The sequence below is a fragment of the Drosophila subobscura genome, chromosome J (assembly GCF_008121235.1).
Source record: "Drosophila subobscura isolate 14011-0131.10 chromosome J, UCBerk_Dsub_1.0, whole genome shotgun sequence".
Taxonomy (NCBI): Eukaryota; Metazoa; Arthropoda; class Insecta; order Diptera; family Drosophilidae; genus Drosophila; species Drosophila subobscura.
In genome coordinates, this window is record NC_048532.1 from 9,572,113 (window position 1) to 9,633,145 (window position 61,033).

The 61,033-nt window shown below is 40.0% G+C and overlaps 2 protein-coding genes across 2 annotated transcripts; one reads left to right on the forward strand and one right to left on the reverse strand.

Annotated features, from left to right (window-relative positions):
• Positions 1-20,859: 20,859 nt before the first annotated feature.
• On the reverse strand, positions 20,860-22,199 carry LOC117894024. Its single transcript, XM_034800861.1, has 3 exons — positions 21,709-22,199; positions 21,077-21,653; positions 20,860-21,013 (listed from the first exon to the last, which is right to left on the reverse strand). Exons 1-2 carry the CDS (start codon positions 22,154-22,156, stop codon positions 21,163-21,165), a joined length of 939 nt encoding a protein of 312 aa, XP_034656752.1. The 5' UTR covers positions 22,157-22,199; the 3' UTR covers positions 20,860-21,013; positions 21,077-21,162.
• A 14,166-nt stretch (positions 22,200-36,365) lies between these two features.
• Positions 36,366-38,542, forward strand: LOC117894674. Its single transcript, XM_034801852.1, has 4 exons — positions 36,366-36,629; positions 36,687-36,772; positions 36,839-38,168; positions 38,226-38,542. Exons 1-4 carry the CDS (start codon positions 36,430-36,432, stop codon positions 38,317-38,319), a joined length of 1,710 nt encoding a protein of 569 aa, XP_034657743.1. The 5' UTR covers positions 36,366-36,429; the 3' UTR covers positions 38,320-38,542.
• Positions 38,543-61,033: the final 22,491 nt, after the last annotated feature.

Consider the following 61,033-nt stretch of genomic DNA (forward strand, 5'->3'; position numbering starts at 1 on the left):
ACCTTTTTGCATGCCGTAGTTGTGGGACTGGGCAAAGAGCAAACAACAAAGCGACATCCCATTGACTGGGTGCCCGTGCCATGGCACACGTCAGAAGTCTGACGCTTTGGCGCAAAACGTAATGATTAATGAGTGAATTATGCGCGAATAAACAGCCAAAGAGCCGGAATTGGAGCTGCAGCAGTTGGAGCTGGAGCTGGAGGCGCCCAATCCTCCGAATGGCCCCAGTCCCAGTCAAAACTGAAACTTCTCTTTGTCTGGCTTGTTGTTGGTTTGTGTTGCAGATATGTACATATTTCGTTCCGTTTTGTGAAGTATACCTCTGGTACCCTCTGTGAGCCGCAAGGGTATGATGTTTGAAATGTAGATGTTGGTCCTACAGTTATAAGAAGGAAAAATGCTCGATTGGTAGGATCCTTTCGATCTAGCAGGTCTGTTTATGCGTAAATTAATTACTTAAATATGTCGGAGATTCAAAAAAACTTTAAAAAAACGACAACTAAATTTAAAATCTTATCAAATGAAATTTGAAATGAGATTTGAAAGCCTCTACATAGTTCTAATCAATACAAATTGTAACTTGGATTTATACTTATTAGTTTTACATTCAAAAATTGTTCGAATACTGCGAAAACACTCTGGAGAGTCTAACATTAATATCATATCCAAATCAATGCAATACTTTTACTATAAATAATTTATCTCTGGCGGCTCTGTACTTATGAGAAATTTATATTTAATTTTAATAATTTAATTTAAATATTTAAAGGAAATAAAATAATCCCCCCACCACCCTTCTTGTGTCCATAAATTCAACCAATTCAAATTATTATTTGTATATTTTTGCTTATTCCTAAAGTGCTCTCAATACACAGGGTATTTGCCTGCCTAAAACTTTCCCTAATATTTATTTTTTTGCTATTCTGAATTGGACTGTAACATGCCGGCAGCAAATTTGCTTCAACAGACGGCGGCGGCGGGCGCGTAGTTCAAATGATTATGCACAGAAATGTTTTTCAAACCAAACTTTGTGCTCTCTTTTTGTGCTCTTCATTTTTTTTTTTTGTGCTTTCTACCTTTTGACTTGCACAACGCGGCGTGTACGCAATAAATCTTGATCCCTTTGGGTGTGAGTAGTGGAGGCTCTCAATATGCAAACAGCTGCTCCGGCCCTGGGTCCGTTCTGTGTCATTCGCCAAAAGCAACAAAACCAAACAAAAAAGTTCTCATCTTTTATTTATTTTAGATTTTTAATAATCATCTGTATTTTTTCTGCATTTATTTTTGTTTCAACTGTTTTTCACTTTTTTCTGTTGCGCATTTTAATGAATTTGTTGTTAATGCGAGTGCGAGCATGTGATGCAGATACACACCCAAAAGACGTCCATTCTCCACGCCATTCGCGGGTCTCTTTTGTTGCTGACAACTCTCTCGCTCCCAGTCCCTGTCTCCCTGTCTCTTCCGCGTGTCTGTTTCCGGTTCGTTTTTGGGTAAATTTGCGCTTGGCTGCTAATTAAAAATTGTGTCTATTTGCATATTTGTAGCTCAGCTTTGGTAACGCCCAGCGGCCGCTGGCCATCCCGCACAGAAACCTGCATCTGAGCTCTCTGTCTGTTGCAAGTTTCGCCAGGATATGCCTTCACCCTGGGTGTGGGTTCTGGCAGCAAATTCGTTACGCCTGTCCTTTGCCCGTTTTGAGTTTTTCAGCCATAAGGGGATACCCCAGGATAACCAACTCTAAATGTGTTTTATTTCTGGATATCGCGAAAGATCGATGATCAAAAATTAATTTAATTGTTAATAATATTTAACCCTCGCTGCTGTTGGCCACTTAATTACGTATAACCCTAATTAGACCATGGAAAAAGTCAGTTCATAAGGCACCTGCACACACACAAGTCAACGAGTAAAGTCCCTGCCTGCCCTGACCTCCCTCTACTCCTCTCTAATGACCTCTTTGATTGGAGTACCCGGGGGACCCTCTTGTGGCCGGGTAACAAATGTCAACGCCTCGGATAATAGTGCCGTTAGCTGCGCCTGTCAATAACGCCTAATGAAAACAGCTGCCACAGCCCCACGTCCCTGCCCACGCAACACCTGTGCGGCAGGACAGGACAGGAAAAAAGGAAACTCAGGGGCCACTTTCACCCAACTGTCAACGTTTAATTTACAGCTGCGGTGGAGGTCTGCTCTGCTCTGAAGTCAGTTTTAGTTTTAGATTAGTTTTTACAAATAAAAAATACAACCAGGTCCCTCAACTATTCTCACTGTGCGGGTGTGTAATTAGCGTGTTTTATGAGTTTCGTTGGCCAAACTCTCCTTTGGGTCCAATTAGGGTACGAATACAGTTGGAAAACTTTTTCAATTGCTCTCTGGGCGCTGTGGTCAAATGTCGTGTGTCACGTGAAAGGTTCAACTACGTCAGAAACAGATTTAACACAAAGAAACCCAAGAGACACTTAAAGATCGATCAGCAATATGAAATAAATATACCAAAATATATACTTATATTTATTATTTCACACCCTCAACCCTGAATGTCGAGAGTCAAGCGAACCCTGCTAATAAATTTATTAACATGTGCGGCTAAGCGGCTTAAGACTCGCCACCCAAAATATTAACCAGCGTATATTTAAAATCTCCAAACATATTCAAATCCAAGTTTATGGGGTCGCAAATAAACCAAAGCACACAGAAAAAAAGAGGCTAAATATAGAGAGAGTCAAGTGCAGACGATGGAACATCGACAACACCCGGTTTCTGCCTGCGTCCTGGGACCCATAATAATAATTAAGACGATAACCACTCGCAGATTTTGCACTTGTTGGTTCAGTTCTCTGTGGGTTGCCCTGCCGCTGCTGCTGCTTGGCGGTGTTAATGATCGTACCGGGGTTGGCTCATAAAAAATGTCTGGCAGCGCAGGAAAATGTTTAATTGTTACACATATGCAAACAATAAGCAACCCCAGACATCGCATAGATTGTGCAGGGGAAAGGAAAGGAAAAACCTAATGCGCTTAGTCCCAGTCCCGGGGCCACACAAATTGCACGTGCAGCAGGTCGTCGGGTCGGTCTTTGGGCTGCTCTCTGACTCGGCAGTTTTTTTTCTTTTTTTAGTTAATTTTTGTCTAAAAATATTGGTTCAATGTGGTCTAAGTCTAGGGGGTAGTTTCAGTGTTTGACCCCCCCGTTGACTATTATTTTTGTTGGTTAACATTTAGGTATCAACGTGCCAACACGAAAAAAGGAACTTGAGCACTTTTTGTCTGGCTAGGAAAAAGGTATATTTAAATGTAACAGATGTTGCCATGAGGGATGCTAATCATTAATTTGGGTGTTTGAGTTGATGCTTCCTTAAGTCTAGCTGTTGGACGAGTGGAAAATAATGTTGTATCATGGCAATAAATAGTGCGATTATGAGGCAGGCCAGGGAGTGGCTGGTAGGCATCTCCTGGTGATGTGTTCAACAGGGTTAGTGCTGGATATCTTTGTGATGTAGAAATGGGAGACTGTAGTGTTTGGAGCGCCCTTGATTGTACATTTCGTAATTAAATAATAAAGAATACATTTGGAGATAATTAATAAGTGCAAAGGGTTCTTCTCTCGTCCAATAGTTTACTATTAAAATCAAAAATAAGATTTTCTTTTCTTTTAATCATACAAATTAGGAACTATTTTAAAAATTAACATTTCCCACGTTGCCACAGGACATTCAAAGCTCCCACCAAACTGCCCAAAACAAGCAACAATTGATTGGTGAGGGAAAGCCCCAGGAAATGCCCATCAAGCTATCAGTACACAACCGATCAAAAGTTAGGCGCCATTAACACATCCTTTTAGGCCAGAACTTTTGTTATGGAACGAAAAAAAAACAAGGCCCGAACAATAGGCGCTAATGCCCAGCAATTAATAATAGAAAAAAAGGAACAAAAATATACTTTGCTATATTTCCTGCTAATATTTCCACGACCAAAAACTGGCAGATAAAGATCGTCCGAACAAAAAGCAAGGATTGCCCATGGGCCGGAAGTGTGCATTAGGCTGGGGCTCGGACAAATACATCATTGTGACACAAATGAATCCTTTTTGTGTGTGCCACATGAGGGCAGCCATAACTCACGTTTCTTTTTTTGTTAATTTCGGACATTTACGCCCGGCTGCACCTGACGAAACCAACGCCCACGCCAATTTGCGGCTTTGTTATCGAATGTTAGTGGTTCCATCTGTGCATTCTCCTCGGTTGAAAGTCGGCCAAAACAAACGCTGACATGACATTCCATTAGCACACAATTTATCAAGAGAGGGCCGCACTTGTTACCTGCTCTCTCACAGTCAGGCCCTCCTCTCTCAGATCTTATCCGGCCCAAGCGCGCTTCCTTGCCTTTACCATCGAGAAGGGTGAGGAAGTGCAGCGCCCTGCTCTGAGTCGGGCAATTAGTCAAAGTTCCTGACATTAATGTCTCCGTTTTGTGTGGGCATTTTTTTTGTTGCTGTTCGACTGTAGTTTTGCAGCTCAACGCCTCTGAGCCAAGAGGGGGGGAGAAGGAAATTTATTCCAGTGATCTTTGATAACGTAAATTTTATGTTTTTTAATTTCCTTCGCACCCTCGGACTTCTTGGCCAGTTAGTATGCTAATTTCGTTGGCCTCTTAACGCCTAGGCAAACATTTTATGGTCAGTCAGGTGTCAGACGTGGCGAGGGTGTTCCCCCTCATCCCATAATTAAGTGTTTAGGTGTACAACTTTCAACTCAATTTGCATTTTTCACATTTCAATTTGAAGGGGCAGTTCATTAGGATTCGACCAACCAAAAAAAAAACTTTGTCAGTTGTAAAAAAATGTAAAAATGTTTATGGCTATTTAATAGTTGGTTCCTCGGTGCGAATTTTACGATTTATAGACGGGAACACTGAGAGGTTGGAAAGGAACAAAACGTGCTTTAAGCTGTTCCTTTAATTAGTCGATTTAAAAGCCATAAGTCGCGAGCGACCAACTCGGAACCAACTATAAAATGTTATTTTTTATGTGTTTTAATTTTGAAAAAAAAGTAAAACTGAAACGTAACAAATTTGTTGTAATTTAATTACTTTGAAATTTGGTTGTTAAAATTTATTTTACGATCGGAAGCAGTTTGTTAAGACTTTATTTAATAATTCACCTGCACTAGGAATATGTACAGCTCAATAGGGATTTTTCTTGGTTATTTATAATAATTTTCAGCGATATTTTACATATTTTAAAATTGTTTCTACAAATGTAATCAAAGTACAGCCAAAGTTTGGCTTCAAACTTCCAAGGGAAACCTGCTAAAATATTTCCTTGCCTGTAATCCTGAATTTTCTCATACTTCTCGAGTCATTTCTCCGACCCTTGCCAACGCTGAATGACAACAAATAAGTCTACTTCAAAATGATTAAATGACAAACATCAAATAAACGGCAATAACAGTTTTTCTCCCCCTGCCAAGAGACGGACAAGGCGCAGCCACCCTCTTCTAATTGAGTGGAGAGTATCCAAAGCCCACCCGATAGGCCGAGAAACAATATGAGTATAATTATTAATTGCGAATAATTTTTCTTAAGACTCATTAAGTGCGACCGCGTCCAGCCGACGCCTTCGAGGACCACAGCAGCAACCACCGAACCACCGAACCAGTGCCTCCACTTTTGTTGTTTTGTCGCCAAAAATGACAAAAGAATTGACAGAACATAAATTAGAAAGTAGCAAAAGAGGAAAAGGAATTGGAATGTGAATGGGAATGAGAATGACAATGGGTGTGGGAGTACATCCTCCCCATGATCCTCTGTGGGTGAAAGTGGTCCCAGTCCATCCACAGTGGCCACAGGCTTAAACGTGTTAAGCCGACGGAAGTGACATTTCTCTTCTCTCGCACTCGAGTGACCGGCCATGGGTCACGTGTCCTTCTGCCGTTTGTCGGCGTGTCTTCCGATTTGTTGTTGTCACTGCTGGAAGGAGTGTTTTTGGGATTTGTTGATCTATTGTTAGCCCGGTATTTGGTTGAGGTGTGTGTGCGGGGGCGTGGTCATTGATTAGGTTTACGCTGCGTTTTGTTTGTGGCTCAAGTTTGAATAAAGAATAAGAATTGGAAATTACGGGAAGAACGCAGCTGAAATTGAATGAAAAATCAGGATAAACAGAAGAAGAAATTGAACTAAAAATACGAAGAATAAATTATATCGTAGATCAATCAGTAATGCTCTGAATATTGGGGAGATTCTTTAGTTGTTTTGTAGCCAAAAACATTTATAAATTTCTTTAAAAATGAAATAAACAAAAACTAATAACAGATTCGCTTACAAAGTCATAAAATCCATCATAGAATAAACTTTATAATTATCTTATATTCCATTTTATATCTTATATTATCTTAACATAGCTTCCCTCCAATTAGCCGCCTCCAACAGCACCAATCGATTGTTGCGGATTAAAACAATGTTGACCCTACGCCTAAGTGACGCCCCATCGAATACACAAACCTCACTCCCGGCTCCAGGCTACTCCCTACTGGTTCCTGGGCAGTGCACAACGCGTGATAATGTTAAATCAACATTATTTAGGCAGCCATGCATGCGTAATGCGTCTCGAAATTGCACCCTGAGAATGGGTGTGTGGTGTGGTGTGGTGTGGGTCAAAGACAATTTCGCAGTCAACGCTCCAAAGGTTTGCATTCGAAATTAAACGAGGGCCCATCCCCGAGGCCGTGCGATAAAAGTTTAGCACCTAGGAAACAAGCAAACCCCAACCAGTACAGTACAGGGACAGGACCAAACATTGTCTCTGGTTTTATGCATTTTCCATAACGACATTCTGGCCAGGCCATAACATAGTCCACAGGCCAAGAACAATGCCGAAACACAAACACTTGACTTGGGCTGTCATTCAAAGTGACAGGCAGTGTGCCCCAGCCACTGCCTGGCCACAAAATGTGCAACGGGGAAAGCCATTCCTCGCCGCACACTCGAGTCTATTTTCACAAATTTCCATGTTTATTTAGCCACGCACGAAGTTGCATTTCTCCCCACAACCCAACCAACCAACCAACCAACATACCAAATACCTAACAGGTCCTGTGTGCCCGGGCCATGTATCTTGTAGTTTGCTTTGGCATCAAGTGCAAGGTAAATACGAGATATATTTTACGCAAATTTATCAAGTGTTTGAGTTCAGGGTGGAGGGTTTAATTCGATGAGTGGAGTGGGTGCTGTGTCTTGAGCAAATGCCATTTATTGTGATTTGCATTTTAACGCTCAAATGCGTTTTTTGTTGCAATTGTATTTGGTCATTGACTTTGCATTGTTTGAAGACACCTTTGGGCTGAGCAGAACCAATGAAGTAGTGGAAAATCGGAATGAAAAGACCACAAGCTGGAGCAGAATTAAGCGATTTTATGGGACTTTCCTTAAGACTTCTTTATCTGCTTTATCTTTCCTGACTTTAAGCTACTTCCATTAATATTTCCTTTATTTTTTACATACTTTAAGCGCTCGCTGTCGATGGACTCGGCGGCCCAAGCCATGTTAATTAAATTCATTGACTGTTCCGCGGGGGCCTTTGTCTCAATTTGTAACGCAAATTAACCAAAGTATTTTTTTAAAAAACACTGACAGGCCAAACAAAAACAAGGAGAGAGCAAATTAATATATATATATACAACATATATCAATATACAAAAGTGTATTGAGTGCAATTTCAATCAAATTGAAAAGAGATCTCCCGCTGTGAGGGCTGCCAGACGCAAACCGACACGAATGCCACCCAAATTGACATGTTTGCGGGGCAAGGATTGCATTTCATATGGAATTTTACCCCCAACCCTCATCCTTTACTTGTTCTGCAAACGCTACAAAAAAAAAAAAGTAAAATAAAATGTAAAAAAAAGTGTAAAAAGAAAATCCTCAAACGAAAATCAGTTAAAAAGCAGGAAAATCAGCTTGGAGGTGGAAGTTTTCTGTTTTCTGCTGCTGCTTGTCGCATGCAACAAATTGTTTCAATTAACTAAATTAAATTTACACTCCTGCAGCTTCCATGCGGAGACCCAGAGCCACATCCAGGAGCAACAATGGGTCTGGGCCTGGACATATTGAATGCATTTGGCTCGTACGTGACATGACACTGACAGATAGAAAAAGACCAGAAAGAACACAGCTCAGCAGCAGCAGTAGCAGCCGCAGCCCCCAAAAATTGAGTCGGAGATATCCGATATGGTATGTGTGTGGGGGGGAAAATGGAAATGGCAAACATGTTGCATGCCACATCGAACACTGGGGGCCTGACATGGAAATTTATAAAAATTAACTGCCCCAAGTAGGCACAGCACACAGGGGCAGGAGCGGGAGAGAGCGTACAAAGTAATTCTCACTGAGAGAAATAAGGAAAGAATTTTTAAGGAAAAGAAAAATAAATTATAATTAAATTACAAAATAAATTAAAATCAAAACAAAATAAAATCAAAACAAAAAAATCAATAAATAAGGGAAGAAACGAAATAATTTAAAGGAAAAGAATCGATCGAGAAAAGGAATTCGAGGACTCACTGAAAGAAAGTGGAGACTGCTAAGCCACACTGTAAAAGATAAACACAAGCTGATTTCACGCTGGAGGTGGAAATAAATACTACAACAAACGCCTAAAGGAAAGTTAATTTAACGGATGTGTAGGAACAATTTTTAATAGAAAATCGATCAAATACAAAAAAAAAAAAATAAATTAATTAATAAATGAAAAATCGAACAAAAATCACTGATGTAACATGATAGGAATCGGAAGTTCAATTAAAGAGCTCAAATAAAGTAAGAAATACAAAAATATCAGGAGTCAACTTCGAATTAAGGCTAATCACACGAGAACAGATCATAATTAACACTCAATTATTGACATTAACCCAATAAAATAAACTCAATGTGTAGAAAAATATGTAAATATGTTAAACGATACGTATAAAAACCAAAAAACAAACCAATAGATACCCAATTAGGGATTTCTGGCAGTGCATTTGGTGCGTGTGCAACCCCTCGCCGGCACACCATCAACATTGTTGTAGTGGCAACATTGTTCGTCAATATCAATTATGCGTTCAAATGAATATTGAAGTGCAGCAGCAAGAGCCGCATGCCTGGCCCGCTTCCATTTTCCCACACCCACACAACAACACCACAAAAGCCACCGCCTGAATCCACCCACTGCCACACACACAGAGCCAGTTACTGACAGAGGGAGAAGCCGAGGGGCGGCTCATCAAGGATTGCTGGCGAAAAATTGGCAATTGTACAAAAGTGTTAACACGGTGCCGCATCCTGTACAGACTCTGACCGCAGAACACCAGAGAAAACCAGAGACCAGACGACTGCCCTGGCCCTGGCAGACAGTACGCCTTGGACACATCCATCAATGCCAGCAGATTTAATCGCCATTTAAATTGGTATTGGGGGGCGAAGGCACACACACACACATGAACACAGAGCAGGGGACAGCATTTACTTAAGCGTGTTATCAGCGTAAAATAAATCTCCATGGAATGGTCAAGGCAGGACAGTCGTTCCCAGAGGCCCATCATCCGCTCTGTCTATTAGGATACACATTTATGCACTAAGAAAAATTAATTTACTTAAATCAATTCCACAAATATAATTCTCACAAAAACCAAAGCAGTTCAAATAAATGAATTATATTTTAGCTATTATTGAACCTGCTCTAATATTTTCTCAGTTAAGTTCTATGATAATATTCTTCATTAAAGCGTTAGAGAGTAATTTCTGTCAGTGCATATTTGTTTTTAGTGTTTTCCAATCAGAGAAACCCCCGAAAGGGTCCTCCAGTGGCAAAAACATTGGTCACGTGTCGGCACGGCTGGCCCGATGCCCGATGGTCAGTTCTCTCCGCTGGTCAGTTGAGTGTGACGTGCGTCACATAATTGCAATAAATTAGAAATTGTCAGGCAGTTGAAACAATGTATTGTACGAGTACGAGCACACGCTCACACCCCCCTGGCTTTCCCTTCCACTGTTCGTTCTCGAATGGAGTTAAGTCTTTGCATTGGCTAAACAATTTGCGCTCTACAAATTTGCCTTAACGCACCGCCAGCCCGGGTTTTGGTTGCATTTACCTCGGCAAACAAATGTGGGGTAGACCATCGCACACGCAGACCACCAAAATATTTGTATTGTACCCTCCATCAGCCTCCTTATGCCACTAAAAATTAATGCAGCATTGAGAAGGAAGAGGAGGAGTCGCGGGAGCAGGAAACGCACATAATTATGATCCACAGAGTGGCCGAAGAAAATAAAACGCTGACGGAATGGGCACCAAAAAAAAGAAAGGAGTGACTCGTGCAGCAGACACCCTGGAATATGGCCAACAGATATAGAGTAAAATATAAATAAATTACTATTAATTAGCTAGTCGTCTTATTTTTTGGTAAATGTTTACTCTAAAGAGAAATTTTAACGAAATTTCAAACATTTTTTTATTTTAGGGGAAGGAAACTGCCAACTCCGAAGCATAGAACCTGATTGTAATAAGTACACTTGATTAAATCATTCAAAAACGCGACAAAATATGATATTTTCATTTATAAAATAAATTCTCCTGCATAGAATCCCAACATACCCCTGAATGCCCCCCAAAAGTTCACGTGGAGAGGCAAATACAAAAATTAAATCGAAATACAAAAGGAAGCGAAAGCCAAGGAAGTTGCACAAATAAAATTTTATGATTTTCCTGCAAGTGCACGGCACTGGAATCAAATTAATCCCAAAGACAATGGAGGCGCAACAACAAAACTGAACATCGGCTTAACATATTTCACATTGAACGGAGACGTTGGGCTTTGGGGGGGCTGGTGATCCGCCCATTGGTTCTAACTAGAGCAGAGCGGAAGGAAGTGCCAGCAAAATAATAGTAAAAACCAATTGCCAATCGTTAGTTTTTATAAGACATTTTGCCTCATTCGGCAGCGGCCTCTTTTATTTATTTTTTTTTGCTGTTTCCTTGGCTTTTGCGTTGTTGGAAAATTCATTTTCACTTGTCCGAGGACTGACAAACAACCCCAATGAGAAAATCAAAGTCAATCACCGCACACAGAATTTGGTCAGAACGGAAATGTGTGTTGGCATAGATTGGTGGGAGGGTCCGTGCGGAGTTTGTTCGTCAACAAATTAGGAATCGACAAGTTATGTGTTGTCCTAGGAGAGAATTGGGTCTCCCAGCTCTATTGCGACGTCCACAGGCTTTAAGATGTCAGATTAAGAAAATAAATACGTGGAAAACTTCTAATACAACAGCTCCTCCATTGATGATATTGAAATCAATTAGCAAATTAAATTGATAATTGTAAAATCACCAAAACAGCAGACGAAACCGCAATGTGTGAGCAAATGAGGCAAACATAATGGAAAGCCAATTGAAAGGCAAGCATGAAAAATGGGAAAACAAAACTGAAACCGTAACGAAATGGGATTCGGCTGATGCTTCATTAACATAAAACCGCAGGGGCAGAGGGATAGAGAGAGCACGAGATCAATTAAAGGCCTCACAGCTTACCGCCGTTTTGTTGTCGATAACTAATGGATCACAGTGGCCCGACAGTTATCAGAATGTTAATGATTTCCAATCACAATCCCAACCGCACAACGATCCGATTCGATTGTTATTTTTCGTCATGCCACACACACACACATGAAGCGGGTAGGGGAGAACGCAGAGGCAACCCTTTGACAGCGGTCTCGTCTCTCTCCGGTGTCACATGTCAATTTGTGTGGAAAAGAACAGCTCCTCAGGGCCAGCGAGTATAGAGAGTAGACAGCTTTCTTGACAGACAGCACCCCAAAGACGACAAAGTGCAACGCCCAGTGCGTTAGACCCAATCCCAATCCCACAACCACGAACCATTAATATTAATAGTCCGCCCCAGACCCGGGAGTGCGTGCTGTACGTGACTTTTTCCCCCTGATACCGTCTCGCACCCGTTCTTCATTCTCCGAGGCGAATCTTTTGGCCAAAACTCCTTTCTGCTTATCGGCTTGATTTGTAGACATTTTATTGCTTTATTGATGCGTTCTTATCAAAAGCGCAGCATTTTCGTTTGATGGATTGTTTTCAAACTCTTTTGCGGCGCCTCTACCTTGAGGCCGGGCCCCGTTCACATTCTCCCCTGGGCATAAATCGTCAGCATTTTTATGCTGGTAGGTAAGAAACCTTCATCTCCATCTCCAAATCGCATGCTCGCACGCAATTTAACTTGGGAAACTTTTTCTTTTGTCAAATTTACAAATATTTTTCGGTTTGATTGGCACTTACCATCGTCTGAAAAACGAACACAAAGAATAAACACACAAAACGTAGCGTTTTGTTGTGGGAAAATGAGACGGGTTCTGGGTTAGGTGAGGAAGTTTGTTTACCGAATAAGGAAAATCTAAAATATGCGCTGAGCGGACACAAAAATATTAGAGGATCATTCTTAGAGACTAGCTGAAATGGATATCATATTTCCGTAATGCTTAATTCTGTGCCTAAAAGAATGTGCGACAATTGGTGACCCCGAATTCCATTTGCTATGCTCAGAGATTCAAGGAAAAAATGTTCTGGGACCCTTGAATTAAATTAGTTAATTAAATCAGAGCAGAAAATCCAAACAAAAACAATTTTTATTTAAATTAAAAAAAAAGAAATATTTTTCTTTACATTCGTTGACTCACCAATTTTGTTATCACTGATCCGGTGATGGAAATTACTGAAAGGAACGAAAAATAATATTTATTATTTATATTGTTCAGCTATATTATGTACATTTAATAACATTAATTGTATAGTAAATTTAATGTAAAGACTTTCTATCGTTTTTTAAAGTTCGTAAAAAAATATATCCATACTTTATGTGGTGACGTGGATGCCTCGAAATAAAACGCTTCTCTAAAATCCCAACATAATTTGTGATTACAAAACACGACCGGACTAAAAACAAGTTCCACTCAACTGTTGTAAAATTTTATGATTTCTTTACAAGGATTTATATATATTTACAAATTATGCAGCAGCCTAAGTCAGCTCAGTAATAAATTACTAATGCTCTCACCTAACGAAAAGCAAAGAGACAAAAAAAAAGGGAACACTGAAAACTTTTGGCGAGAAATATTAAATTTTACGAGCTTAATTTTGTGTACGTGTCTGGTGGCTCGGCCTCAGAAGACCCCTCTCCATTGGCAATTATGCCGATTGAAAAGTGGCCAGAAAACTTGAGTAAACCGATTTTATTGATGGGTCCCCGCCCCGAGCCCCGAGTCGACAAAGAGCCTGGAACTAATCTCCTTAACAAGACGAGTATTAGTGAGTGCTGCTGCTGCTGCTGTTGCTGATGCTGCCGCTGTCTATGGTCTATTCATATTTCAAAAGGCAACAAACAACTTTGCGCGACTTGCGCAAACCCCTCCAGAATGGCGTCATTAAAGTTTACGATCTTAGGGTTGGATGGATGCAGAGACTCGTCGAATACCCGTAAAGTACGAATATGCAAAGCTATGCCCAGGCTATTTTCTAATAAAGGGTATTCCCGTAGACATTCCGGGCAAATGCCCGCCACTTGTTTTTCGGGTGTTTTGGGTGGTCCATTGTTTCGCCAAATGCCAAACTGCAGCGGGGCCCGTCTCCTCCAACTGCTACCGGCTACCGGGTACACATGTACAGCGATCCCATTCGAGTGTCGTGTGTCTTACCGCAAAATGTGTTGGCATAAAATCAACAAAAGTCATCAAAAGATATGCACAAGGCGACGCTGGAGACTGGAGGCTGGAGGCGCTACCATCCATCCAGCAACCAGTTCCCGTTCTGCCCGGCTGCCAAAACTTTGCATATTAAATGTCATTCGGTAAAGTGGAATTAAGGAAGCGCTGCCAGGCTACAGGAAACGCTGCTTGCCTGTCACAGCAAATTATGCTGAAGTGCGTCTGTCTCTGGATGTTGATGATGCTGACAAGGATGCACATCGTCTCGGCCAAAAAGGATTCTCGAGGTTTGAGCATTGAGCCATAAATGAAAACTAAACAAGATTTCGGGCGCACCAACTTGCTGCAAATTTTATGAGCTAATTTTAATGAAGTTCGTGAAGCTGGCTGGCAACCAAAAAAACTTGATGAATGTCAACACGAGCTGCAGACAAGTTTATAAATTATGCTCCCAATCTTACGATAATCACACTGAGGGAGTAGTACCCTAAATAATTCAATGTGTGTGTTTCGGCTGTAATGAGATTTTATTTGTGTATTCCAGTGCTTTTATCGTACCATCCAGGAATGCCTTTTATTTTTGAAATATTATTTATGCTGGCATAATTCACTCTGCTGATCTAATGACCTTTGTCACGGCTATTAGGAAACCATTTGACCACCACACAATTGAGTGCACCTAGGGCCAAAGGATCATTCCCATCATTAGCGGCCACTTTGCAACGCTGTGAAATCGTATCAAAAAATTGAAAAAATAAAACATGCCAAAGAGAGCATTTCATGCTCCATTAAATTATCATAGAATACTCATTGGGGTACAACGATCATCTGTGGCTGTGGAAATCTAATTAAATTAAAATCAAATGGCCGATCTCTACCCAAGTAGCCGCAGATGAGCTGCCTTACACAGTGCGACTCCCGAGACACCCAGACATCTACTCGAAGCGTGACGATTTCGATTCAAGTGTCAAATCAACATCATTATTCATTATCAAATATACTCGTATTTCTGTTTCTCTTTTTGGATTTTCGGTTTTGCGGTTAACACAGCACAATCACAGCTGGAACCATCTTTATGGGATGGGGGGGGTGATACTTTAATTGAACTTTCCATTGGCTTCCATGGGAGGAAATCAGACCCCCTTGAACAAGTCGGTTAATATGTTCTAACAAAGCAATCAATATCAAAGGCATAATTAAATAAAACTAATGATGCCAGTGACAGACAGGGCTGCCAAGAGGGCTAATGATTGCCCACAGAGTGCACAGAAATATAAATCTTTTCGGTGTTTCGTTGGTGCTTACATTGGGTTTTGGGTTTGTACTCTCTGGAGCAAAAAAGGAGTGAGGTAGGAGTAATGGTTGGGGAAAATGTTCAAGCGGATTTTGTATGTGGCACTTCAATCAAAACCACACAATGAAAATATATACACGTTGGCAGAGCGATCATTTTGGGATCATTCTTGCTATCATTGAATATCAAAATAAAGCGCTTCGATTAAATTCGTTTCTGGCCAAGCTGTCAGCCAGAGATCTCGTATCCAGAAATACTTTTAGACGCAGTAGCAGAAGAATGGATACATGAAGAATAAATGTACTTTGTGGGATATTTAATAAATAAATAAACAACAAATAAATAAATATTAAACAAATTAAATTGTAATCTTCTAATCATTATTTATCTTTAATTTTTCTTTTAGTTAAAATTCCATCTACATTTTTACTTTTTGTCTGTCTGTTGCATTAGAAATGATTCCAATTTTGGTTACAATACAAAAACCAACAAAAGTTTGGGCCTCTACCTTCCACAAACCCCATTGACATGGAGGCCAGCGCCACTCGCAAACTCCGAATTCTGGCATGGGGGGGACTTGTTTCAGACAGATTTTTATGTACCGTAGCTAAACGTTAATTTATGAGTGGAGCTGAGACAGAGAAAAACCCCGCCCACGTTCACTTTCACTGGCCCGAGAGAAGAGTAGGAATTAAAAAGAAATTAACACGCTTCCAAAAATTTCTGTGTGTGGCATGGGCATGGGTAGGTGGGTGGATCGGATTGGATCTCCTGCTCTTTGAGTGTGTTGTGTGTGTGTGAAGCCAAGTGAATTTTACAGCGCACAAAAGGAGACTCAGCTCCCCATCTCGTTATCTAATTGAGTTTGTTCCTGTTTGTGTCTGGTCTGGTCTGGCCTTAATTTTAATGCGCTCGTAAAACAAGCGCAAAAATTGAGAGCCATAAAAGAGGTCCGACGACGTAACATTGAAAATTAAAATAAACACATAAAGAGCAACGCCGACAGGGTGTCCTGGGTGTGGGCTTTGGATGCGATACGCCCGATAACAAGTGTAAGACACATATGCATAAGTTCCCTCCTCCCAACTCCAGCGACTGTCTGATCCGATCTGCTCTCTGCCCTGTCCCACGCCTTTCCTTCATTCACTCAGGCCAACCGTTAACCCTGCGCCTATAAATCAAACGAAGCGTAAAGCGCGCTTTATCCTTCCGGAATGGAACAGTGCTAGTGCCAAGAGATCTATGTAATGTTCAGCAGCGACCTGAAAACGTTGTTTAAAAATGGATTTTAATGGTCTCTGCGCCTCACATTTTGTATGCTTGTAAAACTTTTATGAGTTATGCACAAAATATCCCATAATTTACTTATTATTTATTTGAATGTGTGTTTGCGTCTGGAATATTTTCATTAAATAAAATTACAACATTTTGGTCCGTTTACCATTCCCTTTAACTAGATATAAAAATACGTAATTGTGCATATGGAAATATTTGTAAGAATCTAAAAGGGGCTTTTTGGACTTGGCTAAGAATGAAGAAATTGAAATTGAAATTGAAAAACTGAATGACTACTCTAGTTTCAAATCGATATTATTAATCGGTAAAATTCATCGCTCACGCATGCAAAAACACATCCCTGAGGCATATGTACATAAATACCATTTCCTGTTTGTCTTTTCGAGAACGAGTTGTCTGTTCGTAACTGTAAATCAAAATGCTCTACGAATTGGCCCTTGAGATCCTAAATATAGTGTTCAATATCTTTCAGAAGTTGGTAAGTGTTTGCCCCGATGTGATTCTCTACCGAAATTAAAACCATTTTTCTATTATAGAAGAATGAAACTGCCAACTACGAAGTGTGGAACCTAATTGCGCTTGAGGAAATCATTTAAATTTGTGACGAAACATTGCATTAATTTTATATTATTATAATTTAAATTCTAAAATGTAAATACATATGCATGTGTCTTCCATGACCGTTCCCACAGCCAAACAGCATTTTCTCATATCACACAAATGTACTTCCAGCGAGAGTCAAGAGAAATCAATTATTATGCCTTTCCCATTTCAATTATAACACTTTCCCATGAAATTTCTGACCAACGTTCCATCAACTAATCCATTTGGACATTTTAAACTTCCCCGCAACTTCAACTGTGATTTTTACCCAAACACTCTTTTTTCCAGAGATTGATGACGACGTTCCCGTTGCGGGTGCTGGCTGCTGATGGTTGGTGGGGATGGCGTTTTTGTCAGGCATAGCTAAAGCCAGAGAGCGAGAGCCCATTGAGTAATACGTCACTTGAGTTGTCAAAAGAGCGACGCCCGACGAGTAGAAAAACGTGTGTACCCCACACCATCCCCATCCCAACCAGAGGGAAAGGCAACATGCATCCGTCTCCCCGTACGTGTTCCTGTAGCCGGTATTTCCGCACAAGTTGCTGTCGATCAGGACGTCGGCGGGTGGCACAAGTTGTTACATTTCAACATGTTTCGTTACGCCTTGAAATCATTTTGATACTTGTATTTTGATCTCTTTTTTGTGTTATGGCATAAAACTGTTTTTTTTTTTTAAGTAGCGTCTTAGTTGAAGTGCATGGATGTGTTTTTAGGAGGGTCCAAAACTATGAGGAGGGGATGTTTCATTTTGATAAACAATTTTCCATGGCTGTCAAAATTTGTAAAAGTCCAAAACTGAGCGCAAAATGTTTAAATAATTTTTTTTTTTATGGGAACGGAAATTTTATTTTTTTTCCCCTGATTTCTTAAGAGTATTATTGATAAATCGGAAATACCATTAACAATGATAAATAAGAGTAATATATTTATATAACTTTTTATTTGTATAACCCCTAGTCCAAAAGTAACTTGTCAAATTGATTTAAAAATTCATAAATCAACTAAAAGTTTTGCCCTTCGCCCACAAAGGAAAATTAAATTAAAGGACAAGACGAGGGAACACACCACAGAAACCGAAAACCAAAAACCGAAAAATGTACAAAATGTTAAGCATAGCAGAAAATTGTATCGGACAGTTGCCACACAGACAGAGGGGAGAGGAGAACGAGTCAGAAGAGTCTGTCCAAATATAGAAAAAATAAACCATTCCATGTTTAGCTTCATAACAATTCCGAGACTCAAAGTCAGAGACTCTCCATGTGCGTGTGTGCTGGTGCTGTCTGTTGATGCAATTATAAATTGTTGGATAACAAATTACATGCTTGCGTTTTTGGGTTCGGATCGGACAAGTTTAACGCCCTCCCTCACGCACTTACAGATGCTCTTTGGATGTGGATGTGGTTGTGGGGGAGTGTATTTGTATCTGTATCTGGGTTGGACATTGATACAGGTATTGATATTAGGGTGTTTGCGGGATGACAACTCAATGCTGCGATGACATCTGTTCAGGTGGCACAACTGTACACAGAATGTGATGCCGAGGGGATGCAGCATTAGTTCTAATAATAACCCATAACTTTTTCATGCGTTTTAATTGCCCCACAACGTATAGTATTGTCTATTTCCCTTTGCATGTTTGTTGCGCATCAAATTTCGTTGGATTATTGCTATTTTGTGTGTCCTTTTCCTGATCATGTGCACCGGGGGTTTATTGAACTCCTGCCAAACCATTCTCCTCCTTTCGTTACGCAAATGTTTCAGGGCTCACTCTGCATAGGACTTCCCTTTGTTGTTGTGCGTTGAGCTTCCCAAAATGCGAAAAGGGTTCATAAACGCACTTAGCCTCATTGGCTCGCTGGCTACCCACTTTTGGGTGTTATCCCAGACTTCACCTCACTTCAAATTCAATTCAATTCTCGCCCACAAGCTCGCAGGTTGTGCCAACATTAAAATTAATGAATAACAATAAAACCAAGCTACCAGCTACCAGAGTCTGAAGTGACTTTTGACGTGGCCTGGAAAGAGCGTGCCGGGAACAAACAACGAGGAACAGGTGATAGATTTAAAGAAGTGCCATTGAAGCTGCTTTTTGGACGCTATAGATCGTTGGAAATCCCTTTCCAGCACCACAAAACATAATTTAAAGTTCTGTTTTGGCTCCTGAAAACCATGCCCAGAGACAGCAATTAAAATGCCAATGCAAAACTTTGAGTTATTTCCCTCTAATTTTAATGATCTCCTCATATAATCTCTTTGGGGGTCCGTGTGTCGTCTCATTAGTTTTGAGGCCGCATACAAATATAATTTCCATTTCGAGTTTTAACCGCTTTGTGCGACGGCGCCCATTAAAATTGAGCCATTATGCCAATTTGGAATGATTAAATGTTCCCTTCCCGCTCCAGGGAGGACCAAAGGGAAATGCATACATATATGCAAATTAATTACAAAATTTATGATTTCATTTTGGGCGAAAAGCGAACGAACGCACATCATCATAAAATTCAGCCTGTCAACTGCAATCGCTAGTGGGTGTGGGAGTGGCACATGTGTAAGGCCGTAAAATGCTTCAAACAATTGGAAATTGAAGTCAACATTTATGGCTCTATCCATATTGCGACGAGGATAGATATAGAAAATAGAGACGAGACGAGACGAGAGATGTCTCCGTCTTGTCTGGCTGCGACAGTCACGCACATAATTCTCGCTGTGCAGAAACATTAATTGCGCAATGGTTCAGAGGGATATAGAGAGAGACACCATTTCCATTCTCAACTTTTTAGTATCCCAACAAATGACGTACGATTTGTTCTGCACGAATAAGTCAAATTATTTGTAGACAGCACTTTGTTTTATGGCCTGACAACAAGCCACCTCATACACCTACCTACATATGTACATACCTATCCACCTCTATCCCCCGTCCCTCAATTAGTTTCTAGTTTCTTGTTCTACAGCTGACGCATCCGCACATCCTACCCAGTGTCGCCTTGAGCACTGTTTTTTTTTACCACCCAAACTACTCGTGCCTCAATCATGGCCGTACAGCCGGCCGGCCGCTTCCACCTGATGCCAGTATGCGGGCTAATTTATGGCCTGCTCATGTGTTTGCTTGGCTCGTTTTTCCCATTGTTTGTGGGTTTTTCCTACCCTGAAGTCATCCTCAGCTATCCACACACACACACCATATAATTTTTCATTTACTGCTAAGTGTTTCTTCTGGGCCGCCTCTGCTCTCGCTCTCTCTCCAACTCTCTGTTGATATTTCATAATTTTCTAAATGACATATTTTTGTTGACGCTTGAGTAGTTTTGTTTGCTTTGTTAATGTGGATTGCCTGCCTGCCTGAAGAGCAGTGAGACGGGGCAGCAGGAAGAGGTGACTTATAGACATGCGTATCAAATGAAAATGAAATTATTTATGCTCCCTCAAGTACACCTAATGACCAGAGGGAAGAGTTTAACAGCAGAACAGCAGAAAATATTTAAAAAAAGTGGCAAAGTGTAAACTGTGTAAAACCAATTAAATAAAAGAAATATGGAGTTATATAGACTTGAAGTATTCCATTTAAACGTATTTGTAATTTCAATAAATATTTTCCAACAAGATTGAAAGATTTTAGGTGTTTATTTTCAACTTTTGCAATGAGTTTCCTTCCATTAGCAACAGCTATTCAGTTCTGCAACTCGCATAATTGAATTGCCATATCTAATTGATATTTTTTTTACAAAGTAAATATTTATATTTTGATTTTCATTTATTTTTTGTATACCAATGAAAGCGTTTCTCTTGTGGTTTTTGTTCTTAAATTTTGATTTTTCAGTCAGTAATTATGCATATTCTTAATGACAGCCAACTACGTAAAAATAATAATAATAAATAAAAATAGATAAGAAATCATTAAGTGTGTAACATTTATTATTTAAGACAGATTTGTATGAAAATATTCATTTACTTCGAGATTCAAGTGCTTGGCTGTCTTGGTTTGGGTTAGGTAATTAACTAACTTGCAAAATGAAGCTCATAGTTGGCCCAAATGTGGAATATTTAATTAAAGTGCACACTTTCGGTTCTGCAATTACTTTCTCCTACAAAAGCAGATAAAATTAGTGTCAACATCAGAAGTCGTTGTTTTTTTTTTAAACACTCACCAAAAGGAGCCGATCACTGTCGATCAACATATCGCATTTCAATTCAAAATATCTCTGTAGATTGAAGCCTTTATCCTTTAGACATTTTAAAAAGAGTCGAGATGATGATGCAATAGGCGCCATACCAAGAACGCATCCGCATGTAGACACTTGATGTTCTTACATTCTCCGAGAACATTTATAAAATCATTTACACTAAAGCGTTCGAGTCTACTGCGATTAATTTTAAATTGAAAATGTTCCAATGTTCCAGCGTAAATTTTGATAATATTGCTGACTTCAAGAAGGTTGCTCATATATTCATTCGGAGCAAATTTCAAAGTTTTTAGCTTCGGACATTTGGGCAGCCAATTCGAATTTAATTCACAACAAGTGATATGAAGTTCTTCCAATCCTGAGATTATAATATCATTGCTCCTTATACCTAACTCGGGAGTTGTAAAGTAAATGTCTCGAATTTTCAGGACACGCAACTTCTTGAAAGACGAACATATTTCAAACAGACTATCGGTTTTATAACTCTGTAACCCAGTAAGTTCCAATGTTTCCAAGTTAATCAGTTTCCCAATATTTTCAGCTGCAAAAGCTACAAATGTTAAAGATATTTCATTTGAATTAATTACAATTCATACCCTGAGCATTCGGAAAAGATCCTAAAGATAATCCTTTACATTCTGGATTTATGTAATTGAGTATATCCAAATCACACATGTCCATATTTTGCAACACAATTTTTTTCAGGTTACTCATTCTTAAAATTGATTTGCATGCATCGAAATGTTCAAGATTCAAAATGGTAGATTCTAGCTTAATGCAGTACTGCGATATTAGTTCACAAATCGCCTCATTTACATTAAGAAGCACAGAAACATGAGTAACTGTGTGTCCGCAAAGGCGCAGTATTAATTGGAGCTCGTCGTCTGAATATCTGCAGCAAACAATCTCCTTGTATTTGTCGCGCGAATTGTATACAAACACAGACTCAAATTGTTTGCTAACTTGAGCCATTTTCAATTGGTCTTTCCGTTCCAGGTAATTGAATATTTTATCCAATATTTCAATAGGTAGTTTTGCAAGCATTTTGAATGAGATATTGTGAACACGTTCTAACAAACAGAAGCAACCGGAAACAGGAAAAAGAATTTACGTACATACGTATAAGAGATGGGTATTGGGGTAGTTTGCGATGAATTTGAACGATTAATAAAATCGATATTAGCCCCATTAATGCGTCAAAATTGAGGGGCAGTAATTAAGTGAATAGAAATATTTATATATTTTGTATAATTTTAATGTTAAATAAATATTAAAAGACATTAGCAAAAATTGTAAATAAATGATTCAACATATATTGATTAAAATAATTAATTATGCATTAGTTATTATTAATTGTTATGGACTGGAACATAGACTAGCCAAAAAACAAATATTTTTATATTAAATATGTAAAAATATGTAATCAATTTTTGAAAAGACGCAAAGCCTATTGCAATAATTTGTCTGAACCATCAACATGTCGCCCAACATTTCCATTTTGAGTTACATACATATATTCGAAAGACTGAGTGGGGACTGAGCAAACGTTTGTAAACCCGATACTCACCTCGCCGAGCAAAACTAATTACAAAGCCGGACCACAAAAAGCATTGGTTACCAGCAAAACAGAGAGTCAAAGCCAGAGAGCCAAAGTCAGAGCCAGTCAGAAAAATGCTGTTGCGCTGTTTTTGTCAAGCGTGCAAAAATGTCAGCAAAGCCCGACCAGAGCAGACCCCAACAAAACCACTCGACATGTCAACTCGAATGGAAACCCCCGACGACAACGACGACAAGGACTCGCAGCAGAGTTTGGGTCATGGGTAGAGAGTCGGGAGTTTGGCAACTTTTTCGGCGAGTGACATGAAAAGGACATGTCACACCGTATGCGCACATTAAGTGTAGCCACAATTTATCAAGCCGCATAAATCTAAATCGAGTCTGGACGATACGGGGCGCATCAAAAAGTCAAAAAGCTAATTTGCATTTAAAAGGACCAAAAGGGACGCCACACAACAATGATGCCAGCAGGCTAAAAAATATATATACATATATAAATTTCCAAGCAATATATTCAATTTAATAAGCCAAGATAAATGAAGAGAAACCCAAACTCGACTCGGGTTAAGCAGACAGAAACGGAGTCTGAGTCGGTCGGTGTGTTGCAAGGGAATTTGGCTCTGGACTTGTCAGACGTATCCTTCCTTATTTGCATAGTTTTGCGTTTTTGGAGTCTGTCAATATGCGGCCACACATGTGTGTGTTTTGTGCATTTGGTGTGCACTTCATCAAATCGTTGTGGGTCTCGGTTCTGGTCCCTAGTCGATAAGAGAGTTGAGCAGCAGCATCAGAAAATGGGAAAAGTTAAATTACTTTTGCTTATTTAGCTTTAGATTTTCGTAAGATATTTCCCTGCGCAAAAATAGAACCTTCTTAAATTGAATTTAGCTGCGAGATTGCATTTTTACAATACTCCATCCAAGCCGTGACCAGACCAAGCGCCAGTCTTCCCATTGTATCTGTGTTCCCCCAGTGTGTCTCTGATTAGCCCATAATCAAATAAGTTAACGAGGAGTAACCAAAACTGACAATTGGCGCATATAATTGGAGTTTGCTGTACCGCAAATACTCCGTACAACAAATCAACAATCAGCAAATTTTCAAACCTAATTACATCGACCCAACCCAGGTCCTTCATGGAAATCACAGTCTTGTCCTCCAAGTCGGCAGCGAATGCATCGAAGCGTGCCGCAAAATGGCAGCCAATAGAGCAGAAAGCACAACTCAAGTGCCAAACCGGACAATGGTCCTAGGTCCTGGGGTCCCAGATTGACAAGTCCATGGGCCTTAAGAAACCCACTGAGGCGTAAAGCCATTTAAGTAGGCGTCGCCTACGACAGACAGTCTGAAGGCAGTGCCTTGGGTCACTCGATTGAGGACAGCTTGAAGCGCCGGCAATTTGATTTTTCAATTGCTGCTAATTAGCCGGCACATTCCATGCCATTCCCCAAACTATTGACAACGTGTCAACCCTGGCGGTGTTTGAGTAAAACTTCAGCAGATAATGACGGATGATAATTGATGGAAGCAGCGGGGAAACATTGCCTTCTGCATGGATGATGGAATGCTTTTTCGCTTTTTTATTTTAGTTTTATTCCGTTTGCGTTTTAATTTTTTCACTGTTTCGATTTTGTTTTTTCCTTAATTTCTTTATCTTACTTAAAGTTTTTAAAGTAAAATTAAGTAAAGTATTTCTTAAAGGTTTAACCATAAATAATTATCCTCAAATGTTCGCTAACTTATTATTGCCTTGACTAATCCATTCCATTTCCATTCGTTCCACTGTTCCTTCGACTGGTAAACGCTCTTGAACTTTCCCCATTTTCCCACTTTCCGTCAACCCTTTACGTCTTTTTGCCCCAAGTTAATGGACAGAGAAGCCTATTAGCAACTTTATTCTGCCGTTCCGTGCCATGCCATTGCACCTTGCTGTGAGTGTATGCTTTTCTCCGGTTTCTCTTTTTTTTCTTGCCTTATTTGTTCCGGCTAAAAGCATGGCTGGGTCCGTGCAAATGACAGCTGTCAGTGGCGCTTTTGCAATCATCGAGTGAGTGCCTGTCAAACTGACAGCCTGTTGCTCGACTCTCCACTGCCTCGCCTTTTTTTTGCCGGAGGCCTGCCTTTTCACAGCTTAGATGCAGCAACTTTTTCTTTGCCCCTTGAACCTGGACGCCTTAATTTGCTCTATCCAGTGTGTGTGTCTGGTTTTCTCTTCTGTTTTTCATCGCACTTGCGGTAAGACGCCTACGCCAAAGAGAGAGAAAGAGAGAGAACGTCGCGACTCTCCAGGGTTGCCACGTCCAAGTGCAAAATGCAACAAATGTCATTAAAAACGTGACATAAAAATATATTTTATGCTTACTCCACATCTCGCTGGCACTTCACGTCTCAGCGTCTCACCCAACATTTGATTTTATGCTGCAAAAGGGAAAAAGCATCCTCCTTCCCGATATTTCTTCTGCTCATTTTATGCTGCATCGCGTCGCGGAATATAAAAAGCAAACAAACACTGCAAGGATGTCCTAAAGGACTAAGGAGTATCCAGTACTCGGATATCAGAGGTTCTAATACTAATAAAAACTCACAAAAAATCAGATGGGGCAATCCCAAGCGTCGAATTGATAAATTTGTTTATTGGAATATATTTTTATATATTTCCATCTTTTTTTATTGTTTTACTTCATTTTTTACTTTGACCTAAAGCATTATTTTCTACCTGTTGCCTGTACCTAAGCTAATAAACAATATACCCCATTTTTGATCCATTGATTGCCACGCATAAAAATAGAAAGAAACTCAGAAAATGGCATTTCGCATGCGTTTTCGAGATTGCGACTGCGTTTCGACGCTTGACGTGGCATGAGGTTGAGGTTGAGGTTTGAGGTTGAGGTTACGCGGCACTGAGGTTGAATGACCTAGGACAATAGAGCAATGCTTGGGGTAGTTCGTTCGTTCCTTATTCTTTCAATTCTTATGCCAAACTGCCCGCTGTGTGCTGATTAAGGGCGCTTTTGCCTTCTTAAAGAAGAAAGGGTTATGGCAGGAGTAGCGGGGTAGCTGCCACTCGATTGCTTCATTAAAGTCGTCATGGAACTCTGTACCGGGCGGGGCACCAATTTCCAGGCAATTTGCAAGCAATTTGATGTGCCAACCTGGTGCCGGCTCCGTGCCTAATGAGCCCCAAAACAAGACAGACCGAAAGTGAGAGAACGATAGTGCAAAATTCCCATGTAACAATGCCCCAAAGTGAAATGCCAAAATGGAGCGACTCCATCGACACCATCGACACAACATGTCTTTCGTCTGTGCTATTCCCAAAAGCAACTTGGGCCCATTAAGCCAAAGACTGCCAGAGACTTGGCTCTGCAATTTGACTTGGCTTCTTCTTTCAGCTCTGTCTGTCTGCATATTAAATATAACACAAAATGCATATTAAATGGCATAAGCCACAAGAAATGCCATGCTAAAGGAAAAGGTGCAGCAGCAGCAGGAGGCAGCAGGAGGAGCAGAGCCAATCCCAAATCCTCTCGGGTGGCTTAGCCAGTAAAACCTTTAAGACCTGACGGGAACCGCTTTGGTGCTGTAAAATTTTATAAGTTAAGTTAACTATTTCGGTGGTTTTCCGCTTTTTCATTTGCTCAACGTGAGTCCGAAGTTGGTTAGTTGTGGAGTTAGTAAGCCCCTAAAGAGATCCCTGGCTTAAGATGATATCTGCCAGGGTTTACCCGGTTTAAACCCAGCGAAGAGGTTTCCCTCTTTAATCATCAATAAATCCTTCAGCCTTTGGCAGCTTATCAGTGCCTGTCGGTGGAGCAGATTGCACTTGCAGCTCATTAAAGAATCGTGTGTGCTCGCACGGCAAGTCAAAAACTTCAGTCTCATTTGGGCGAATCAAGGAAAACGCATTAAAAAGTAACCGGCAGCTGGCAACTGGCAACCGGTACGGGCAGGAGACCAAAGTGCACTTTACACATTTGTGCGTAATGATTTTCCATTAACGTAAATTTGAATTAACATCGCAGTGCAGTTGGTGCAATTTCAGCAGGAGGAGGCCTCCCTACAACCTTCAACCCTGGCAAACAAAAATCTCCTAGCAACGAATATTCATTTGATAAATACTCAATGACATTAACTGCATAAACCTGTGAATCCCCCAACAATGCCACAATCCAGGAAGACCCACTCCTCCCCGGCCCCTCTTCCCTGCAACTGCCTGCTGTTTATGGTAATTATTTATTTGCCACAGCCGGTGGCAGTGCCGTTGTCAGTCCCTGTCCCTGTGCATTGTTGGACTTTTCATCATCGGCCATTAACATAAAATTTTATGTTTATGTCACAGTTTCTTTTTCGGTTGTCACGTTGCTGTTTGCCACTGTTATGGGCCTCCTCTCTGTCGCTCTGTCTGTTTGGCATTGCCTTGCTGAAATGCCCTTAATGGATGTTGAAAGTGTGAACGGACATGTACGGAATGTGTCCGCTAAAGCCAGACGTGAATGGTGAGAAGATCTAAGTCCGTCAATGGTAAAAATTAGGTTTTAAAAAGAATATTTATTTTTTAAATAGAAAAATAAATTGAAATGAATATTTTATGGCATATTTTTTGTTTAAATTTGCAATAAAAATATGTAAAATATCTGCAGCTAATTAATTAATAAATAAATTATTAAAATCACTCCTCTATTTGGCTGTAATATTCGCTTTCTATCCTCCTACTACAAATACTGCCATAAAAAGTTAATACAAATCATAAATAATTAAAAAGATTAAACAAAATAAAAAAATTTCCTTATGCCCACTTAGTACAGGCAATTTTTAATCCCAACTGAAGCGTTCAGCAATAATTACCTCAAATTCGCGATTGATATGTGATTTTTGCGACAGATGTTGATACATTAATTTTACATTCACCTTGCTCAGAATTACGCACTCCTCTCCTCCCCCTCCCCTGCTCTACCCTAGCAACAATGATAATTTCTGATACCTTTTCATTAGGCAATGATCATCGTGAAGAAATATTATGAACGAGAAAACTCTCCCCTAACCCACATGGTCGCATGTGTACAATATGTTAGCATCACTTAAGCCCCCAACCCAACCAGTTCTCGTGCAGGACATGTCCTGGACGCTGCATGCCTAAAGGATATACACCTAAAGAGTCCCAAAGAGTCTATGGCTGTGTGTGTGTGTGACTACTTAAGCCTCATCATACGCGTTTTAATGCCCATCATCGTTGGCCAATATCCAGCGGCTCGTCATTATGCCCAGATCAGGTCTGCCATCCGCGTCTCTGTCCCTGTCCGTGTTCGTGTAAGGACTGCTGTCCGTTCAGTGCAATTATTTCCTGCATTGTTCAAGGATTGTTCGCAGAAATTTTCTTTTTGCACAATTGTGGAAGGGCACAAAGTGTTGTCAGGGGATTTTCGAAAACTCCCAGGCCCAACAATGAGCTCCAGAGAGGGGGAACGGAAATGGCAACAATGCTCCTCGGGTTGTGCTCTGTTTCTGTTCAGTTCTGTGTTGAGGTCTGGTCCGCATTGTAAACAATTGACCATGGCTGGGGTTGAGCGAGAGAGAGAGAGTCTGCAGGATTACGCACCAGTTTACAAGATGCGCCTGGGCCACTTAATGATTTCCACTTATGCATCGCAGACATCATCATCATCACCAGTGTGGGGGCCCGGCCTGCATTCAAGGCTTTCATCAAGTGTCGAGTGGCGATGCTCGGCTCCGACTCCTCCTTTTGCTAATCTATATGTAAATTTTTGCATAACATCATCGAAGTGGTAAATACTCTGGCCGAGCTCTGTTTGGCCACTACCCACGCCCTGGATGTCAGGAAAGTGTTTGACAAATGGCTTAAAAGCGCACAAATCGAGGCTAAGACAAAAAAGGATAACTGGCAGGACAGAGACCAGAAGAGAGAGCTGACAACATACTAAAAACGTTGACAAAGTGTGTGTTGTTGGCAAGTGTCAGGCCCAGGCACGCACATCCTTTGCATATGTGTCGGGCGGTGGTTCGGGCGTGGGTAAGTGCGCGTGAAAGATAAATAATCATGTGATATCATCAGCACGAGTCAAGCGTGGGGCGTTGGGTGCGGGGCGTCTGCGATGAACGCCAAAAATTAATTTCATACATTTTAAAATTTCAATTTATTTTGCTTTGCACGAACGCGCAGCGTCTTCAAGCAGACAATGCCTCTCTCTGCCCCTCAACCCCAACCCAAACCCAACCCAAAGTACAGCTGCTGTCCTTGCCCTTCGCCCTACGCCCTGCGCCATGTGTGTGTCGTCGTCGTCGCCGTCGTTGTGTCCTCCTTTGGCTTTTGTTTTTCTTCTGCTCGTCCTTTTTTCACACTTGTCACTTGCATTTTTGACATTTCTGTTAGTCAAATGGGCAGCTGGCTGGAGCGGGCAAGGGGACGAGAACCCAAGAAGAGTGATGACTGAGCGAAAGAAAATGGTGCCAGGGGGGAATGTAAGGAGGTTGCGACTGGCCCGGGGCGGTATATGTCAGATCCTTAATTAATTATGTGTATGCACCAACCATTGCAATGACAGTGACTGCAAAGTGCAGCTCTCACAAATCACATTAACTTTAAAGACGTCAAAATTCCGTTGTGATGATTGGGAAAACCTGCCATAAAGTTAATGCAAAAACGGATTTAATTGGATGATAGATGTGTGGAGTTAGATAGAATATTTGGAATATATTTAAGCATGGCAAGTTTTAATATAGAAATTTATTATTTACACCTTTGCTGTCACTTTTCTGGCTGTAATTAATGTAATTTAAGATTTTCCTACTTCAAAAATAAATTATAACGAGGAAAATGAGCACATCAGATGTGTTAGGCATTGATGTTCCATTCTCAATCATTCCTTATACCATTATCCATTACCAATCAATCTCAAATCAACAGCTACCAGCAATTCCCATCCAAATAAAGACAAACCCTTGCCATTTCTCCAAAAATAGTTCACCACCGAGTCTTATCCACTGAAGGTAAAACTTTTTATAGCTTTTTGATTAGTTTCTGACCCAACAGAAAACCCACAGGGACGCTCAGCCCAGAGACGTACCCCAGAGAAGTCAATTTAAATTAAAAGAAACACGCGGAGCTGCATATTGAAATGTCCTAGACGGCTCCTTCCACTGGAAGGGCTGTGTGAGAGTAACGGACCATGGGGAGGTTGGACGACACCCAACAAAAGTTAAATTGCAGGTATTTAGCATTTTATACAAAATTCATCATCATCATCTGGCACTGGGAGTTAATCAGGGAAGGAACTGGGATCCCCGCCCACGACTGGCTGGAGCACTTTCGTGTGCATTATTTAGCACCGTGGAAAAGTTCATAACTGCGCTACGCTCGTGAATTGTAATTTTTCTTTCAGCGCTTTCATTACTCCATCACATCGCAACGAAAAGGGAGAGGCGAGTAAAAGCAAGGAAAAGCTAGTGAAAGAGGAAAAAGTTTCCACCCGCATCGGTCTGCGAGTCATTTATTATGCCATGAAATTTGAGCTAAAGCAAACGGGTTCGCAGAGTCCTTCCATCTACTTCGTACTTCACTTTTATTATTTTCAAGTTAATGTTCATTTATGGTGGTTACACCTCGACTTTTCGCTGCTTTTGTTTAATTAGACGGTGTGGATTTTATTCTGGTTGGGGGGCACTGGTGGCTGTGCTGCTGCTTCAAAACGGAAGTCTCCACCAGCTTTTAGCATTAGGAAGCCAAGTTGTTTGTGTTTAATTGCGGAAAATGGCAGAGTAAATTCGCTTAAGAAATCAACTTAGCAAAAGGGGGGCGGCGGTTCCTATGAGTCGAAAGATGGGATTGACGTGTCATGGGGTAGGGTTTCTGGTAGGGGTTTGAGTGCGAAATATGCGAGGAACATCATTCCACCATGTGTAGGGTGTTTTGTACGTCACACCTGGATTAAATTTAATAAGAATATTTGCAGTAATAATAGAAAAGAGACTTGCGCAGAATTTTAAATAAATATTTACTCAATTGATTTTTTGTATTTTGTTACTGGACTCTGTGGAGCGTTTCGGCTGCCCCAAGTAGAGTATAATTTTTAGTGCCTCAGGCAACACCTTGATAAAGTGTCTTATGAGCTAATTTTCACTCATTATCAATCTTTCAACTTTAGCATTTATAAATATCTTCTTAAATATAAATTTCTTAAACACTTTCCGCCTCATTTGTCGACAGGCAACCCCACAAAAATCATGGCATTTATATTCTTTCTGTAACTTTTAACGCAGCACGCACGGTGCTCCCTCCCAGTTGGGTAAATCGATATCCAACGACCTTGACTAAAGCTCAAACAGAGCACGTGCTGTCAACTGTGTCAAGTTCCACCCGCACACACTCGCTCAAGTAGGAGAAAGAGGGAAAGACCCTCCCGATTGTGGCTCCCTAAACGAATTCCATTGTCAAGGTCGCACGCACAAAAAGCTAAGAGGGAATGCCGGCCGGCATGGCCTTGAAACGAAGTGAGACAAATGGGGAAAAGCTTTCCCTGGTAGGAGCGCACACACAAATGGCAGACACACGGCCTTGGCAATGGCCTTGAAAGCAACGACGATGCCCCTAGCAACAAGGAAGCAAAAACTCAAACTGTGGGGGAGAAAAATAAGCTCGATTGGCATTTCGGTTCTCGGCTCCCTCGGAATCTGTTTCTAAAATGTAACAACTTGAATGGCATTTATGGAGGGAGCTGTAAGCAGGGGCGTAGCGTCCCCAAAGGGGATTATGACTTGATTCTGATTATAATCATCTGCATTATGCGTGAATAATACGAGTCCTAATCCCAGTCCTTAACCCCTCGGAAGTCTCTCCAAGTAACACTGAACCCCTTCGCTTCTGTGGCTGTGGCAAAACTATCCAGGAAATGCTTATCCTAATGGATGAGCTCCAGTTCTCAGAGCCACTTGGTGGGGAGACACACACACAACCGCCAAGGACGAAGCTGGGAGCTGACTCTGATTTACTTTGAAGGTCAACCCCATTAGGGTATCCCTTGGGGTGGGTCAAGTTGAAGGTTGGGGTTGGGTTTGTTCCGGTAGGGAACATTAAATAGGGAAGGAAATCGATGGAAAACAGGAAAAACGTTGCTTGAGCGTTAAGATTCACACTTGGAAAAGGTTGAAGTTGAAGGAGGTTTGGATGTGAAAGGAATTCCGAGTTGAAGGAGGTTCTGGGATGAAGATGAAATATAATTTAAACTAAAATAAGCTGCTAGAATTTTTTAAAGCCAATTCCAGACTAAATATAATTTTAATTTCAAAAAATTTCTGCATGGAAGAATTAAATAAATAAATCAAATCCTCAAATAAATATTTCTTGATTTAATATGAGAGTTAAAGCTAAATATTTCTATTATATAATTATTTATGAAAAGAAAATTAAATAAGACAATAAATATTTCAAAGTTCCGTCCTGCGGGACATGCCTCCCAAACAATTGTTGATTCACTCTCAAAGTCCAATTTCGAACTGCGTGGAACTTCCCCGCTTTTAGAGTAAGAATCCTGAGAGCTAACCCGAGCATTGCCAAGTAAACCCCTGATTCGAGTTCGACATCGAGTGCCCCTCTGAAGCAAAAGTGGCTCGTGGCTAACGTTACGTTTGACGTAAGGCTCGCTCTCTCTTTGTCTCGAGCGTTGGTTTCGCTCTCTAGCCTCCTGTCCTGCCTCCCTCTGCTAGCGCCGCCGAGCAAAGGTAACAGCAAGGCAGGCACGACTTTCCTTTTGGGGTGGCGGCTGGCAGGCTGGCAGGCTGACGGTGACGGTGGTGGTTGTGTTTTTGGTGGTGTGAGGGTCTGTGGTTGGTGGTTCAATTGGTTGGTTGTTGGCATAAACAAAGCGCCCGTGTAGGGTGGGTGACATTTACCATTTGCCCAAGCGCGAGAGCACACGGCGCTCTGCTCTGCTGTGTGCTTCCTATAGGAAACAGCACGAAACCCCAGAGAGAAATACAGAGAGAGCGCGCAGAGGGCAGGACCGAGCTCAGCTATTTTATAAATGCGAGTGCCGTCAGGATGTCGACATTCAGTCCACGCTAAACCCTCGACAAGGCAACAGCACAGCGCACCCGGAAACGCATTTCACCGAGAACAAAAAGTTACGTCAAAAGCGTCAAAAGTTTTCCCGCCAAATGGAAAATATTTTTTAAATCAGAAAATTTCTGCAGTGTTTGAACAAAAAAGACAAAACTAAAAACTGGCAAAAAAGTGCATCAAGTGAAGCGAGAATAACTCGAAATAAATCAAATAAAAAATATACAGAAATGGCCATTGCATATTTTATACCCGATCAGGCCCAATTGTTGGCCAGAAGCAATCAGCAAAGTGCTCAACAGGCCGCCGCCGCTTCAGCAGGAGCGGTGCCTCAGCAGCAACAGCAGCAGCAGCCACGACAACCGCAACCGCAGACGAGCCAACAGCAGCAACAGCAACAACAACGTCCACAGTTCCGTGCCAACATATCCGTGCCCCTGGGCCGGCAGCAGGGTGCCATGAGCATGTCCGAGTTTGGTTGCTGGGACCTCCTGGCACAAATCTTCTGCTATGCCCTGAGAATCTACAGCTACAACTCCAGCCAGCGACGGCCAACGGTCATACAGATCTCCTTTGAGATCAGAAGCGGCAGCCAGCAGCAGGAGCAGGCGCCCGACACCCAAGCGGATGCGACTGATGCCACTGGCAAGGGCAACTAAATCTTTCCCAGGAGTGTGGGGACGGGAAGGGGAACACTAAAGTGATTTGTCTTTAGTTTTCGTTGGCGGCAGGCTCAATCAAAGCGCATTGTGATTTCTTTTTTGAGGATTGGACAGGACACGAGGTTGGAGGAGAGAGAGAGAGAGAGAGAGTTTTGTAAAAATAAAATGGGATATTTCCACAAAATAAGAAAAATATTTTTAAACTATTTTTGAGAAGGAAAAAATTAATTAAGAGAGAGAGAGAGAGGAAAATTCAAAATTTGTCATCGACTTGCTGAAAGTGATATTTGATTGTTGGTTACTTTTTTTGGGTGTCAAATTTTCCGTTTTCAATTTTTCTTTTGGGAGATTTTGTTTAATTTTAAGTCAACGGTTTCCGGGCAAGTAGAAGAAAGGTTGGTTCCAAAACAATTCTCAAACAAAATATAATTATAGCATAACCGATTAATCAGTGTCTACAAATTGGAATATAATTGTATACTCGTATATGGCCCCCACACACAAATATCGTATTCAAGCTATAAAAACTATTGTCAAATTTTTGCATTTCAACTACTTAGACTACCGCATAATAGAGAAGTTAAACTATAGAGTACAGATCTACAACTATCCATACAATACAGAACCAAACAGCAAATAAAGATGCAAACAACAAAAGGACAACAACTCAATTGTACAAAATAGACTTAAGCAGACTTTAAACAATTTTTATATGTATACAAAACAACACAAAAAACCATAAAGAATACAAATAATTGTCAATAAACTATTTGCAAGAGAACCGCCGAGAACAGAACACAGCCAAAAAAGCTAAGGAAAACCCAAACAAAAATTAAAACACACAAAAAAAAAAAAAAAAAACTCTTAAGCAATTTTGATACAATTAAAACGAAGACAAAACCAAAATATTTTAAAATTATAATTGATTTTAGCGAAATTCAAACTATTATTTTCCCTTTTTCGGCATTGAAAATTAAATCATTAAACGAAAAATAATCGAATGTATAAATTAACATTTAAACACAACAACTTTTATATGAGAAAAAATTAAATTAAATACAATTTTATAAAAACAGAAAACAACAATGAGCAAGAATTTATTTTAGAAAAAAAACGTTCTATTTCAGATGTTTCAGAAGGTAAATTGTCATATTTTTGGATGAAGCAATACGTTTGCAATTGGAATTAAAAAACAGCGAACGATTTTATGTACTTGAAAAAAGGCGATTGAAAATATTAAAATTAATTGATTTCCTTTGACGATTTGACAAACATATAAAATCTTTAAATGTTTGCGCAGAGAATAATTTCAAAGCGGATTTGGTATTTTCAATTAATCCGGAGAAATTTGTTCTGTCTCAAGAAATTATAGAAGAGGACGAAATTAAACTTGTCATGCCTTTAATCGTTGCCAGATATCGCCCAAACCCAACGGCTTTAGTAATAATGCTGCTGCAATTTTGTGTAGACAATTTTTAGCCTCGTGGGTTTTAATTAAAATGTGCACAAGTAACAGGAACCGAAATTACAACAAGCAGACGCAGACTGTCAGAATTCATAACTAAATTAGTTGTTGGTATCAACATTTTTAAAAGAAAGTCTAAGTAATATGGAAAATATATCAGTTGGCATTAATCACTTATAGGAAATGCATAAAAATAAATTGTACCAAGCATTTCCAATAGACAAAAAATTTTTTCCTACTTCTGAAACTCCTCGAACCCTTTTCCTTTAGGGCCAGTGACAAAAAAAGGCTGAGAGAGCAAACCATTCATTCATTCACCCATCCATCCGGCAAAAGCAAACATTTAGCGATCTTAATCGTGAAAACCAATATGTCACCTTTGAAAGGAAAAACACAGAACATTTTCCCGTTGTGTCATTGTCATGCCAGGCACACTCCCCGCATCAAACCAAAAAAGGGTTAAACGGGTTACGCTTAACCGCAGATCCAAGTCTTGGTCTGCAAAATACCGCGAGTCATCGGGGTCTAACACCCCCCTGAGCACCCATTTAACCCCGGCGAAAAATACAAAAAAGTGTAACATCTGTGGAAGGCAACGATCTGCGGCACCAGATACGCTCTCGCCAGTCAAATAATAATTATGCAAACCTTTTGGGCCGCTAATTTGCCGCCTATCTTAATTTAAATCGCGCTCAAAAGCGCAGTGGAAAATACACACACGAAAAATTGTTTAATTGTCGTGACATGACAATAAGCGACCCTGGAAATTAGGGTACTTTCCAGCAAGGCTCGCTCGGGGGGAACCTCGTCCGTCCGTCCGTTCTTTTTTTTCGCGTGTGGCTTGATTTTTTGGCAACGATAAGCGAGGGCTAAATTATAGGGTATGCAAATGCTCGAACTTGGTGTCGGGTCGGTCGCGTGTTCTGGATTGCTGCTGTTGTCTTTTGTTCACGAATTCTTTATGGCGCCTGCCAATGAGCGACAGTTTATGATAACATATTTGTAGTTAATTTAGTTAAATTAGTAGCGCATATGTTATGGCAGGACACAGGTTGTTGCGGCACGAAATTTTGGAATTTTAAGGCAACCGTTTCCATTTCCAAACAGGTACACACAGGTCAAAGATTTTTATATTCAAACTTTGATTACAAAAATAAAGAAATTAATATATTTACACCGCGTGGAAATTGTAAAAAGAAGTTAAAGTTCTTGGCTTAAGTATGAAAATATAATTCAAATTTTAAATAAATATTTTTTGTGGTTAAATTCATTTTTTTACATTTTCATTAAATATTCTTCAATATAACTCAATATCTTCTACGTTGAGGCAATTTTTTCGTTTCCTTGCATTATATTTATATTAATAATCCAAATATTTAATTTAACAATAATTTATTTATACTTTTCCATTTTTCTGCCAGTATAAATCACATTTTTGTGATACTTATCAAGCATTTACAGACATTTACTTCAGAATGTTGTAAAAAAAAATCCCTAATTTATTTTTGGAAACATTTTTAACATCTTGGAGCAGCTTGGAAGCAGTGAGGCTCTCCGAATAGCAATGGCCAGGAGCTCGGATGACAGCAGCGATGATGAGAACGAAGAGAACTTGAGTGAAAATCGCCAAATACTGCATTCAATTGACAGCTTTGAGGAACTCTACAAAACCTACAGGCCAAAGGATGCAAATATCGGACCAGGGCCATCGTGTTCTTCCTTAAATAAAGCCGAGGACAAATCTAAGAGCTTGAGTAGGCCTTTGTAAGTGGGAATTTATATTTTATAGAATTGTCCCGTCGATATCTCCTGGACTTTTAGCTCAAATTATCGCATAGCTTCGGGGCAAGGTAGCGGCCAGCAGCAGGGCACAGTCATGGATCATCAAGGCTATAGCTTCAGTGAATGTGAGAAACCAACCCAAGAAACCAACCCCCAAGATTACCCCACAAATTGTATCCCATCCCAAGCAGATCCCATCTGTAGAAACAGCTCACGTGCACAGATGGAGAATGATGCCTACATGCCGCATACCTCTGCCTCAGAGTGCTGCTATTGGAGCGCCGATGCTGGCGGACAGAGCCAGGCGGCACTGCCCGAAAGCGGTTCACGATCGGAGGACACTATTGTCAACCATCCAGGTGTGTGCGCCACATCAACAGCAACTGTCGGCGAGAGCCAGTCGCCCATTTCGACACAATGCTGCCCCATGGGCTCATGCTGTTTCTGTCGCATGCCAGAGCAGGGTATGCCTCCCCCACAGGAGCTGCCTTCGTCGGGTCCCATGACCTATGCGCCATTTCCATTCATGCCCATGGGCATGCCCATGTTCTGCCCAGGAAACGGGGGGCCAGCAACGAATAGCGGAATGTATGCCATGCCAAACCAAGGGCCAGCAACGAATGGCGGCATGTATGCCATGCCAAACGGGGATCCAGCACCGAATGGAGGGATGTATGCCATGCAAACTTCTACTTCAGCAAATGGTATGTATGCAGCAGCCATGGGAATGGATCAATCCTCACTCGGGGGACAACGTGGACTTGCAGGCCAGGCCGCAAACACTTCACAAAGTAATGCTGAGATCAACAACAGCTATGCAACATCCTCGACGAGTGGTTATACTCAGTCTACAGCCTCCATGGGCAGCTATCCGGGCATGCCCGGTGCTTACCAACCATCGATGGCCGGATGTGGAAGCCAAACAGATCAGAGCTTCCAGGGCCCAGAGGCTGCGGCCGCCTACGAGTATGTTCAAAAGTATAACCAAAATATTCAGCAATACTTGGCAACGGCACAGCAAAATGTGCAGCAGTCCTTGGCTCAGGCGCAGCATGCCACGCCACAGATGTTCAACAATCTACAGCCAGGTGTGGGAGCTCAACCCTATTATTCGGGCATTCAAGATGGTTTCAGCAGCTCAATGGGTCCCCAGCAGTACCTTCCCCAAGCAATGTCAGTGTCGATGCCGTCAATGAACCCCACGGCCGTGTTTGGCATGAATGCAGCCAGCAGTAGTGCCTACTATGCCTCTGCGGGCGGCGCCATTAACGATACTCTGCAGACCCAAACGGTGTACTCTTCAGATTACAAACCGATTGCTGCACAGGGCAATAATTTCAATCACTTTCCCAACGGCATGGACATTGGCTTGTCTCCCGATTCCTGTTCGGGCTTGTGTGCCGCTGGAACTGGAACAGGAGCAGGACCTGGTGCCTTTGTGCCTCCAGAGATGTGCAGTCAGCTGTACGGCATGGGCATGAATATGGGGAACAACCAATCCTTTCCACTCAATCAAATGAAGTGAGTTTAAATCTTGTATTTATTATTGTATCTTTTCTATGTAATCTGATCTTTCAGCTATGCAAGTTATCCATGTGAAATGCAGATGCCTGGCACAACTGGCACAGGCGGTGCTTATGATTCTACTTTCATTAATTCCAAATCAATGTAGACTCTAATTTTCGCTAGAAATTCACAAGCAAGGAGTCTTACATGACACACACTTGAAGCCGCACAGCAACTATTCCTTCTAACAAAATTAATTTGAACTGAATTTCAATTGGAATTTTAGCTACAAATTCTTTAGCAAGGACTCTAACATGATGTCGGGGTCACCAAACACACATTTAAGGCCACATTGCACATATTTCTCCTAACCAAATTAATATCAACTTTTTTGATACAAATTAAACATTCCAATACAAAATTGTATATAAAATTTATATTTTGGCAGGCAAAAACTTTTTCATCGGGGTCACCAATTCCCATTTAAATCCACAATATGCTGCTATAATTTTGCCAAGAAAAATTTGAGCACATTTAGCCATTCACATCCACTTTACCCCTGGCAAAAAGCCTCAGAGAACCTGAACTTCCATGGCATGCTTTCAGTCAAAGCTAATTACACTTAGCCAGAGAAAGAGCTAGAGCTAGAGCTGGGGCCAGAGTCTATTGATTTTAGCAGTAAAGTACACTAACCCATGAAAGAATACACAGCTCCCCCGCGCACACAATCAACATTTGCTGACCCACTTTTCCACCTACACTAGCGGAAAAGGGCCGGACAAACAACGCCCTACGAATGCGAAAAACGAACCAGAAAAGTGGGGCACAAAAGTGAAACGCAATATGGCCACAAACGGAGCTAAAGCTTCGTTTTAAGAGACAGATACATATCCACACATGTGGCTTGTGTCTAGGAAGCGCCAAATCAAATATCAAAGTGCCCGACAGCCAGCGAGAGAGAGAGCTTCGCTGGCCAGTTAATTGTTTGATGTTTAAGACCGATGCAAAAGGAAAAGCCTTCGTTGAATTGACAATTGACTAGCCATCCATTAAACGGTTGCTCAATGCCTTTCCTTAATCTTGTGATTCATTGTACGAGTGGAAAAACTAAAAATACAAAAAAATAAAGAACGTATGTCAACACCCACAAACGGCAGGAGGTCCAGGGAAACGCCAAGGAATGTTTGAAAAAATAACTATAAGAAACGGAATGATTTACAGAGAGATAGAGAGAGGCAACACCTTAAATTAGTGGAAAAGAAGTCATTCCGAGAGGTAACTCCTTCGATTGAAGGCGTAGAATATGATTAATGATGAATCGCAGCACTGCAACAATTGCGCTTCATTATCGACCAGTGGACGACCATCGAACGGCAGTCAATTACCGGCAGTCGATAGTCTCGCTTTACTTTGTTTTTATCCCTGTAAACCCATTCCTATGGCTATCCATAGCTCGGGTGTTGTTGTCAATGTCCTGCTGCGCTATTATTTGTCTTCTGTGTGTGTGAGTGACGAGTCTCTGGACGGTATAAATTGCTTTACGCCACTTTTGGGTCATTAACAAAATTGAAAATGCCTGGAACATGGCAGACCCATCGACCACCGACCAGCGACCTCCCATTAAATCAGTGCCACCTATTTTTGGTAGTTGGACACACCAATCGGTGAGCCTGCCTCTCCATGGGAGACCATGCGGCTCCATGGGTGATGTGGAGCAAAGTGCTGCACGAAGACTCGGTTTAACAGTTGAAGCGATAAGTAATGGATATGCAGATAAAGCGAGCAGAGATTTTTGTAGATTCTAAAAATTATATAAAAGACTAAAAGGTGAAGTTGAACATTTAGAAAATATCTCAAGCTTGAATTAATTGTAATTGCATTCCATAACCCTTTCCAAGCGAACAACTCAATGAATGAAATTTAAAAAGCGGCAGAGAGGCCACGAGTATGGCTCACTTCCTACCCAAGAACAATTTATAGGGTTTAATCCATGGTTCAAGTAGGTAGCAGGCAAATGTCCAGACGGCAACACACAATAAAGAAAGGAGATCAAAAAGGGAACAGAGTTTATGCGATTGGCTTTCACATCGGAAGGAAGGAAAGGAAGGACGGCCCTAGAGAAATCAAAAAGCGTTACAAATTTGCCGAGCAGAAGACCCGAGATACTTTCACTGAGAGGGATAGACACGGACACGGATTAGAGGGCAGGCAACGGGCACGTGACTTCCCCTGGAAAATAGAGAGCAGGCAATGAGAGGCAGTCAGTCAGGCCTTTTGTTTTGTATCGAAAGCCGATTATGACTAGGGTCGGTCCCGAAGGCGATTTACACTTCATTATTATGAATTATGACCCCAGAGTGACGCCGGGCCGGTCAGACTGGTCATCGCTTAATTATGTCACTCATTTTGGGCGAAATATATTAATTTCTCCGATCCCATGCAAATCAATTCGTCGGCACTCGTACTCATCTCCCATATCCATATCGTTTGACATCTGATGGCTGTGACAAATTCTGTGCACGCGCCGCAAACAGATCAAAGTGAGGAAATATTGGGATGGGGGTTGCGAGTTTCATCCCATTTCCCTATTCAAATCGCACAACAAATGCAATAAATGTGCTTGGACATAGGTCAATGGTTGCTACTTAGTCAAATGTCCAATGGCTGTCGGCTCCGAGTGTACCCGCTTAGCCTGGGAACATTTATCCCCGCAACGGATTCGAATTCTCTTTGCCTTGAAAAAATATTTCCTGAAAATGTTCACATACAGAACTACATATGTGTAAGAATAAGCCAAGGACTGGTCTACATTTTTAATTGATTTCAAATCGATATAAACAATCGGTAAAATTCATCGCACACACAGGTTTTACCCATTACTGAGATAAATGTACGTAAATGTCATTTCCAGTTGGTCGGTTCCAAAAAGTGTTGTCTCTGTGTTGTTTTTCTAAATCAAAATGCTTTCTGAATTACCCCTTGAGATGATTGATAAAGTGTTCGGATACCTTGAAGAGAAAGACAAACTAAATTTGGCCCAAGTCAACCAACAACTTGAATCTGCATTTGCACACCACGCTCGCGAAGCATATAAGAAGCTTCAGTGCGCCAAGTATACCAACGACCAACTAAAAACAATACTCACAACATGCGGCCCGACTGTTTCTTGCTTAATTTCAAATAATTATAATCTAAATTATGTAACTTGCAAATTAATAGCAAAGCATTGTGTTAACCTGCAATATTCTACGCAAGTTATTAGTGATTTAAATTTCGACGCATGCAAATTTGTGCTAGCAATAAAAGGACTCCAAAATATTACTTTATTATTTAACATTTCATCGGACTATGAAGAATCGGATCTCCTTCAGTACATTAATGCAGACTGCAAAGCGTTGAGTGTACAAGCCATTTCAGACTATCAGGGTAAGACAAAAATCGTTTAGAAAACAATACATTTCTTGACATCTGCACTACATTTTTTTAGCTCAGAAATTACGAAAACTAATTAACTTGGAAGAATTGCACGTTGCTCCGAAATACTACATCCGAAATATTTTTAAAATCGTTTCAAAAATGAAAAAACTTCGCGCCTTACATCTGTATAATTACAAAGAATGTCTTACATCTCCAAATCAATATGTTGAATATACTGAGTTGGAAGAATTATAATTAGAATACAGTACTTGCAAAATTTACACAACGTTGCCAAAGTGTCCCAAGCTCAAAGTACTGAGATTGATGGTTCCTTCTTTTATGGACTATCGTGACATTGAACGGTACGCAGACTCACTGGAGCATCTACAATTGTATTATTATGGTACTCTGCACCATGATCTCTTCGCCTCAATTTTAATAACTGTACTAAGGGAGTGCAAAAGGAAGCATTATCTGGAGGCAAGTTCACGCACCATATACCATGTGTTCCATCAACACCTAAACTCATTTATTGACACCTTAAGAACAAATGGTTTTAGCAAGGAGAGACGTTTTGTATTGAAAGAGATGGGTTGAGAAATGGCAAGATTGGTGAGTTTTATTTTATCATTAAAATTGAAAAGACTTTATCTTAATAGAAACTATTTGTATTGCAGAGGAACGATTTCCCAGACTCCGAGGTGTGGGATTTAATTCGTTGTGAAAAAATGGAAATGTAAAATTGTTTTCTGTACATTTTACAGCACAATTTAATTGTATATATTTGTATTTTCACTCTTGGAAATGCACACAATATGATTCGGTCATCTTTCTCACGGTGTTTAAGATGGATTTTAGTGCGCCCTTCCGCTTCATAAATTCCTTGCAAAATAAATGCCGAACCCTTTGGCTAAGTGGCAAACATCAAGGGGATCATCGTTGGGCGTTACAAATGACGACGACAAATTACACACACCAACTGCTTGTGTGTCTTCGGGTGCCTTTGGGTATTTACGAGAAATTTGCAAACAATATTGATTTCGAAGCTATCAAAATAAAAATTAATCAATGCACTTAAAAGTGTAAAAAAAAAACAACAAAATAAAGAAGGAAACCCAATCATGTGGAAAGGTGGTGGAAACGGAACCCTTTCTCTACGAATAAAAAATAGAATCCCCCTGCCTCTTCCAGGACTTTAAAGTACTTTACTAATTTATAACTTATGACCTCTGCACCCATGGACAATTTTCCATGCCACTACAAAGCAGAGCAAGAAGCCAAAATTTGACATGAGTGGCGGTCGGTTGCATAAACCATAATCATGTATGTGCAACACAAAAAACGAAGCTAAGTAGTACACCAAAATAAACCCCTTCAGACGGCACATGGAACATGGGACATGGGTGTGTGTGAGTGCACCCTCCTCGCACACATGTCAGCAAGCGAATTAATCGAAGAGAAGTGATTTATTTAGCGCTCGGACAGACGCAAACGCTTCAGTGACCCACAGCCAAAAAAAAGGGTTATGTTTCCCTCCGTTTTCGATTCGCACCCAAATCAAATTTTAAACTGTTTTCCAAACTGCACCGAGAACAGTTACGGTGTACGGTGTAGGGTGTGGTACCTCTCTTTCATGCCATTAATGGGCTGGGCAACCACCAGGAGGGTTGGTCGCCCCTCTGCATTCTTTTTGGGTTAATTTTGCGTTTTTTTACTGTGTGAAATTTTGTTGCCTATTGCACTTTTTTTCTCCTCAAATTCACGCTGCATTTTATTTATTTCCATGGAAGAGAGGGGGGATGTGACTGTGTTGTGAGCGGCTCCTTTCAAAATATTTATGACTTGGCTTTTTATGCGTTTTCTTCGATGTTCTTTCATTTCGAAGGTTTTTTGATTGATTCGAGTGGAAATGTTGTGATGCATTCAATTTGCTGTAAATTTGCAGCAATTAATAAAATCTAAAATCGGCAGAAACCATAATAAAACGGTATACAAAAGTATAAAGTATGCTCTTGCTTTTCTGTGGGAACTTTTCCAAGGAACAGCTGCACTGCAACGGAGCTGGAAAAATACATAAAAAACGACAAGAGAATATTTTAAAGAATCGAAAGTTGAGAGATTTATTTTCTCATTTATTTTGGATAGAAAAAATCCAGGAGAAAAGTTAAAAGTAGTCAACAGAAACATAGAAAATGTACCATAATGTTATTTACTTTGTGTTATTTTTGTGCCATTGGGAACAATTATTTTATAAACTAAAAACACACCCAAAATAATGCAATATTTCATTATTTTCTCTTATAAAACATTTTCTCGCCAGTCGCCTGCTTATGAACCTTTACTAAATGGTACAAAATACATTTGTAACCCTTTAGGTGTGTGACCCCGTACACTCTGAATTTGTGAGTCCCATATCTGCCTGCCTCTACCTGAACTAATAGGCGTGCAGCGTGCAATGTGCTGCATGCCACCGAATTTACAAAGAGAAATTGCATTTTGCGAAACTCAATTGGGTGGAACTAATTTCTTCTGTGCGACTCTTTGACTGGATCCGATCGGTGCGTTGGCGTTGATTTTGCTTTCGATATTGACATATTTATTTGGACGGTCGACCCTTTTCGCAGAGGCGCAACCAATTGTTGGCTCATGGGTTAATAGATTTTTGTGGTGTTTACGTGCACTCGAAAATCTTTTATCACACATATCCCCCGGATCCCTGACCAAAGGCCACTCTTTAAATGAGTCCTAATGACATCCGTTGTGTGGCAGATAGGCATGCCAGGCAGTAGTACGAGTAGCAGTCCATTTATTGTTTTTCATTTCCTAATCTCGTCTGGGGCGGCACATTGTTTGGACGACAGGATGTGTGTGTTAGAGCCTGTGTGTGTGGTTAAGGGTTGGCCAAGTCAGTGTCTGTCTGTCCCCTTTCCGCCGCGATACGATCGAAAATTTACGATAAATGCTTTAAAAATTCTATACACCTCACAATGGAACAAAGATATTTTTCACTTTGCTGTTAAGTGAGCATGGCCAACTGAATTTGTTAGAGATCATAAATTGTCCAACATGAAAATAGATTAGATGACATCATTTCACATCATATGTGAGTGCGAGTGCGTTTGCTCTTTGTTGTTCAGTTACAGATTCACATGCGAAGGAGTTGGATATGTTGGTGGCTGTATCTGGGGGTAGATTTCTTAAGGGAATAACTGCACCTGCTTGTAATGAGGGGGGAGGCGACAAAATCTCTGCCGCAAAATTTGTAAGCAATTATTTGTATGGGAAAAAGTTGACTCCCAAAACAGAACCCCCAAAATATCATCAATCTCTGTTTGCTACTGTTACTCATAAAAGCGCATGCATTTAAATTAGACATTTAAGCCAACACTCTACCCCCACGAAAAGGGGGGAGAGAGTGAGAGAGTGAAGTGTCAGCAGCAGGACTCTCCGCGTCCGGAAAACGCTTAATAGGATTTTTACAATTTTTACTATTTTCCTTGCGGCAATTGGCAGTCGACAGTCGCTACTGGTTACCAGTCGGTTGCTCCTTTTCTCTCTTTTCTCTCCTTTCTGCATTCAGCATTTTTTTTTTTAATTTCCCAATATTTTGCCTTTCACCAGTAACACAACAAAAAGGGGTTAGAAAAATGCCAGTGCCGCACCCCTGTGTGGAAATTCTTTTACACTTTTGTCTTTCAGTTCTGTTTTTTTTTTTGTCGCTGTTGTTCAACACACAAACACACACAGGATATGGTTATTTCTGTTCCTGTTGTTAGGGTTTCATGCACCGCATAACATTAAAATTCAGATTTTGATTGATCATCGCGAAGGATGTGATGTGAGGGTATGGCATGGGATGCTAACTCGCACCCAAGTGTGGTGGAACGCTGTGAAGCGAAGGCATTTCACATCTGTGGAATGGGAAGGAACAGTCTGATGTTGATTTTGAGTTTGTTTAAAGCTTGTACCGACAATGTTGTAAATTGGTTATTGCTGAATTTTAAGAGCGGAATGAGAATTAGCATAGGAAGACATTCAAAACTCTAGGAAAAGGAATGTAATACTTTATTAAAGTAATTTATGTTCTATCTGATTTTTAAATTATTTAAAACTACAGAGGTGGTACCTAGCAAGATTCCCTGACTGCTTCTGCATTTGCATACAACATTAAACACGATTCCTAAATTGTAGAAAATCAGCCATGGGTAAAGGCACCAACAGACCAACCGATTCCTTTACCAAATCAATCGAAATCCTTTTAAAGTATTTCTATATGCAAATATTCCTTACTTACTCGTGGAAGACGCGTCACGCTAACTAAACTTTCCCAGGAAAATTTACAAACATTTCACGAAAACTCTTTTTTGGCTTTCACCGAAACCACTTAAATATGCAGGCACAAGGTGGGGTAGAATTCAGAATTCGATTAGCTACAAATGCATATTGATGGAATAATTGAGCAATTCTAATGAACCACAACAAACGGCAGGGAAGTCCAACAAATTGCATTGGATTTGGATTCAGATTGATGGAACGTTTTCCGTCTTTTTTTTTATTTTGTTCCAAGGAACCACAATATTTGCATGTGATTGACAACAGGGTTAATTGAGTGTGAGTGTCTCGGGCACATGGCATTTGCATACAGAGCCGTCGGTAGAAAACAAACATTTATTATAGAAACATAATAGTGATTCTGTAACTATGATTTCTGGTAACCCTTTCGGGTTGTACTGTACAGTACAACCATTAATTCGTTTGACAGGGTGAGAGTTGAGCTGAGCTGAGGTGACTGATGATGGGGTGTTGAGTCAAGGTGAGAGATCTCATCCTCCGCCTGCCCCGGCACAAATGTCATTTCAATGAATATATAATTGGAAATTATGTGAATTTTTTTTTCTTCTATTTTGTATGTGGCGTTTGGTTTTGTTTTTTCCTTTTTTCTGTTAAATTTACATATTTTTTCGCTCTCTTTGGCAGATCCTCTGCCTTTAATTAATGGTGTCTCCTGATATTTGGCGTACATGTGCTGGCTGGATCATTAATCAGGCCTTCTAAGTAGGCTGCTTGAACTCATTAACCCTTTTGTTCGCAGTCCCCCCCGACAGAAGGTTTGTGTCTTATATAAATATTTGCATTGCCGCGAATCCATGAGAATATCTCTGCTGCCTTGCTGCGCAATAAATGAACAACAAAAAAATATAAAAGAGAAAGCACAAAGAACAGATATCCTTATTAATGATCCTGATGAAACCTTTTCCGCAGTTTTAATTAGTGGAAACCCCGAGAATCTTGCATCTTTCGACCCGCTGGGAAAAGTCTCTTTTGCTCTCTGCCACTCTCTGGGCCATATATCAAATATTGTATTTGGATTTCCCTTGGCCTCCTATCAAGATGCCCATTACGGCCAATAAGTGGCCTCTCATATTATGCCATATTTTGGAAATTGCTAAAAAAAGAATATCCAAAGCGAAAACAAAGTTTTGTGGAAAAGTGCCTGCCGATAAACACGAATAAAACATTTGAGGTACATTATGTCAGGCGGTAAGAATTATTGGTTTCAGATTGTTTTCCCCAGATAAACCCCTGAGTTATGGGGCCAAACGCAGCGGGCAATAAAAAAAATATACGCGACAGATGAATGCTACCAAAACAAAATAAATATCTTTATCCGGGGGTTGCAAATCAAAAGGAAATTTCTGCCACATTACATAAAATATATAAGATTATTTTGCAGAAAATATCTCAAAGTTTCATTCATTTTTTAATCATTTTTCTATACTTCTAGAAACCTTCCAAATCAGAGTAAATAAATTAAATATTTTCACATTTAATTCGAAACTTTTCACAGCGCAGAAATCGACAAGCCAATTTTATCCTTGCGATCGGGGTCACCAAAATTATATTCCTTCGTTCCTTCTCTTACATTTTTTTGTACTTACTTTCTATTTGACATTCTTATATGTATGTAGTTACCTGCAAGTAAAAGATAGGAAAAATAATTATTAGAACATTGGAATTATTTTGTACATATGTACATTTAAATCGAAATAAATTTCCCTTCCCTCAACGAAAAATACTAAATTCAACTCATCTTTTGCTCAATAATTCATAATTAAAACATGCAAATAGAATTGATACAGTTCACATGACAACAATAAGGTTAAGGATGAAGCGTAATCCCTCCTCGTAGACTTATGCGGGTAGATAAACAGTTGGGTTAAACTTAACCCTATCGCAGAGAACAAAAGTCACGCGAAAAAGCACACAGAAATCGTATAATTAATTGCCTGGTAATTCAGTTGTGTGCCTAAACATCATTAATATCTATAAGATTTGACGAGAGACAGAGAGCTACCAGAGACCTTGTAACCCACCACTTTTGACTACTGGAACCCGCATCTAGCCTCAAGCTGGTTCGCAGCCAATTTCAATTAAACGCGCGGATTAAAACACTGAAATTGGTACTAAGACGACTTTTGGCACTTTGTCGTCTCGCCGACAAATTGGGATACATGTTCTATGTTATGGTAAATGCTGTATGAATCATTAATAAAAATCATAATAGAGGCGTGGCGAATGACGTCACGTTTTTGTGATTAGCAGACGGAGCGACAGAGTCAAAAGGATTGTTGTGGGTTGCCCCTGATAAAAATGTTTCTAATTAGTTTTTTTTCTTCTCCCACTTCCTTGCCAACATCTAATGCATTTTGATGATCTGACAGTGAGGCGTCGTCTTATGCTTCAGTGCGTCTCACCGTTCCGTTCTGAAAGTCACAGAACCGAAGGAAGTGTGGCTAATTTGATTAATCGGGAGCTTGGCAGCTACTGTACTGTAGTGTGTATCATATTAATAATATTTTGGACAAAAAGAATTTGTCATAAGGAAGGGATTCTTCAATGAATATTTATTTAATGAGAAATTTAATTTAGAGAGAAAAAATGTGAACGAAAACAGAAACAGACAGACTTAAATTAAATATTCGGGTTTTAAATATGAACAGAGGTGAAACAAATTATTTGTATAAATAATTCTATCAACAACAATTCTATCAAATCAAATTTAAACGTAAAACGCTTTAAAATAAAAAATGTGTAAGTAATTTGACGGAAATATATTTTTTCTAAACTGGAAAATATTTAATTAAAAGCTGAAAAATATTTATTTTAAACACTTAATATTTGTATGTACCTAGGTAGATAAAATATTTTCATATTTATGTCGAAATTAAAGACACTTTATTTTACACAATTTCCACTCGCAGGGCATTTTCTCTGAGTGTAGAATTAAAATCCAGCTCTCTGGCTCAATGCCTCTCACGCAGTGGCACATACAGAACATTAAATTAGGAAAATACATCAAATTAATGAATAAAACACTGAATTTTACGCGATTAAAAGAAGAACCGCTTCCTCCCCGAAAGCCCAAGAGATATTCCCCTGACCAAAAGATCAACCTAAAACCCTATAAATGACAATAAAAAGCAACACATTTACATAACTTCTCAATTCACGAAAAGAGATCCAGCAGCAGCAGCACATAATTATGTCTTTGAAAATGTCTCATACATAATTCAACAAATTTTCCGCCTTAGGAAACAAGTTTCAATTTTTTTCGCTGGAGAAAAAGGAACGAAAAATTAAAGACAAATAAATAATTTTATGCAACAAGAACATAAAAATTTCCGCACCATATAAATGTGACCGTTGGTCATAAATATTCAAATTTCACCAAAAAAAAAAAAAAAAAGCGGAGCAGAGCATCGCAACGCACATCCCAAGTGCCGTTGCATCAATCATGGCAGAAAAACAGGCTCATTAAAAACCGTAGAACGGAAATTGGTTTCATCGTGTCTTGCAGGCCGCGCACATCCTGTCCCGCCATGTCCTGTCCAGGCTGACCAGGATATATGTGGGGCATTTGCATATAAAAAACATTTCATCGCAGCAAATTGCATGTAAATGGAGTTTTTCGGTTCCTCCCTTCCCCGCGAGCTGCAATCGCCGCCACTAATTATGCTCATTCAAAGAGCGTTGGGATAAATCTTCGGCGAAAAATCCTTCACCAAACTGTCCCATGAACTGTCCCATGGTGGTGGGTCCAGCATCCGGCTGCTGGACCAGTATCAGTATATGGCTGGCTGTGTCCTGCCTATAAATTTTCAAATTATTCCCAGCCTCGCTTCCCGGTACAACGTGTTAATGTCTAACCCTTTGGGCCTGTCCTTATACGCGTCCTTGTCACCGCTTGACACTAATGTCCCGCATTACAAACTGTTGAGCAATTTAATTTAATGTATACTCGGTCTCGGACTTGCTCTTTTTGCAGCAGCAACCCGAAAATTCTCAAGATTTATACCAGCAAATTTACATGGCTCATTTTTTTAAAGGGGTTAAGTTCCAGGCAACGCGCGGCTTTTGCGTTTCATTTTGAATAATTTATTGCCTTTGACGAATATTTTCGCTGCGGTTTTTGGTGTTATTTTTGGTTCATTAATTGTAATTTTATGGCCGAGTTTTGATTTAATTAAGTTGCACTCGAAACTGAAGGGCCGTTCTTCGGTGGTAAATGAGTTGGAATAAATGAAGTTGGAAAGGGAGTACCAGCACTTAGCCACCTGGCATTGGCATTGGGTTGCTGCTAAAGGTTTAAGGATACAAGTTAATTGTGCGCTTGTCCCCTCCCTCCCTGATTCAACTTAAACAAAGCTCCGACGATGGTGGAAAAAGTTCATTATACCCGCTAGGGAAGTCTAATCGGCATAGCCATAGCCTTACTGTGGCTGTCTGTGCTGGCTGTCAATCAACCTTATGACTTCTAATGACAATTCACATTTTGGTTTTTATCGTGCGTCTGTCATCAATAAATTAACTCAATCCATTGCCAATGCCAGCACGCGATTGAGACGAAGACAAAAGCTGCACACAAATCGGAGAAAAACGCTCAAATGAGCTGCGATTTTTTATTACATTTGTCGGCGTCAGCGTCGTCATTTCACCTTTTGTCGCATGGACTACGAAATGCCAATGCAGACGAACCTAATTTCATTTTATTTATTTATTTATTTTAGCCAATGACAGCCAAAAACGATTCCCCCGCCAGTTCGATACGTTTCGTTTCAATTCGGTTCAATTCGGTTCAATGTTTCGCATTTTACAACATTATTTAATACGAGTATTGGCTGATCGTTGCTGCCCCACCACCACGTTCGGTTGTCAGTGTCAGGGTTTTTACCGTCTCTCGTGTCGTCTCTCCGTGACTTTTATGCGCAATTGCTTGCTAATGGCCCCGCACTTGGCAGTGCAGCAGAGGCAGGCGCTACTGTAGCGTCATTCGCCTCATCATCATCATCATCATCATCGGCAGTGCCATCTCGAGACACATTCCGATTGCCCCGCGGGCAAGTTGCATTTTTCACTTGGCTGTCAACACTGCCAACGACAGCCAGACAGCTAGTCAGCCACATCAGCAGCAGCAGCAACAGTAGGGGCACATAAAAGAAACTTGGCTGCCCACAGCAAAACAGGAGACCCAGACCCAGACCCAGACCCAGAACCTAAGAAATGGCAGGGAAGTTCCTAAAATTCCAAAAACCCAGCAAAATTATATAAAAATCAGTAACCAATAAATATTTAAAAAAGAGAATTTTAATTTAATTATTATTTATTTTTAAATTTATTTAATTTACTCCAAGAGTATAAATTGTGCAACGAAACTTACATTTTGAATTTAAAATGAAAATATTTGAAATATATTTGATTTAATATTTTAATAAAACATTTTTTATTTAGATTATATATATTTTCCACAAATATTGTATTTTATATTTATTTTTAAGGGATTTATTCATATTTAAATTAAATAAAAAACAGTTTTAAAAGAATTTAAATTGATATCAACATGAATAATATTTAATTTCAAATTTATGCATTAACAGCCGGATATTTAATTTAAATATGTTTTTATTTTCTTTCTAACTAACTACAGAAACTTCCCTCGCCATGGCCAATCGCCCAGCCAAGTTCTTGGCCAAGTTCCCAGATAAAATCGTCCGTCATTGAGTGGGTGAATGGATGACTTGGCCCCACCAACCCATCCGACGATTGAGTTCCCCACCACCTGTCTGCGCTGATTGAATGACTGAATTGGTGAGTGAGGGGGCAAGGAAGGTGAACTTGTGGTAGCTCCCATATAGTCTGATTATCCGCCAGCTAATCCGATGGACCCGTGCCCGTTCCGAGTGGGAAATAGTTTTATGAGCGGAAGACACCTCAGCCCCTGCGGCAGTATCGCAGTCGTAAAATCTTAATATATGAAATTAAGCTGTCATAAATTTGCTTTAATGCGCTTTAACTTAATTGCCAGCAAAAGAAATTGCAATGAAAATGAAATTCCTTTAACTCTTGACTACTACGGCAGGTGTGTCGGTCGGTTCGGCGTGGGGTGGAAAAGCCGTAAAATAAAACGTGAGGGAGTGCATCAGGTAGATTATTAAAATATATTCAGTGAGTTCAGAGAATAATGTTCCGGGTGCGTTGCGCTCTCCAATTTCTAAATTTGTCGCATGAAAAATTGACATTTTAATGTCAGAAGAAAGTGGGGAAAGAGGAGCTACTTCTCGTCTCTCTTGTCTAATTGGAAACTTCTCTCAAATCTTCATTAATAATCCAGAGGGGAGACAACTGGGCATTAAATCAATTAATTTGAATAGTTGTGCCAACATTTAGAGCAATTTTTCAGTGACGTGAACCGCGCGTGTCCCTCTTCAGCGGGGAGAATCCTTGACATTTAGAAGCCCTGTCATTGATTTGGGGGCGCGCACACTTTTGTCAAGATTTATGGCTGCAGGGGGCGGGGCGGTTGTCTGTGTGTCTATGGGGGCACGCTTCACCGCCTGCATCCCATAATTAAGTGTCAGCCATGGTCTTGTGACTTTACTAATTCCAATCAGCAACCAACCAAAGAATCCGCATTGATTCCTACTCAGACAAGACCATAATGTTCAGATCTTGATACACATGGGCCTAGTCTGTCGCGGTCCCTAGCTCTGGCTCTCCGTTCTATGATTTATGACTGTTGGGGGGGAAGGGACGGTACAGCATGTCTGATCTTTAGCTAAGACCAGGAAATGGTTTCAAGCATGAATTAGTAGGGTATTCTCGTGTCCAAGGCGCGCATATGTAAACTTTTAAATTGAACTTAAAATCTCCTAAAACTTCCTAACAAAAAATGCAATAAATTCTCACGTTCCATCATCCATCTGTGCAATGAATAATTTGTTAATTAATCATGTAAAAAACTTGAATTTTTCGACCATAAAACTTCTACAAGTTTTCCTCGTGCATTGGCTGCTGCGCTTTTACCTCAGGACTACAAAACTACAAAAAAGGGGGAAAAGAACTCCCAAAAATTCAATTCAGCAAGATTAATGATGTTTTATGAGACACTAACAATAGCAAACCGAAAATCAACATCAAAAGATTCAGACACATCACTCAGGCCAAGACAGTCGTCAGTCAGGGAGTCCGTCAGTCAAGACAAGTCGGTCTGCAGCATCCGTTGAAATTTACCTTGGTCATCGCCACAGACAATGGACAATGGGTGGCGTTAATAATTCTTGTTTCAATTAATTGCCATTTTGTAGCCCTTTCCACAGCCACAGCAGCATCATGCTTCAGCCCCAGCCTCAGTTACTCAGTCACAGTCTCATTTCACAGTCAAAAAAAAAAAAGAAAACAAAACAAAAAGGTGTTCAGTCAACACCTTGACCAACCCAGTCAAAGGGCGGCGACGCTCTGTCTGCCAGTGATGCTGAGGATGACCAGAGAGGTTGCATCTTGTATCTTGTATCTGTTCTTCGTGGGTCTCTCTCACTTTCTGTGTTGTGTGAAGTGCCAAGACGAATTTCAAGTTTTTGTTTAGGATGATTAATCCTTTCGGTTCTTGTTTGGTTGCTTTTTATGCGCAATTTGCTTTGATTAATTTTTGTGAGACATGATCTCCACTATTCATGAGCTTCTTCAGCTTTACAAATGAAGGGACTCGACCGACTCTCCTTTCTGATGGATCAAAGGGTTAAGCTAAGCGGAAGATATGCGTGTGGATAATGTGGTTATTCTTCTCATTGATTATGATCAAGCATACTTATATGGAGTGTGGTACAGCTAACAGTATTTCTGGTAAATAAATCTTTTCACTAAAACTGTGGTAATATTTTTTTGAATCATCAAAGTGGTCTGTAAGAGTCCTAAAGGGTTTTATTACGTGAATATATATTTTTTTAAATAATTACAAAATATTTAAATCAAATATTCTGTTTTAAAATGCAAATTTGTATTTAGTTTTTAAATATAAATAATTTCGATTAAAATTCTAAAAAATAGTATAAAATACTATAAAATAAATAGAATATATTCAAAATCAAGGAAATATCTTTTATCTTATTGTGAAAATATTTTAATGGTAATTATATTTATTTAAGAGAAATATAATATCTATAGATATTTTAAGGATTTATTATAAGTATGAAATATATTTCATTTGACTACTAATTGACTAATATTGAATAAATATGTTTATTTTAAACATCAAATATATTTACTCAGATGAAAAAAAATCATATTTCATTTGCTTATTCCCCCTGTTCAATGTTTCATTGAAATAATAGTTATTTCCCCATAAATTTGTCAATTAGCAACTGAATAATCCACTTTAATTTATTAAAGCTGCAAAGACCAATGCCTTTGACATTGGCTTTTGGCATTGACATTCCTCCAAGCTCTGTCGATTTTTTAATATCTTCAAGTGTCCAAAAAGAATTCCCATACAGTTTTTGGCGCCCATAAATTCCCATTGAAAGGCTTAAAGTGCGCTCGGGCTACAAGACAATCTCATAAAAGACATTACAGTCAACGGGCAAAATAAAAAGCCAATCAAACGGAGACAACAACAGATCCACTTGAACTTGAGCTTCGGCGACAGATGACAGACGACCCAGACCCCCGAGAGAGAGAGATTCTTTGCCAAATCGTGCGTATAACTGCGTCAGCGACAGCGACAAACAGAACAATTTACATATTGACAAGGCTGTCAATGCTTATTCGGGGCAATTCATTTCAAGGGGTTACCGGATTTCTTTGTGTACGCGCAGATAGCCACAAAAATGCTTTGACATAATGCAATTTTCAGACGAGACGACGACGACGACAAGGAGACCAGCAGCAGCAGCAGCAGCATATGAAGAGAGATGCTACGCTGTTCCGATTGCATCTGTCAGATGTCAGTGTGATGCCTGAGCATATTCCCGACTCGTGTCAGAGGATTGTGTAAGGTAATATCCACTCGAGAAAGTCGTCGTCGTTGCTCCTGTCAGCACCTGATTGTGTCTGAGCGCATTCGTTCGGTGCGAGAGTCAGATGTAATTTCTAGTCAAAGTCGCTCCCATGCACCAACCCTTTCCATTCGAGGAAAAGTCAAACAAATGCAGTTTAACACTTGCCGTCTCCAGGCGCCCCAAACTGCTCCTCCCAGTTCCCAGCCGCCGCCTTGAATGTGGCGTGTAACTGAAACATGCAACATCCAGTGCATTGAAATGCCCCACCAACCAAAAAAAAAACCCCCTATCCACCCTATCCACATCCACAGCATACGCACATCAAAGTAAAACTTTTTCCATATAAAAACGCACCAGGGGGTCCCGTCCGATTCGGTTCTATGCTCTGCTATGCCATGCTAGCTCCACTCTTTGCCCTATGCCCTAAAAACAGTTGAGAGTTCTATGGATTTTTGTGTACTTTTTGGCACTGATAGAATTTTAGTCTGATTATTTAATAAAAAAAAATAACCAACCAAATCAATTAAATAATTATGTTAATATTTATTCAGCACTATACAATTTTGCACTCTAAAAAATAAATTCATAAATAAAAAATAGGGAACAAAGCCTAAACCATCAAAACCTTTTAAAGTTCTAACTAAATATCGTCTAAAATAAAAAGATTAATTTGTTCTGTAATGTATTCGTAAATTATAAAAATATATTATATATTATTATAATAAATTATATAGACCAATAATAATTAAATATATATGACTTCATTTTAACCTCCCCAATTTACCACGAACCATTATTTTCCATTCAATAAAAACTCAAGTATCAACTGTTGAGGTCTCTACTCTGTAAAAGTGCCACTGAACAGAATCTATTACTAATCTCTCTCACAATCAACATTACGGAAAGGGCATCCAAGATTCCATTACCTTCGCCTTTGCCATTATCCCTCTTGTCTGGCTCCCCTTCCTGTTTGCATCGTGTCATTTCTTCGTGTGTCGCTTTCTTTCAATTGAATTCTTTCTTATTTTTCCTATTTCCTACTCCTCGACACGCACTCACTCACTCTCTGTCGACCTCCCTGCCCGTTGCTGGTTCGTTCCATTCGTATTGTGCTCTTATTTTTCGGTTAGTGCTTCAAACACCTATGCCGACATCGTCTGTGCGTCTTTCGCCTTTAATTAGCGGCCCGATTTATTTATTTACTCTTGTTCTGTGGGTTTAGGGCCCAAAAGTGACTTGCTCGTTATTGGGCTGCTCAAGAGTTTCCATCACTGGCGGATGCGATTGATGCTCGGTGCTATATTGAATTACATTTGATTCCGAGGAGCTGAAAGAATGTTCCCCGGGCCTGGTCGATGTTTGTTCAATAAACATTCTTTGTTTTTGTCGGAGATTATAAATTAGTTTCGGTCAGGGAAATGAATGCAAAGTTTCGTTCTCTCAATGATTTGATTAAAATGTTTTTTCCAAGGGCTGCAGCAGAAGGCAATAAATGTCTAATAAAAATATAATTATTGCTCGCCCACCTTTTCGCCTTTTGTCCGTGTTCCCACAGCAGTTTATCTTGGGGTTTTATGTGTGCCTTCCTCCCCCAGCTGTTCTCTATGTGGACGAGTCCTCGGTGGTTAGGCCACTCCTGCACATAAATTAAAGCGAGTGTATTTTATATCCACTTCCCTTGCTCACTCTCTCCATTGTTTCACCATTCTGTATAGTAATTTTATGTGAAAATTTGTTTATTAAGTAGTCTTTGATAGTTTCGTGGGCAGCGAAGGAACGCTCTTCCCCGGAACAGTTTAATTTATTGCCCAATTTTTTGTATCGGGTGGGAGTTGCAATTAAATGGGTGCGGTTTTCCCATTAAAAGGCATATAAATTTATCTAGCATTAGTCTTGATTTGTTTTCACTTGTAATTCCTTTTTCTTTTATTTTTTCAAGTGTGATGTGTTTTAGAATTTGTTTTGGGATTATTTTTCGAACGATTTATTTGTATGTTTTGTGGCTGTCAGCACTTCAGTCACATACATTTATGGAAAAACACATCCCCCTCTCAAGCATCCGCTAATTAATTAATAACATATTTCATTTACAAATCTAGATAGAAATTTCGAATAATTCATTACAGCTTCACACCTCTCGTCGCCTTGCCCATTTCTCTGAATTTGTTTTAACATTGGTTGAAGTTTTGTTGTTCCCCCAGAAGAGATTCCACGCTTTTTTCTGTTTCTATATTTAACGACAAATGGAGCAATAAAAAGGCGTCACCTTGGCAGCATGTGGCAGGCAACAAAAAAAAGGGGAGCAACAAATGCTTCCCACTTGAGGCGCATTTCGTGTATAGTGGAGAGGTGTTGGTGGAGTGCACCGATCGAGGTGATCTCTAAATTACACTTTTGTTTGGATTTCTATTTGCGGGGGGCCACAATGTTAGGAAAATGCTCCCCAGCAGCGTTTCCAATTTTAACTGCATATTTACATAAGTGGCAGCTGTGCAGTCTAAGAGGAATAACCTTGTGAGCCAAGTTGATTTAATGCTGATCCAACAGTTTGCTAGAGAGCTTAGCTAGTAACATACCAATATGTCACATAGATCCTATAAATATCTGTATTTTTGTTTAAAAATTAAAATATTATATTTAACATTTAATTTTAAAATATATTTGATCTATCTATTCTCAGTGATTTTTAATTAAATCCTGCACTCCACAGTCTATTTTTAGGTATCCCGTCAGAAAAAAAAAGTCAGCAGGGGAAAAATAAATAACAAATAAAATAAGCAATAAAATAAATATTAAATTAAATAGATAATAAAAATAAAATAAAACCAAAAATAGTTAAGATAAATCAAATAAAATATATAATAAATAAAATAAATATTATATTAATATTTCTTTCATTACGTCACATTGCATATTCAATAAAATAAATATTCAATAAAATAAATATTCAATAAAATAAATATTCAATAAAATAAATATTCAATAAAATAAATATTCAATAAAATAAATATTCAATAAAATAAATATTCAATAAAATAAATAATAAATATAATAAAAAAAATGCCCATAATTTCTGTAAATACAATTTGTTTTAAAAAAACGATTTAAGGACATTAAATTATCTAAATGGCTATGGTGATGCCAATCTTTTATCAATTCGCATCTATAGAATTTCCATTTTAAATCCATAAATCCAAGCATCGGATGATATATGGACAAAACTTTTATTTACTGACAAAGGCACGGGGCCCTCTATGCCATATGCAAGTGGGTCAAGGGACCGGGACCGGGACCTCTTCAACAACCTGCCAAACCACTCGGCCAAGTGCGCAATCCTCTTTGACCAGAAGGGTTACGCACTCCCGTTCGGCTACCCCTTTACCCGATGTCCAGTCTTCAAACCTCATTCCAACAGACAACCACAGACGAGTCCCTTGGCCATCCTCGAGTGTCAGCTTGCGGTAATATTTCATTTCTCTGTCCAACTCGTTTTTTGGTCGATTCTTTTCTTTGGGTCGACTTGCGGTTCGGTTGTGTGGCGGGCACAGAAAAACAATGCCAAGAAAACCCGTCTTGAAGTGGCATCCAATGGACATTTACATTTACATTTTTATTACAAACAAATTCGCTGCGGTTACAAATGCGTCAATGCAAATACACATTTAAAAAAAATAAACGCGCGGCAAGAGCTTCTTGATAAGAAGAGGACTGTGGGGTGGTTCCTGTTTCAGTTGCTGTCCATTCTGGAGTCTGCAGCCTCATCCCACCATGTCCAGTACAAATTACTCACGGTCAATAAATCATGCCGCTTGTCAAAATAAATGCATAAATTTCCCAATAGTTTTTGGCAACAGCAACAAAAAAAAAAAAAAGAGTTTATCTCAGGCTGTCTATCAATTGAATTGGTTAGTAAAATCTTGGGGGAGTTCGGGGATTTGTTAAGGGCTTAACCAGTTGGTCAAGTCAGGTCAAGTCAAGTGAAGATTTTGGGGTTTTGTTTTTGGGTTAGAACGAATATGTGAAGAGATTTTCAAACGTTTTCAACGATGGAAAAATTAATCTAATACAAATAAATGTCTAAATTTCTTCTAGCCTATTTTAAATCTATCTATTCCATGCAATTTTTCCCTTGTATTTGTGTCCAAGAAATTTCAGAAGAGTATTCCATCAAGTGTATCACAAGAGCATTGCCACCTCGTTGTGACTCTCCTTTTATTTTCCCTTCACAAAAATGTTTTTATCGGGGGGTGGCTTAACCAAATGATGGTCAAATGGTCAATGCTTAGGCGTTTATAATTTTTCGATTTATAGTCACATTTATTTACCGTTTGCCCCGATAGAGTCCCAGGGTATAAGTCAAGCAAATGATTGATTGGCCAAGACGTGAAAGAAACCATCTAGGCCCCAAAGGAGTTGAGCCAGCTGCAAACAGGACACGGACAAGCCAGAGCAAATTTGTAACAATAAAGCGTAAAGTCTTGGGCGTCTTTTGGGAAATTTGCAATGGCCCGGGAGAGGGATCTGAGAAGGGTTAAGCGGTAACCGGAAACTTACTAAACGGAGACGGAGCATCAAAAGGAGATGAAATAAATGATTGATACCAGACAGAGTCACACAAAAATTACTCAATTAGTTAGGCATTAGCCGGGGGGAGGTAAAATCATTAGGATGTAAACCCTTTCCTTTGACCACCACAAAGACTCTGATCTCCTCCTCCTTTCCTATTCAGTGGCACTGGCGGCGTAAGTCCAGTGGCTCCGCCGGCAATTAGGGTGAAACTCAATTGAGCATTGACCACAGGAACCTCATTATAAACAATTTTCTTTATCACCGCACAAGTGCACAGAGGGAACGAAAGAAAGCCGAAATGCATTAGGAGACGGAGAGAGAATGATTTGAGAGGCCATAACATTAGAACCTTCTTAGACACTTTAGACCAACAAAATTGCTGCAAATCACGGCAAGTAAATTAGACAAAATTGAGGCCCTGCCTCAGATCTGTTCTCGTAAATTAAGTAAAGTACACCCGAGAGGGACTCTGCGCGTCTCCTCCATTAACATAACATACGAAGACGAAGCCACGATTAACCGCAGACAGAGGGAGCCGGGAAGGGCTGGCAGACACATGATGTCGCGACGTCTTCGTATGGGTTTCGGTTTCTTCGGTTTTCAATCGCAATTAACTGGCGCTATAATGACATAAGGTGGGGGTAATAACTAGCCGACAGCAGTCATCGGTCCAACTACCTGATAACCGTAGACTTAGTCCATTCCATTCTGTCTGTAATTTCAATTCAATTAAAGGTTTTCCATGGTTGAAATCCACTCAAAAAAAAGCCACGGAAAAGCTATCTTGTTGCTTTTGTTTGTTGGTTGTTTCAAGCTTTAGTTTTATCTTTGGAAATGTCTTAAATAAACCACTCCAACAACAGATACATTAGCATTAACCTCTTCGTGCAATTAGTGTGAAATGAGAATATTTACAATGAAAAACACTTGAAGAGTTTCAGTCGCAGCATCATTTTGTCATCATTTTCGATTTTGTTTGTCAAGAGCCAAAATACACTCAGGCGTCGCAAGAACAAATTGGCCGGGCCTTTCCATCTGCTTACCAACTGTGCCAAATCCAGAATTGAAAACATTTAAATTGACAGCAGAAAAACACTCGAGACTCGAAACAAAAAGTTGCAATTAGCAAATGCAAAAACCCATGGCAAAACAGGGAAAACACTCCAATTCCAATCCTTGAAAATGTTTGGTGCCAGAATTGAAATGTACATATTTATGCACGTAATACGGAGGGAATTTCGCTCTTTAAAATAAACTTATTAAGTTAATTTGCTTAATAATTTGCCAATGTTGCAATATGCACCATCATTACGAGCAATTTACTCAGGGCCGAAAGCAAAAAATATAAATCCCCTCAACAGCAGCAGCAGCTACTGGTTAATGCATCCAAGTAGGAGGCAGAGGCTAGCGAGGGTTGCCTTAAAACTATGTGAAGCTGAGGAATGCTGGTTTCAATGATCACAGAATTGTGCATGTAAGGCGGGTATCCAGCACTGCGGAAATTAAAGATTCCTGTCAAACTTTATGTAAAAAAACTGCTCCAGGAATTTTTCGTTTGCGAAA

Coding starts and splice junctions, on each gene's coding strand:
- LOC117894674 (XM_034801852.1), top strand. CDS start 36,430: ATGGCCAGGAGCTCGGATGACAGCAGCGATGATGAGAACGAAGAGAAC. Junction 36,630..36,686: donor AAGAGCTTGAGTAGGCCTTT/GTAAGTGGGAAT, acceptor CTGGACTTTTAG/CTCAAATTATCGCATAGCTT. Junction 36,773..36,838: donor AGGCTATAGCTTCAGTGAAT/GTGAGAAACCAA, acceptor CATCCCAAGCAG/ATCCCATCTGTAGAAACAGC.
- LOC117894024 (XM_034800861.1), bottom strand. CDS start 22,156: ATGCTTGCAAAACTACCTATTGAAATATTGGATAAAATATTCAATTAC. Junction 21,654..21,708: donor ATCTTTTCCGAATGCTCAGG/GTATGAATTGTA, acceptor TAGCTTTTGCAG/CTGAAAATATTGGGAAACTG.